Below are 72089 nucleotides of genomic sequence, written 5' to 3'. Positions count from 1 at the left end.
GAAGTACACTGCTGAGGGGAGCAGCGGGCGGCAGGAGAGGTCTGCGCGCCATGTGGGACCCTCCTCCGGTGGCCGGGGAGCAGCCGGGGATTGAACCGGCGCCGCAGAGGCCGCGGGCAGCTTCGCAACCCAGCGCTCAACCACTGCGCCACCAGGGAGGCCCTGGTTCCATGTTTTAATTAAAGTAGAGTCAGGAAAATTTGGGGAAAAAATAATCATCTTTAGTTATTAATCTATTGATATGGTCATGATCCAGAATAGGGCCAATGTCCACAGCAGTCTCAATCTATGACTCTGTGATTTCTACCCTCTCTACTCTAACTCATTAGCATCTAGGACTGGTCAGATCTCCAAATTATGGATTCCCCTTATTTCTAGAGAACCATAATGAATTCCAACCAATTATTTATTTATTTTTTAAATTAATTTAAAAAAATATTTATTTATTTATGCATACAAGAGCTGGGGTGTAGGCCAGAGGTGGTGGGGGTGGGGGCGGCATGGTAAGAGGATTCACAAGAGACAGTGGGGAGCAAAACAGGGGGATTGACTGAAATACACTGCTGAGGGGAGCAGCAGGCAACAGGAGAGGTCTGATGCACCATGTGGGTCAGCTTCCTGGCTGGGGATACTATTGCTGCAGTGGCTGCCAATAGCTTCATAGTGCTGAGACTTAACCCCTTGCACCACGAGGGAGGCCCAGATTCCAATCAGTTTTAACTGAGGTTTGTATTGGGGGTGGTGGTGATTTCTCTGGCTTTTAATTCAAGTAAATTTTATTTTAGTGTATAAACTTGCACAAAATATAGAAACCAACAGGATGGAAATAATTTAAGAGCTAGACTTCTAAAGTCAAGTATAATTTAAATTCCTTCCCCCCCCCTTTTTTTTAAAGATTTATTTATTTATTTATTTATTTATTTATTTATACAAGCACTGGGTACAGTCAGAAGCACGGGAGGGTGAGAGAATTCACCAGAGTGAGAGCGGGGAGCAGAGCAGGCAGAAGGACTGAAGTACACTGCTGAGGGGAGCAGCGGGCGGCAGGAGAGGTCTGTGCGCCATGTGGGACTCTCCTCCGGTGGCCGGGGAGCAGCCGGGCATTGAACCTGGGCTGCAGAAGCTGCGGGCAGCTTCGCAACCCAGCGCTCAACCTTCTGTGCCACCAGGGAGGCCGTCCTTTCCCCCTTTTGATTCATTTAGCCTCCTTAACAGCTAAAGACTCAATAATGTTAACATGTGATTAGGTTTTGGATGACCTTGTATTTGTGATGGTGGGAACAGAAGCAAAAGAGAAGGCACAAAAGCAATTAACTTGAGGGGTAGGTAGAACTTTAACATTTGTTCAGGTAGCACCTACTACATGACATGAAACATACTTTGAGTAACTGTAGTTGACAGGAGGCCTATAATCCCCAGTAATTATCTCCCAGGCTTGCCAGAGGGGCATAATTATAATGAACTTTCTTCTTTTTTTTTTTTTTTTTGGTGGGTGGACAAGAAGTCCACCTCTTTCCACTGCCTCTGATCTTTACAATTTTGACTTTCTCTGTGCATCCCGAGTGTACTTTCCAATATAAGGTCTGCCTGAAACATGTTGGACAACTTTCTCCTGGTGTTCCCCATGAAAAACTCAACAACTTCCTAAGCCATGGCAGCCATGCTGAATCAAACATGAGACGCAAATTGGGGAGCCTTGGAAACCTCAGTTGGCATATGGGTTACCATTTACTGTGTCCATAGACTTATCATGCCATGTCACAGCCATCAGCTTCAGTGGGGCTTGTAGCTTAAACCCTCAATTTAGCTCTGCAGGAGTCAGCCTTGGGCCCTCTGTTGTATGCTCAATGGGGCCAATGATGTTACAGAGCCACTCCTGAATGACATCTTTATCTTCTGAATCCACGGCTCTGGGACAAGTCAGCTCTACTGCTCAGAGAAAAATCACAGAATTTTCTTGTTCTAATCACGGTGACCAACTACAATGCTTTAAAGGGCAGAATCACTTGTCCTCTAGATTGGGGTCAGTAAAAACATATTTCATCTTTGTAGAAAAAAAAAAACAGATCAATTTTTCCTCTGAAAAGGGGTTTTATAGTGTGAAAGCACTCTCTACCCTCATCATGCTCATACACAATTGTTCAATGATAGGAAAATAGGTAACATGGGGTAATCATCAGACTGTGAAAATCACTAGTCAGAGTTCTGTAGGAGACCAGATGGCCAGAAAAGAGTCTTTAGGTTATGAGCTTGTGACTGCGTGGAAATACTGTTCTCACTTTGAAAGTAAGTAGATACTTCCGTCTAACCACTCAAAGAAAATCATGTTGTTGTTGAAGTGTAGAGTTGTATCTCTGCGTGGACTATGAGCAGTCAATAATATAGACTTAAAAATTGCACCATTACAAGAGGATTATATTATCCAGGTACTTGTACACTATTTTTTTGCACTCCTGGCCCTGTACTAGAAATATTTTCTTTTGTTTTAAAGATTTATTTTATTTATGCATGCAGAGCTGGGGTATAGACCAGAGGTGTGGGGGGTGAGAGGATTCACTGAGACAGGGTGGGGAGCAGAACAGGCAGACTGACTGAAATACACTGCTGAGGGGAGAATCAGGCGAGACAGGAGAGGTCTGCTGCACCATGTGGGATGCTCCCTGGCTGGGGATCGAACTCATGCTGCAGTGGCTGCCGATAGCTTCATAGTGCTGAGACTTAATCTCTTGCGCCACCAGGGAAGCCCACAAAATATTTTCTTTTATTGTTACTTGCTTTTTAAACTTTGTCTAGCCATGTAAAGAAAATCTGCTTATGGTATGATTTGCTTCAAGTCCATTCCAAGTTTTGTGTCATTTTCCAATTAAAAAAATCATAATTTATTTAAAACAAAAACACAGCATTTTCTCTGAAACTTGGAACACTTACTGTGTTCTTTTCACCATTCTAGATGATTTTTGTGACTATATCAGTTATCTATTGTTGTGTAATAAACCATAATGGAGCTTTTATGTCCTAGCACAACAATCATTTATTTAAGCCATGATTTGTTGGCTTCTCAATTTGGGCTTAATATTAGAATTTTTTAAAAGATTGCACCATTAGAAGATGATTATATTATCCAGGTACTTGTACACTATTTTTTTTTGTACTCCTGGCCCTGTACTAGAAATGTATTTTTTAAAAGATTTATTTTATTTATGCATACAGAGCTGGGGTATAGGCCAGAGGTATGGGAGGTGAGAGGATTCACTAGAGACCTTAACCCTAGAAAGGGTTAAGACACAACACTTTGCACCATCAAAACCACATGGGAAAGAGGTACATGTGAAGAATGGGAAAGTATGGGGGAAATTAAACATACAAACAACTTGGGGAAATCCATCTGGGTGGAGATCACACATGTGTTTGTGGTGAGTTGTTGATTCTGTTAGTCAGCCAGTGGACTAACTAATGACTGGCTCACCCAGATGTCATTACCCATTTATTTGTCTGGGACTGGCTATCTATTGGTGAAGGCACCTCATTCTTCTCTCCCTCATCCTCCGGTAGAAAAATCCAAATTAGTTTTCACACCAACAGGACTCCATAAACAGTAAGGAAGACGCTCTAGTACATAAGTACTTTTAAAGCTTCTGATTCATGTTTGCCAATTTCCTATTAATAATAGGTAAATCAAAAGTGACCAAGGTTAGAGTCAAGGGTAAAAAAAATGGTCTTCATCTTTTGATGGGAGAAGATACAAAATCACATGGGAAAGAGGTATATCTGAAGAATGGAGAAAATTAAACATACAAACAAACAACTTGGGAAAATGAGGGAATTAGTTATTCATCTAAAATCGGATAGCAATATCTGACACTGGTAATGACAGCAAAAAATTTATGCCCGCCTCCAAAGTCTTTCCATTTATTTCTAATATCATGCCATCCAACCACATAATTAGAGAAGTAGAAGAGACCTATTTTCCATCCACCAGTCTTAAAAAAGTACATATAAACCACTGTTGTTTTGTAATATGTGAAGATCAACACAAAGACAATTTCAATTACCTGGTATCCTCTTCCTTCTGAGGTGTTTGCTAACCCAAAGCTCCCCTACATAGAAGTCCTGTAAGCATCTTTGTATGTACAAATATATATTCAATCAGTCATGATTCACACCATTTGGTACTATCTATTAGACTGTGACCTCCATTGTGAGTTTCAGTGTCGGTGTTGTGTTCATCAAGAGCCTAATGGGGGGGCCTCCCTGGTGGTGCAAAGGGTTAAGAAACAACCTACGAAGCTATCCTCAGCCACTGCAGCACGAGTTGGATCCCCGGCCAGGGAACTACCCACATGGTGCCACAGACTTCTCCTATCTCACCTGCTGCTCCCCTCAGCAGTGTATTTCAGTATCTGCCTGTTCTGTTCCCCACTCTGTCTCTGGTGAATCCTCTCACCTCCTGCACCTCTGGCCTGTACCCCAGTTCTTGTATGCATAAATAAATAAATCTTTTTAAAAAAATTAACAGTTGGGTCTATTTGAAAATAGCAAATGTAGCTAAAACCCTGTATGTAGGTGGAAATCTGCCTCTCAGCCAAAAATGACAAGATGGAGGCTGAATAACTGTATAGTTGGTGGCCAATAAATTAAGCCAGAGAGCAGAATGCCTTTTTATGCCTGGCAGAATTTCAGAATTGACACTACTTCAATATTTGAGTCATGCCAAATACTACAGGCAAGGTTTACTTTAATAAAACAAAAAAACAATTTTAGAGTCTGGATACTTTCTACTGGGAAACTTAAATATTAGCAGAATATAAAGGCAACTTGATGGTATCAACATGGCCCTTTAGCAATTAAGTAAAACTTTTTAAATATAATTTTATAATTGCTAGACTGAACCTATCCAAAAATATCAGTCTAATAATGGTGGCCTTTGAACAGAAGATTAATGTACATTCAGGCTTCATGTGTTTTATAATCACAGTTCGGCAATTTTCATTAACATTTAATTTAACAAGGAATGATATGAATTGGAAGATTTTTCAAATTACTCTAGGTGTGATGTTATTTACACAAAGGTTTTCCAAGTCCTTGAAGAAAATCTACTAATGTGTGGAGCTTGTTTTCTATTCTACACAATTGGTAACGATGTGAGTACTGTATCTCCACAGTTTATCTAATTCTTATAATAGCAACAAGGAAACCTCTGTCTCTCTTGCTTGAACAAATAAAAAGAATATTATATAAATTTGACCCCCAAAGAGCTAAGTGTTTCTAAAGACTCATTGAATTTTACAATAGAACAGGAACAGCATTTAGGGATCAATTTAGTCAAATCCCTTTATTTCATAGGGGAAGATAAGGATCACAGAGGTAGATGATCTGTTCATGATCACCCAGTAAATAGTAAACAAAACTAAAACCCAACTTTCTTCCAAATTGCCTTGCAAGCAATGTATATATACATATCACTAAGTAAATAGATCATTCACTAGTAGTCTCAGTACAGATCATGACATAAAAAAAAATGAAGAATTTTGCAAGATGCAAACTGATTCAATACAAACGAAGCCTTGGGAGAAATTTGAGTCCTAAGAGAAAGCAAAGGAGAGAAAAGATGTCTTTCTGATATCTCATAAAGCTATTCTTTACTCCTTGATTATGTGACAGATTTTCTCCCTCTGGTACGTTCTAAATAAAGTTCTTAGTTTTCAGTGAAATATCTGTATCTGACATTCATCATGGACTTGCTCATTTCCTCATGCAAACTAATATTATCTGTGTCTCCCAGTTAAATCAACACTGAATGAAGACATAAAGTGTGGGTGGAATCAGGGAAAGGAATGTGAAACTTCAGTTTCAAGCATCACTAGCCAATTCTAGGAATGATGGCAATAAGAAAAGTTCTAATTAAGAACCAGTACCAAATACTGTACTCAGCATTTTGACAATTCTTAAAAAGACTTGTTTAAAAATATTTATTCACAAAACCCCAATATTCCTGGTATACTGTTACATGAGGAATCATGTTTTTATTTATTATTTGTAGCTAAGACAATTCTTTACCATCTGTAAATATTAACAATACTTATAACTTTCCCTACTGTAGACTTCCACTATTACCCTTAATTATATGGTTTCTGTTTTGATCCATTATGCAGAGCTATCCTGTACTTTGTATTTAAATATGCAGTTCCTGCATTCTATAGTTCTACTAATTAGATACACACATGATAAATGGTTTCTGAGTAGAAGATGCTTATAAGGATCTCTGTCACATTTATTTGGGAGTTGTTGTTTTTTTCTTAAAGGAAAGGATCTTTCCAGATTTTTTAGTTGCTTTGCTCTTTACCTCAACAAGAATAAGAGAAATGACACCAACAATCTCTTAGTAATTTCCTGTTCTAGTACCCTGCAGGGGGTACCTGACATTTTGATGTAGGGATTATGATGTTACAGTTCGTATATGTCCATTTTGAGTTAGACTGCAAAACCAAACATTAAAACTTTTCCTTCAGTTAAAAAAACATTTTTTACTGCTTATAAAAAAAAAAAGAAATCTTGCAGTTATAAATGAAAATTTGATTTCATCTTTTTATTCTAGACAAGTCCTTTGAAATGTTACTAAAAAGATAATTATGAATAAAGATCACTGAAGGCAACAAAGAATTTTTGGACAGAAGTTAACAATGGTTGAGAGCTTGAGTCTAGCACTGTACACAAGAAGGCAGAGAATAAAATATCATAAAGCACATATCTTATTATACATTATAAAATAATCATCTTTTCCATGAATTTGCTGCATAGTTGGAAAAAACAAATCCACACACATGAAGTATCAAAAGGCAATTCATAAGTAAGAGCTAACCTGTATTGTGGGGACCACAAATGCTTCTAGTTCAGAGCAAAGAGCTAGAGTGGGAAAGAAGTCTTTTTGGTCGTATATCTTTTATTCCTTCTTCAGCATTCACTTATTCCTAGGTTTCTCTCTCCAGGAAACTTGCTGTTTTACCCTCTCACCAAGGATACATTACAGTGATACAAAGAAACGTTTTAATCTTTTATGATTAAAAAATGTATAGGAAAGATCATTTGGGATAAATTATTATAATTTTTTTTTATTTTTTAAAGATTGATTTATTTATGCATACAAGAACTGGGGTACAGGTCAGAGGTGGCCGTGGAGGGGCCAGGAGGCAGAGGATGGTGAGATAATTAAGCAGAGACAGAGTGTGGAGCAGAACAGACAGATGTACTGAAATACACTGCTGAAGGGAACAGCAGATGAGACACGAGAGCTCTGCTGCACCATGTGGTTTAGCTCCCTGGCTGGCTGGGGATCGAACTAGTGCTGCAGAGGTTGCGGATAGCTTCATAGTGCTGTGCTTAACTCCTTGTGCTACCAGGGAGGCCCAAATTATTATAATTTTGTTGGTATTATGATTGCATTTAAAATTTTCCTTGTCTGATAAAGATGCATAATAAAATATTTATAGATGGTACAATATGTTTGAAATTAGTCTTAAGGTACATAGAAAATAGGTTTTTAGTGTAATAGATTAAATAAAGAGTAGAATGTTAATCATTAATGAAACTGGGTATCAGGTACTACAGGGAGATTACTATTATCTCTATGCTTTAATTTCTTCATAGTAAAAATAAAACACAATGAGACAAAAACATAACCTAGAGCCAATATATTTGTAAATGCAAGATTAAAATTAGGATTCACCTATGTCTATGCAGGTGGCTGTTTTAACAAACCTCTCCCTTTCAAGAACAGCAGCAGCATCTCTCTGCCCACCTGTGCCATTGCAGATGCCTCTTTTTCTCCTTTCTCGTTTCCCTAATAAACCTGTCCTTCTAAAATACAAAAATAAAATAAAGGGACTGCTATCATTGATATTTCTTGGGTATCTCTAGGATTTAGCTGTGAAAGGAAACTATTGGGCCATGTCCATCCTCCGTTTACCTACGTATTGTTTACACACATGTACATAGAAATAACATGGAAATCAGGCCTCCCTAGGGGTGCAAGGGCTAAGTTTCAGCACTAACAAGCTATCGTCAGTCACTGCAGCATGAGTTCCGTCCCTGGCCAGAGAGGTGACCCACAGGGCGCGGCAGACCTCTCCTGTCGTCCTGTCCCTTCTGCTCCCCTCAGCAGTGTATTTCAGAAGATCGACCTGTTCTCCTCCCCATTTTGTCTCTGGTGAATCCTCTCACCCCCGCCCCCCCCCCCACCTCTGGCCTACACCCCAGTTCTTATATGCATAAATAAATTTAAAAATTATTAAAAAGAAATAAAATGAAAATCAAAAGCATGAGTGGAATATGGAAATTACTAACTGATGACCAAATTCCACTTATAGGAATAGAGGCAGTAGTTTGCTGTTAGGTTTAACCATGTTACTGAATACTTACTAATTAAATGAGAGAACAACTTTTTCTTGGTACTCCAGGGACTGAATATTCAAGCTTGCCTCCCAGATGGAGGAGTGCAAGTGATGTAGCATTAGTCATGCAGATAACACAGGGGTGCTCCATCTAAAGAGAGGACGAGTTTTGTGCAATCTTGCAAGAACCCTGAATGACCACGCTATGCAGAGCTGCCGTGATAACCTGGTTTGCTCATATTGTGACTATAGAAAAGCGAAATAAAGTTTTACATTATATTTAAGTCATTAGAAAGGCAGGAAAAATATTTTTTTTTATTATTTTGCATCTTTATCCCTATGTAAAAATATGTTCACATAATTACAATTCTACCAAAAATTCACTGCAATTTGAATGACTAGGGACCTAAAATTATTTTTATGTACACATACCTACATACTCATATAGAGAAATTAAAGGTATTTAAAGTTTATAAATTACATAGATTATATGTATGTGTCCATTTTCATACCTGCTTCCAAAGACAATTTTAATGTAGAACAAATTTTTTCCTTGTAACCTTATTTTGGTGATATTTTGATGTTCATTAAATATAGTGGATGTTTCACCTTTCACTTCTATAACTGAGCTTAGGAATTCAGTTCCATATGCTTTATAATCATCTATAATTCTTTTAATAAATCTCATTTGAGATTCTGAAGAAAGATATACTTTTTCTGAGTAAAAACTTTTTAATTTAGAGAAATATATGCAAAGTTTATTCTTAGTAGATAATCAAACTTAACTGACAAATGTTTGACATATGTTTGCTTCAGTGAATAATCATACAAAAGAATGATTTTAGAAGGAGGAAAAAAACCTTCAATTAAACTACAATTTCAATTAGAGATTCTAATTAATTAGTCTTCAAGGATAATTTTGAAAATCCTTTTAAAGTTCCATAATAGAAAGGTATTTTTATTTGATTCTTTCTTGATCTTAGAATGACAGTTAACTGTACCATACCAGATCTAAGCGATAAATCTGTCTTGAATGGGTTTACTCTCCTTCTTTTGCATCTTAAGGTCTCTCCTGCAACATGCTCAGCCACATCCTCAGTCAGGCCAAGAAGCTAACTAGCTGGATCCCCTTCTTTGTATTTATTGAAGCAGGAAGTACTGGAGCAGTACATATTCAATTTAGAATCAAAGATACTTGAAAAATAACCATTTTTTTTTATCTTTACAAATCTCTCTTGCCCATTGTCACCCCAACTCATGCACGGATGTAGCAAAGTTATGATAGCACAAATTTTGAGACTGTTAACACTTTCTGTGGTTGTAGATTTTGCATCAGGAATTTTTTGTTTTAATTTTCAAAAAGGGATTTTATCACTCGATGATACTCAGAATTTGTCAAATATTATCCATGCATTCTTTCTAGATACCAACATTTATCAAATTTGCTTAGGTAAATAAGTTTGGAGTTTGGAGTTGGTCAACTGTAAATGTAGAAACCATGGATTTGGAGGGCCTACTGTTTACTACAAATTCCCCTTATAAATGGAGCCAGGTGATTCGAAGCTGTGCTACTCAAGAACAAAGTATAATTTGTTGCTCATTAATTTCAGGTCACACAATTTCAGAACAGTGTGGAATGAGAGAGAAAAGTGTGGGTAAAGGCATATATCAAATAGTGTCAAATGATTTGAGTCATGTCAGCATTTCTTGGCCCCTGGATAGGTCCCTTCTCCCTCTGTGCCTAAGCAAAATGGGCAAGGCCTGGTTGTTCTAGATGCCCACAGGACACTATGCTAGTGATTAGAATGAAGCTCACCACCTTTAAAATTACAAATACTGGGCTTCCCCGGTGGCGCAGCAGTTGAGCGCTGGGTTGCGAAGCTGCCCGCAGCCTCTTCAGCACCGGTTCGATCCCTGGCTGCTCCCCGGCCACCGGAGGAGGGTCCCACATGGCGCGCAGACCTCTCCTGCCACCCGCTGCTCCCCTCAGCAGTGTACTTCGGTCCTTCTGCCTGCTCTGCTCCCCACTCTGGCTCTGATGAATCCTCTCACCCTCCCGCGCTTCTGACTGTACCCAGTGCTTGTATAAATAAATAAAAATAAATTAAAAAAAAATATCTCCCTTTAAAATAAATAAATAAAAATAAAATTACAAATACCTCTTCTACATATGAACACAGACAAGAATTCATTTATACATAGGGTAGTCAAAGAATCCTTGTGAATAGATTAGAATTGAACTTTATCATTAAAAATGGGTTTTGATAACGAGTCACCATTTATCACTAGGATAGTATATCATGATGGTTTGAGAACAAGGCTTTTGTGTCAGTTGAAATGAAAAGGTAGAATTGTGTAGCTAGTTGTCTAAATTTTTCATTACAGGAAAATCTAGTTCAGACTTTCCTATAATTAATAAACAGAAGTAATTAAGGTCATCTACTGTTCTTTGGCAATCTAGTTAATTCTTTTTCTATTGAACATCCATTTTTCTATCTAGTATTTAGTCTAAGAAGAGGCTTGAGGATGTAGATATTGGTGTTTCTCCTTCAAATTTTCATTTTGATTAAGTCCAATAATTTTCAGTTATATAGAACAGAAGCAAACTATTTAACTGAAAACATTTCTATTGTAGTTTTTAAAAGACTAATTTCATTGGTTTCCATAGATTCTTAATCCTCTAAAGCTGCTAATTATAAAAATAACAATAAACACACATAGCACCATTTGAAATAATTTTATACCGTTAGCTCTAATCACACACAAATAATCTATAATATAAGTAGTTATTATCCTCATTTTACTGATAAGGATATTATATAATTGAAAAGCTTGCTGCAGGTCACCCAGTCGGTAGGCGTCAGAATTAAGATTTAAGACCATATTGTGGGTGGCAGCATATTTAGAACTTTATATCTTCTTTAATGAAGACACTCAGACCTCCATTTTGAAAAGACCAGCATTATCTAAAGATTTCTTTTAATGCAAAGATAATTATTTTATGTAACTAAAATACATTTCCCTATAAGTACTCCTAGAATCTATGGAAATTATTTTAAGTGTGTGTATTTTGCATATTGTATAGCTTGATCTATTTCATTTTGTACTGAGAAATCAGATGTAATTTGAGTCTTCAGTTTTGTTTCCTTAACCTAGATATAGGCATAGCATAATTCTTATATTAAAAACCAAAGGTTAAATTCTTTGTTCCCTTAAGTATGTCTTAAGTAAATTAAATGCATTTAGAAAACATATTTACATCTTTGCAGCAACTTCAAATTTCCAAAGCTCACACAGTATCCCATTTTACCCTACACACAAACAAAACAAAACGACAGGTGTGACTGTGCGTATTTTATAGATGAAGAAATTGAAAGACAAAAATTGTGTTGCCAAGGTCACACAGCTACGTAGAGGAAGTGCCAGTGGACATTTTAGGTCTGGATTCTTAGCTTCAGATTCTTCATTTTACTCCTTTGAAGAAATTGTCCTTGTTGAATCTTATGTTGTTTCTATTCTATTCTTTCCCTTTTTTTCTTCCTTTCCTTTTTTAAGACACATTCTTAAAAGAATCCTTGAACAACCTTGATTTGGTTATTTTTAGGAGTTGTGAGACTACTTTAAGGGCATTCTTAGTTGTTTATACACTTATTTGTATGTATTTGGGGCTTTTTTTGGCAGGGAGGACTTGGAGACTTGGAGCTGTGTGCCACATTTGAATTTCCTCATGGGCAATGAATAATAATTATGTGGTTGCCAAATTAGTTCAACTAGTTTGAATGTTAAACAGGCAGACAAGGGCAGAGAGGTGTTCCCCCAACTCTGACAGGAAACTAATGACAAAAACCTTTAACCAAGGGGAAAATAGCTCCTGAGTCAGTAAAGAGGTCTTAGTTCAGAATAATTATCATTAGTAAGTGATTAGAGTAGAGCTTTTTAAAGTTGGTTGATGGACTATTAGCATTTGAATCACCTAGGGGCATTTGTTAAAGTCCTGGGTTCCACCCCCAACCGATTGAATCAGAATCTCAGGGCTGGTACCATGAATTTATAACCTCATCTAACTTCAAGAAGAACCAATAAAATAAAAGTAGGTAAGACAGCAGAATTTTTAGTTGTTTTCAAATGCCTAAAGTTTGCAATTTTAATAATATTGTGGATTGAGGGGGAGCACAATTCCTTATTTGTAAATTTTGGCCACACATCCTTCCTTCCTTCCAAAAAGCACAGTGTGGAAAAAGACAACTTTACACTGAAGATTCCTGACAAACACAGCCTCAACCAAGTGATCCAGGCCAACCTCAACTATGGTAAATCATAGTACATGGTTTTCATAAGAAGTGATGAGAATGGGGGCCTCCTTGTGGCACAAGGGGTTAAGTGTCAGCACACTATGAAGCAATCTGCAGCTACAGCAGCATGAGTTCAATCCCCAGCCAGGTAGGTGACCCGAATGGAGCATCAGACCTCTCCTGTCGCACCCGCTGCTCCCCTCAGCAGTGTATTTCAGTCATCCACCTGTTTTGCTCCCCTCTCTGTCTCTGGTGAATCATCTGACTTTATCCCTCCCCACTCTGCCCTGCACCTCTGGCCTGTACCCCAGCTCTTGTATGCATAAATAAATAAATCTTAAAAAAAAAAAAAAAACTAGTGATGAGAAAGGCACCTTCCTCCCCCCCCAAATCACATTACCCCAGCCTAATCAAGAGAAAAACAGCAAATTCCAGTAGAAAGGCATCCTACAGAATACAATGGTATTCTGAAAAATTGTCAACATCCAAGGATTCATAAACAAGGAAATCTGAGAAACTTGTCACCAATAAGAACTTAAGGAGACATGAGAACTAAATGTAAGTGTGGATTCCTAGAACATAAAAAAATGACACTCTGTAAAAACTAAGAAAATCTAAAACTTCTCAAACTGGTCTATTTTTAAAAATGTTGGGTGATTGGGAACAATTATAGTAAATGATAGGTAGAAAAAGGATAAGATTTATCTGTCACCATTTTGAGCCAGGTTGGGCCCTGTTGAAGGTAGGCTAGCCCTGGATCAGAAGCAATCAGAGCTTATAGATGGATGATCAGGATGGGAAACTGTAATAGTTGGTCACCCAGAGAGAATCCTATTCCCCTAAATCAAAAAGTTTTAGGCAGACCAAATAATCCACACAGGAAAAAAGTTAAGAACTTCTTTACATTAGTGTTTCTTAAATAGATTGAGGCTTTATACTGAGTACCAAGCCCTGTTCTAAGCATTTCTTCATATGTGTGAACTGATTTCATACTCCCAATAGTCCCATGAGGTTTACTATTAGCGTAACCCCATTTAATGATAAAGAAGGTTAAGAAAGGTTAAGTGATTTATAGGGACTAATACAAGCAACACAATACTCTTAGCCTGAGCTGTCAACTTCTGTACTGTACTACTGCCAAGTGAAAACTACTGCCAGATTTTTCCAGTGAAAGAATAATCTCCAATTCAGGTTGAGAAAGAATGTTTTATGTCAGTAGAAGTACACCTCCCTTCTAAGTCCTCTCTTTTCTCATACTTCACACAGATTTTATTCGAAATTCTTTTGTCTCTACCTTCAGAGTAAGTAAAGAATCTAACCACTTCTACCAACTCCCTCCACTGCCACATTTTTCATACCCCCATCAAAGTTTGCCTCATTATTGTGCTAAATGAGTTTTGACAGATGTAAACAGTCATATAGCAAGGAGTATCACAGAATAAAACAATTCTATCAACCCCAGACCTTTCCTCTGTCCCTTTTTAATTAATCCTCCTATCACTGCCACAGCATCTGACAACCTCTCTCTGTTTTCTATCACAATAGATGTGCTTTTCTAGAATCCCTTATTTAAATGGAATCATAGAAATACATACACATGTATCCATTTGTGCTTATTTAGCAATTGTTTTTGAAATTTAGATTGTTATGTGTATCAGTAGCTCATTCCCTTTGATAATTCAAAAGAAATCCATTGTACTATATAAATATATAATTTATTTATCCATTCACCACTGGATTGACTTTAGAGTTGATCCCAATTTTTTTTTTTTGGCAATTTTTAATAAAGCTGCTATGAACATTCTAGTTAAAATCTTTGTGTGACTACCTATATTCATTTCAGTTGGTTAAATACTCAGCGAGTTTATTGAGTTTTATATAAGTGCAGCCTTGACAATGCTTGGAATTATCAATCTTAAACTTAGGTCATTGTAGTAGACAGTTAGCAGTATCTCATTCTGATTGTAATTTGCATTTTCTCAATAACTAATGATATTGTGTGTTTTTTATGTATTTATTTTCTATTCACATGTAGTCATTGGGGATTTATCGATTCAAATCTTTTGTCCAGTTTTTAATTAGGTTGATTATTGCTTTATTATTGAGTTGTGAAAATTCTTTATGCATTCTGGATACAAGTTCTTAATCAGATAAATATTTTGCATATATTTTCTCTCAGTCTACAACTTATTTTGCATTTTGTCCTTTTTGTATTTTGGTACAGTGCAATTTATCAAATTTTTAATGGTTTACACATTTGGGATTTCATTTAAGAAATCTCTATTCAGGTTTAAATACTGGCCTCCCTGTTGGCTTGAGGGTTTAAGTCTCAGTTCTATGAAGCTATCGCCAGCCACCACAGCACAAGTTTGATTCCCTGCCAGGGAGCTGACCCACATGGCACAACGGACCTCTCCTGTCTTGCCTGATGTTCCTCCCAACAGTGTATTTCAGTCAATCTGCCTATTCTGTTCTCCTCTCTGTCTCTGGTGAATCCTTTCAACCCCCCCCCCCACATCTTGCCTACACCCCAGCTTTTGTATGCATAAATCAATAAAAAATAAAACTCTAAAAAAAAAAAGTTAAATACTTACTCCTTCAAACAGATCCATGGATTCTATGAAAACTCGATCAGTATCTCAATAGGCTTTTTCATAGATTAAGAAATTGGTCCCAAAATATATATGCAAACGCAAAGGACATAGAATACCTAAAATAATTTTGAATAAGAACTAAGTTAAAACATTATCTAAAGTCAAGATAACTATAAAACTAGAAAAACCAGGATTGTGCTGTAATTTTGTAAGAATAACATAGAGATCAGTGGAATAGAATAGACTCTAGAAATAGACACATGCACACACACACACACTTTTTTTTAGAGATCTATTTTATTTATTTACACATGCAAGAACTGGGGTGTAGGCCAGAGTTGCAGGGGGATGAGGGGTAATGAGAACATTCACCAGAGACAATGTGGGGAGTAGAACAGGGATCTACTGAAATACACTGCTGAGGGGAGCTGTGGGCAGACAGGAGAGGTCTGCTGCGCCATGTGGGTCAGCTCCCTGGCCTGGGATGAACTCATGCAGTGGCTGGTGATAGCTTCATAGTGCTGAGACTTTAATCCCCACACACACATTCTCAATTGATTTTTGACAAAAAATGTGAAGGTAAATGGAAAGGCATTTTTTTTAAAAAATAGTGTTGAATCAATTATATAGCATTAGGTTAAAAAACATAAAAGAGAGCCTCCCTGGTGGCCTAGGGGTTAAGCCTCAGTGCTATCACTTCTATAGCCTATGTTGGATCACGGGTCAGGGATGTGACCCACATAGTAGCACAGGAGACCTCTCCTGTCCTCACCACTATTCCCCTCAGCAGCGTATTTCAGTAAATATGCCTTTTCTGCTCTCCATTGTCTTGGCACTTGTGATCTACACCCCAGTTCTAGAAAAAAATAAATAAATAAAAATAAAGCCAAATACTTCATTTAAAAAAGTTATAACTCAATCCTGAGTTAATAACACAGAAATGACCACAAAATGAATCATAGAAGCAAATGTAAAAATTAAGTTATAAAACTTCTGGAAGGAGGGCCTCCCCGGTGGCGCAGCGGTTGAGCGCTGGGTTGCAAGGCTGCCCGCAGCCTCTGCAGCGCCTGTTCGATCCCCGGCTGCTCCCCGGCCACCGGAGGAAGGTGCCACATGGCGCACGGACCTCTCCTGCCGCCCGCTGCTCCCCTCAGCAGTGTATTTCATCAGTCTGCCTGCTCTGCTCTCCCCGTTGACTCTGGTGAATTCTCTCACCCTCCCGAGCTTCTGACTGTACCCAGTGCTTGTATAAATAAATAAACAAATAAATCTTTAAATAAATAAATAAATAAAACTTCTGGAAGGAAACATAGGACACAAACAAATGTTTGTGTTCATATGTTAGAGCAAAGCAGAGGTATTGCTCTAAAAACTCTGGACCACTAGGCAATATGTGACTTGCTCCCCTTTTTTTAAATAAAAATAAAGTTTTATTGGAACACAATCATGCTCATTCAATCACATATTGTCTTTGGCTTTCATGCTACAGGAACTCAGCTGAGAATCTATAATAATGATCATTTGAACCACATATTTTAAAATATTTACAATCTGGTCCTACACAGAAAAAGTTTGCTGATCCTGGGACCAGAGCTTTAAAATGAAAACACAATGTCTAAGGCATTCACAGAAGCAATCTGAGCACCTACAGTATTTTACATGGTCTCTGTTAGCCTCTACCACTTTCTTTTCTTTGTGTCCATCTATTCTACTCTACTCCCACCTAGTACTGCCCCCAGCTCCTTGCCATCTTGGCTCCAGACACGCCTGTGGGTTTATCCAACCTAGCATGAACCTCATCCTCTGACCTTTGTCCTGGGTGTTCCTTGCCTGAAATATTCTACTTGCAAATATCCACTTGTCCCTTACCTACTTCAAGTCTTCAATCAAATGTCATTTTCTTAATAAGACCTCTAATTACTAACCTGTTTTATTTTTGTAACATGCTTTTGTAACCCACTGTCCCATTATCTATTTTAAACCTATTGTATTTTTTTACTCCCCACCCACACACACCTTATCACTTACTATTGCCTAACACTCATTTCAACTTAAAAGTCATTTCCAAACTCCTACAACGTGAGCTCCACATTTATAACATTGTTTTCTGACAAAGCAGAAATTTTTATGTCAGATATGTGTCTCATATATTTTACCATTTTAGTCTTAGGGAAATGTTTGTCTAATTCATATCGCCTGCTTAGGTAGAGAAGTATTATCCCTATGTATAATTATGTGGCTTAATGGTAACTACTATCTACTACCTGCTTACTAAGGGGTCAGATGTAGAGACCTGCATTATCTAATTATTCATTCCTTACAGTAACCCAGAGTCATTATTATCACAATAGTACAGAAAAGAAAATTAGAGCTTGGGATACTTGGCAATTTGCTCAGGGTCACATAATTCATTAAATTGTAGACAAAAGATTCAAACTAGACCCCCTATCATCTCCTGGACAATAACAAGTTCAAGTCACTGTTTCATAATTCAGATACATTAAACTATAGACTACAGGCTATACACAATGTTGGCACTGGAGGACAACCACCTAGATTTTGGGCAGAGTTTGAGAGGGGAAGCATGATTTTCTTTAAAGTGTGTTAACTGAATCTTATATATCAGATTCTCTATTTTCTTTATTTGACAGAGAACACTCAAACATTAATTCAGTAGGTTTTCTAAATCAGTTGTTAATATATTAGTATATTAATTATTAACTAGTGTATTAATTTTGAAACTGGGTCCAGAGTTGACCCAACACTAACCCAGCACACATGGGGTTAATCTATACAATGTGACTAAGCCTCTGACAACTATCAAACCTCAGGACACACATTAACCTATCTCTCTGTGTGCAGACCAAAGAATGCACAGCTTCCCGATAAGCACTAATTTGTTGTTCAGGAAATCAGTAGGCCTTTACGGGAATCCTTTACACAAAGACAAAACCCAAGCCCTTTACTCTTTGGTCTGTGTGCCCCCAAATCCACAACAAACACTGAACAGTGATTCCCCCTATTCCCCAAGTCCAAAACCAGCACCAACCCCCTCTTCAAATGACTCCAAGAGCTTCCCTGCTTTTCTTCAAGAAAACCTTCCTGTAAAAAACTCTTAGGCCCTGAATGGGGTGGTAGGTTTGAGGATTGTCTCACACCATCCTGGAGGTTCCTTCCAGATATTAAATTCTTTCCCTGCTTCAAACATTTGATTTTCTTCAGTGCCCTGAGCACCTGAACCCACCTTTACCAGCAATGAGTGTATAGATCCAAAATACCCTTGTGGTATAAACCACAATGAGGCCAGTTGTGATTTAATATATAGGATGATTTTTAGGAACATAACTGGTATATATCATATATCATTTTTTCTAAAGGCTATTTGGGACAGTGCTTTATAGTTATAAAATTTTTGATAGATCAATGTATAATTATCCACTTTTTGTGGATAAACATTGCAGAAAGCTTTGCCTAAATTTTGACACCAAGTGAAGTCTGGAGAGTTCTGACCTAAGCTGCTTGGCCTATCAGTTGTTTTTCCTCAGGCAAATTATTAAACCCTTTTCAGGGTTTTCTAGCTCAGGAAAAGTTTCCTACCTCAGTTTCCCTATCTGTATATGTGGATGTTAATATGGTACCTTTGTCTTAACATGGTGAAGGTGTTTGAGTTACTAAATGTATAGTTGTAAAAAATAATATTTAATAACTGAGCATAGTAGGTGCTCAAAAAATATGACTAATATATGTGTTCTGTGGTAGTAAGTGAGGATAATCACCTGGATTTTCCTAAGTAAAAAGTTAGCATATTCATTTCTCTGTCAAAATTACAAAATAAATTAACCCTTTGTAATATAGTACTCTTGTCTTATCTTTAGAGTTTGTGGGATAATAAGACCTGTAATAGTGATTTTGGGATCCATTTTTCTCTTAACGCAATTTCCTTGCTTCATTTTGATTCACAAATAAACCACTCAATATACTGTAGAACTCAGATGAATGTTTCTCATTATATAATTTAATCTGTGTCTGTTTTAACACAAATTACCATCATATCTGATGTACCAGCTAGGTTACTGACTTCTAGCTAGGACCACGATAAACTGATAAAAGTGGCTTCAGCATCTTAATTACTCATACCATTCTGGATGCAACAGAAACATTGTCATCCTTTGATTTTGAAATGAACAAACTAGAATCAATGTAAAGTATGTCAAAACCTTCTGAAAGCGATAGCAGTCTGAGCAATGTGAATCAAGCTGTGGATAGGAAAAATTTGGCTTCCTTCATGTACCTGCCACCGCTGCCGCTCCCCTAGCTCTCAATGTGCCAATTTTCATGAAAATGCCCACATAACAGGACCTTGGAAAATGTTATCTCTGTTTGCCATCCCCCACTTTCATATCTACCTCTAAACTCAACTTTCATTCCTCAGCCTTATCACAAATTCCATCAGCAAAGTCTCCCCTAACACCCCAATTCTGGTTTCTAAGTCTCTCTGAGCACACTGCATAGACCTCAGTCCACACTGTTTATTCAACATTGCATATTATTGTAATTGTTTACTTGTCTGTCTTGCCTAGATTATAAGAGAAACCATATCTATCTTGTTCCATGTGGTATTCTTGGTGCTTGATATAGTACTTGGCATGGGGTAGTAATTGTCTGTAAGTAAATAAATCTCTTAAAGTTTTTCTTATGTGAGGGCCTCCCTGCTGCCGCAGGGGGTTGAGCTCAGCCCTGTGAAGCTGTCCATAGCAGCTGCAGCACGGGTTCGATTCCCGGACGGCCAGGGAGATGGTGCGGCAGACCTCTCCTGCCTCGCCCGCTGCTCCCCTCAGCAGTGTTTCCAGTCTTGTCTGCCTGTTCTGCTCCCCGCTGTATCTCTGGTGAATTTTCTCACCCTCCCGCGCTCTTGGCCTGTACCCCAGTTCTTATATAAATCAATAAATCTTAAAAAAAGTTTTTCTTATGTGAGAAAAGATGTAATACAACTACTCTATGAATTGTAACAACAAAAATAAGATGTTGAATATGAATATGCTTATGTATCACAATGCTTAATGGGTAATAGACATTCAGTAAACATTACTTGAATAAGAAATCTACACTTTCTCTTAGTCTTGTCATAGGCCTTTTAATTTTGTTGTAGATTTGTTTCAAGCTTTGTATGTTGTATATAACAACATTCCTTTTGCATATTACATGGTAAGTTTTTTTTTTTTAAATTGGTCATTAAATGGATTGGAAAATGTGCTGAAAAATTAAATGCGCTTTTTAGTAGGGTTGGATAACTCTGATTGATCTTTTAATTTTAGAACATCTCAAACTGTTTTTTGCAAATACATTATTGTTCAGTAAAACCTCAAAACTTATTTTATGAAGCAAATTTTTCACTATATTGTATGTAAACATATTTTATAGAAAATTGAAGCCATACATTTCTGATTTGTTTACAGTTAAAACACAATGCTTCATGACTCTGCTTGAGAAGTAAGTTATTAGTTCATTATTGTGATATGTATGTACAAAATATTCCTTCTTATATCAGCATATGTTAAAACTGCAGGAAGAATGTGGATCAAGAACAAGTTGTATAGATAATCTCCAGGTATTTCCACAAAGATTATTTATGAATGACAAAGGAAAATGTTAAACTTCTCATTGAGAAGCATAGCAGACACCCCTTTAACCAAGTACTAAAAAGATAATTTCCTCTTGAAACAAACCAACCTCAAGTGCCAATTGATAAAATGCATGACGGAGGCCACAAAGTCACTATGGTTTTATTTCTGCCTAAAATACCCAATCTGTATTTAATCACAAGGAAACAACAGACAAACTCAATTTGAGAGACAGTCTACAAAATAACTAACCTATACTTTTCAAAAATGTCAAGGTCAACAAACACAAAGAAAGGCTAAGAAACTTTTCTATATTAGACTGAAAGGTCATGACAATTGTTATGCAATACAATACATGATCCTGGATTGGATTCTTCACCCAGGGGAGAGGAGACAGTAGCTATAATGGAGCTTTCCGGGAAAATAGACAGAATTTGAAATAGAGATTATGGATCAGTTAATAATTTTATCAAACTTAAATTTGATAACTCTGTTGTTTGTGTAAGTAAATATTCTTGTTCTTAGAAACAACCACTTTGATATTCAGGTATAAAGGAATATGATATTTCTAACTTATTTTCAAATGGTAAGGGAAAAATGACAGAGGAAGAGAGACACAGATGGAATGATATAATGAAAGTGATAAAATGTAAAGGATATATAGGAATTTATTATTCTATTCTTATAACTTTTCTGTGAACTTATATAAAAATGAAACATAATTCCAAAAACGCCCTCCTCTGAAATAAACTTCATGGGGTTGGTACTAGATATCCAAATAATGGTTGAGTGGTCAGCTATTCATTTGTTACCTTGAAAAAGTTTAAGACTCTATCAATAAATTTCTGATTTTTCAGGATCCTGAGGGTGGATGGAGCTCCACTAGGCAGTTTTTCTGTTCCATAATGTATAGGCTGAAGGCATTTATTTTACTGCATTAAATTGGAGCTCAACTATGCCTGAAACACCCATGATGGACACTATTTCTCAGTCCTTTTCTTCATTCAGTATTTTGCTCCTGCTTCTTTATAATTAGAAACTGATCCAACAGAGAAAAACGTAAGTTGCTGGTTTTCTCAAAGCCTCATTTTGAAAGTCCTAGAAAGTTTCTTCTGTGGTATTCAATTATTAAAACAAGACACAGAACACCTACATTCAAGTGATAGAAAATAGAATTTATTTATTTATTTTTTTAAAAGATTTTATTATTTATTATTTATTTATTTATACAAGGACTGGGTACAGTCAGAAGCGCCGGAGAGTGAGAGAATTCACCAGAGCCAGAGCGGGGAGCAGAGCAGGCAGAAGGACCGAAGTACACTGCTGAGGGGAGCAGCTGGTGGCAGGAGAGGTCTGCGCGCCATGTGGGACCCTCCTCCGGTGGCCGGGGAGCAGCCGGCGCTGCAGAGGTGCGGGCAGCTTCACAACCCAGTGCTCAACCGCTGCGCCACCGGGGAGACCCTAGAACTTATTTTTAAAGCAAAAAGTGTCTTGTGCTGATAGGGATAAGAACTATGGGTGCCATATTGGAAGGCTACCTACCACAGAGCCAAATTAAATTCATTTGGTTAACTTTGCATATACCTATGAGTATAATTTAGGAATATGAGCACATGGAATAAATGTCAAAACATGTTATTTTATTTATTTATTTATTTATTTTTAACTGATTTTTTTTGTTTTTTTTAAGATTTATTTATTTATGCATACAAGAGCTGAGGTGCAGGCTAGAGATGCGGGAGGTGAGAGGATTCACCAGAGACAGAATGGGAAACAGAACAGGCAGATTGACTGAAGTACACTGCTGAGGGGAGCAGCGGACGAGTCAGGAGAGGTCTGCTGCACCATGATGGTTGCTCCCTGGACAGCTGGGGATCGAACTAATGCTGCAGAGGCTGTGGATTGCTTCATAGTGTCGTGCTTAACCCCTTGCACCACCAGAGAAGCCCCTATGTTATTTTTTTTTAAGATTTATTTTTTTAATGCATATAATAACTGGGATGTAGACCAGAGCTCAGGGGGTGAGAGGATTCACCAGAAACAGAGTGGGGAGCAGAACAGGCAGATCTACTGAAATACATTGCTGAGGGGTATTGTGGGTGAGACAGGAGAGGTCTGCTGTGCTATGTGGTTTAGCTCCCTGGCCAGGGATTGAACTTGTGCTGCAGTGGCTGGTGATGGCTTGATAGTGCTGAGATTTAACCCCTTGCAACACCAGGGAGCCCCCAAATGTCAAAACATTTTAATTTAAATGGACACAATTTTTTGGGTGCATGAATTTAGAACCATCTTTTATACTCGTGATTAATTATAATGTTATACTTGTGATTAATTAATCAATGCAATTTATTATAATTTTTTATTATAAAAGTGTCCCATAAGGCATTCTAATTTAAGCTTCTGTGAGGATTTAAACCAGTTTGATTCTTCTTACCAGGAAGACTATGTGTATGATGGACTTTTGAATAAAGGGGAAAATATAGTGTTTCTGTGGATTCACAGTAGTAGGGGGGAGATGAGGATGGTGTGGATCATCCAGATTCTACCTCAGGTATTGTCCCATTACCTTGGCCCTATAGACTTGTGTTGAAGATTTCACTTAACTTGCATTCATTCATTTAATTTTCCCTCAGAGTCAACCTATTAGAATTATCCACATAATGCTTGTCATTGCTCCAGTCCCAGTCACTGCTATGACTAATGAATGATGTCCTGCTAAATATTAATCATCCCATCAAAAGGTCTGTTGAAAACTGTAATTTTTTATAATGTTCTGCTCTCTCAATTCCAAATCATTATATGCAAACTGGCTAAGAGCACATTTCAAATATCCTTAAGTTCCATGCAATGAGAATGTTGCAATTTTGTGTTTTTTTAAATTTCCTATCAATGATAAATATTACAGAATGCCCATAAATGCCAAAGATGTGAATGGCAATTCTCTTTTCATGCTAAGAGTTTCTGTTTTGCTTTAATATTTATTACAGAAAAGTTGAAACATACACAAAAGTAGAAAAAATTAGTATGACATTTCTTATATACCTGTCACCCAACAAAAGACTGAACACTGAAGACATAAGCTATGACTTGTTGAGGTTTAGAATTACCTGTGAAACTGGTCCAAGGAATGAAAAGAACTCCAAATCATTGTATGTATGCAATGATTGCATACAATGGCAAATAAGTACTGATGGCAGATAAGTAATAAATTTTGCATTGGACTGACCAATTGCATATTTTATTAATGGCTTTGAATAAAAAAAGTCAAATGCTTCATTGTGTTTTCTCAGAAACTAATCAGAAGATGACAGAGTCCTTCACAAAAGAACAGTGCTCTGGAGGGGTGGTAGGGGACACTGTGCAATCAATCAGAGAGTAGATGTAATACCAAGAAGAGGTAGAATCTTTAATTTTATGGCATTACTCATGCCTGTGTCTTCATAAATGGTAATTTCAGTAACTGGAAGTCCTCTCTCAATGGGATCCTTTAGAAGGAGTCTTAGGGAGCATATATTTCCTATGCTGCTCTTGAATGTATTTAGAGACTTTCTTCAGAACCTTCTCATAATGAGTTTCCATACATAAGAAGATGGTATATGCAATTAAACAATCTAAACAGCCTTCAAGATATGATTGCCACTCCCTCCCCCTCCCCCAACTTCTGTGCTTCTGCGTAAAAGTTATTTAGAGTTTGAACTTTTTTTTCAAATGGCTGCCTATCAATCTGATTATCCAGCTCCATGGGAAACTTGGTCTGGAACTGGCAGCGTATGCCTCTGTTTATTTCCCCGTATGAAGGCCTTCCCTGACCCCAGAGCCTGCTGTGGCCTCATGGTGAGGACAAGAAGGGGCTCAACCCTCCTGTGCCTCCATCTGCTGTCTAATTATGAACAGCAGAAATGTGTACATTTGTTTTCCAAAAGACATAACAAGAACATCCACAGCTGCACTATTCATAATAGCCGAACTTCGGAAATGTCCCAGATGGCATCAATAGCAAAAATGGTGTTAGAAGTCAAAAGAGTGGGGGAGAATGTGATGCAAGCACATTTATGATTTATGTATTTATTTTAATAAATAATTTGCATTGAAAAAGATTTTTATGAGTAAATGAATGAGCTTCTGCACTAAGAATGCCTCTTACTTCTTGTCCATACATGTCCTAAAATTGACCTTTCCAAAGTTTGTTCATTCAACATATGGTTAGTTTCTATCTACCTACTTACTACCTGTTAGACACTACACTGGGCACAGGGGTACAGAAATAAACAAAAAAGTCAGAGAGATTCATCTTCTCACCCTGCGTGGAATTTTGTGTAGTTTATTTGCTTTGAGCAAAGTAATATTATTCTCACCATTTCTGTACACATTCTGGACCTGAATTCATTAATAGAATGTATAGTGACTCTCAATTTGTTGTTGTTTATTCTTCCTTTTTTTTTTTTTTTTTGGTATTTCCTTGATCAGTAAGCCCCTCTAGGCCAGATGAAACTTTGTATGGAATAATTTCCTGTTGGTCTCTGGGGGTTAAGCATCCCAAATTTACTGGTTTCTAAGATATTTAAATCTGATCGTTTTTGGGCTCTGTGAAAGGATAACATTTTATGGAGACCATATTTCTTCTGAGCTTTTTTCCTTAATGAGTGAGTGATTTGCAAAAATGCATGCTCTACATTTTCTTCCCTTACGACTTATGTGAGACATTATCAGTTCCCCATATTTCTTTTGGAAGGACACAAAAGGGACATCATTATCTACTCCCCTATCTTTAAATGTGAGAAGCATGTGTCCAATTAAATCTAGTGCTTCCTCTTCATTGTTCTGTATGAATAATTAACCTTTCTAAGTGCTGACATCAGGATCCACTTTTTTTTTTCCCTCAAGGGAAAAATAAATGGAATAGAACTGATGCTGTTTTAGAGTTTTCTGTGTAGTCACTTTAAAAGATAGCTAATGATCATAAAATATGAGTGTTAAAATCTAAAATGTTGATTCTGAAAATTGTTATTTTATTTATTCTTTGGTGATTATGATTTTATTATTAATGTGGGCTTCTCTAAAGTAATAATGTTCTTTAATGCAATCATTTAGAACAATACGGTCACCAATCTACTTTCATTAGTCACATGGGAACATTATAAATCAGTTTATATGATCTCTGCAATTGAAACTTGCTGGATGCCAGCTGTGTTAATTTCTGTTAATTATCATCCTTTTAAACTTCATTCTTTCTTTAAGTAAGATATGCACTTTAGGACTTTTTTTTAATAGTTTAAATTGTTCTGCTCTTCCTCCTACAGGTTTCCTGCAAGGTTTTAGCCCCTCTAAGTTGATTTATAATGTAACCTTGAAACAAGGACAAGCATTAGTCGACTGCTGTTTTAATAAATGGCTTGTCAGCTATTTTACAACTTTGGTTATTTCTTTGACTAGAGGAATGTCTTGATAGCAGGTCTTTGAATTCCTAATTATTTTAGAGATTTGGCTGGACATTCTTGATCATATCTATCTTCTATGCAAATAAATACTTGACTGCCTGAGAGAAAATAGCTTTAATCTGTTTTGATTTTGATTTTGCATTATTTTGATTTTGGCGTAGACATACTAGTCACTTTGGAGGGTTGAAAATGTAATAATTTACATTTAATTTGTTAAAATACTATTTATCCTCTCTGTTAATGTTTACTTATTTTGCAACATAGAGTTAAATTATCTTAAGAAATCAATAAAATTTGGAATGTGAATTCTGCAACCCCCTTAGCTTCCACAGTCAAATTTGATTAGGCTCAACTTTCACAGCAATTTTTTTTCTCCCCCAACACACAATTGCCATTTCAAACTAAGTCACATCTTTAGCTGAACTTATCATGTAGTCTCTCCTTGTTTCTCCTATATTCTTGGTTCACATTTCTCTTACAATGATCACAATTCATCTACTCTCCCAAGCTGAAAATCTTAAGTCGTTCTAGATGTTTCCTCCTCTCACCCATCATCATGACCTGACAGTTTTATCTAAGTATTTCCTTACTTTTCTATGTCTCCTCTTTGAAAAAAAAATTGATTTTTAATTTTTTGGGAGTAACATTACATAAGTCTCCAGTTGGTTATTAAAAGTCAACATTTAGGGCCTCCCCGGTGGCGCAGCGGTTGAGCGCTGGGTTGTGAAGCTGCCCGCAGCCTCTGCAGCGGTTCGATCCCCGGCTGCTCCCCGGACACCGGAGGAGGGTCCCACATGGCGCACAGACCTCTCCTGCCGCCCGCTGCTCCCCTCAGCAGTGTACTTTGGTCCTTCTACCTGCTCTGCTCCCCGCTCTGGCTCTGGTGAATTCTCTCACCCTCCCGCGCTTCTGACTGTACCCAGTGCTTGTATAAATAAATAAATAAATCTTAAAAAAGAAAAAAAGAAAAAAGGTCAACATTTATATATACTATATTAAGTTTACCAGTAAAAGTCAAATTCTATACTTCGCCATGCAATTGAATCCTTTTGCCAGATTTATCCACTCCCTTCCCCTTCTGGTAACCACCAATTGGTCTTATAGTCTAAACGTTTATCTTTGTTTTATTTAGTTCTTGCATTTGTTTTTTTCTATGTATCACATAGCAGTGAAATCATACAGTGTTTCTCTCCCTTCTTTATCTCTACAATTGCTCCAATTCAGAGACTGAAAATTTCTTCCAATCTGACCAGTTTTTCCTTCTCCCTACTCTGATTCACTCACATTCATAGGAAAGACTATAGTGTCTGACCTCTTGTGCATTTATTTTATTTTTTTTTAAAAAGAAGTTGGACTTTTTTAAAGAGTTATTTATTTATACAGGAACTGGGGTACAGGCCAGAGGCATGGGAAGGTGAGAGAATTCACTAGAGACATAGCGGGGAGCAGAACAGGCAGACAGACCGAAAAGCACTGCTAAGGGGAGCAGCAGGTGAGACAAGAGAGGTCTGCCATGCCATGTGGGTATCTCCCTGGCCGGCCGGGAATCAAACCCACACTGCAGAATCTGCAGACATCTTCACAGCACTGTGCTCAACCCGCTGCACCACTGGGGAGGCCCCCATCTTGTGCATTTATTCAAAAACAAAAATGTTTCCTTCTAGCTGGTGAAGGTATTAGTATTGCCTAACATTTTATCCCTGCCTATTTAAAATCTTTTACCATCTCATACCTTAACTCCTGCTATACCACTGAGTGGAATTCTACAGCATTCTTTTTCTTTTTTAAAGATTATGTATTTATGCATACAAGAACTGGGGTACAGGCTAGAGTTACACACTTTTATAATAATAATAACAACAACAACAACAACAATAATAGTTATTATTACAACCATCCTAGTGTGAAATGTTATGATGGTTTTGATTTACATTCCCTGATGGCTAATGATGTCAGACATCTTTACATGCAAAGCTTTGTTTTTATTATTTATTTTTTAAAGACAATCCCTGCCTTACAGAGAGGCTAATTTATTTATTTATTTTTAAAGATTTTATTTATTTATTTATACAACGACTGGGTACAGTCAGAAGTGTGGGAGGGTGAGAGAATTCACCAGAGCCAGAGCGGGGAGCAGAGCAGGCAGAAGGACTGAAGTACACTGCTGAGGGGAGCAGCGGGCGGCAGGAGAGGTCTGCACACCATGTGGGACCCTCACCCGGCAGCCAGGGATCAAACCCGCGCTGCAGAGCCTGCGGGCAGCTTCGCAACCCAGTGCTCAACCGCTGCACCACCGGAGAGGCCCAAAGCTTTCTCCTTATATATCTTCTGGAAAAACGACTACTCAAAGCCTATGCTCATTTTATTTATTTATTTTTTTATCTTTTGATTGTTTTGTGTCAGTGACAGTAAATTTAGTGAATCTGTTACTCTTCTGTTTTAACTACTGCTTGGAAATAATTTACGTTATGTCTCATAAAGCATTTACTCAAATATCCATTAACCATTTATTGTCTTCTGTGCCTGTGCCAAAAACAGGTGGATCTCTCTTAAGCCTGTGACCTGGAGAATGAAGCTGTGTTGTGTTACTCTCTTGCTTTTATTAGGTTCTTTAAATATTCTGACTTCATCTCATTTATACTGCTGTTAGTAATCAAGGGAGAGCTACCTGCTAATGTTTGGGTTGGTATTAAATTGGAGCCTGGCCCTTTAAGGAGAGCAGTGGTGTCAGAAGAAATCAATAGCTTTCCTCCCAAGGAGCGGTGACCTGCTCTGGATACAAGAACCAGTTACTGGATGGAAATTGTTCCTCCCTAGTGGTGCTTCTTCCTCTACCAGTCTTTAGAGACTGTTTTAATATCATCAAAGGCAGCCACCCTTTGCTTAGATGACCCACCAAATAGAGCAGTCTGTTGGTTTAGGAAGAGGGAACTCACTGCTTCTGTTATGACTTTTATTGAAAACACATCTAGTACATAAACAAGTCAATATATTAAAGAATTCCTTTTGAATTCAGGCATAAATTACATGATGAAATTTACACACACATACACACACATATATGCTTGCATACTCACACATATAACATAAATCTGAAGTAGAAAATTAACCCCCCAAATTCAAGTGGCTTAAAATAACCATTTAAAATGTTTTAAGCTTTGTTGAGGCATAATTGATAAGATTATAATATTTGTATATAAAGTGTACATTGTGATAATTTGATGTAGGTATATATCCTGAAAGGATTCTCCCCATCTAGTTAATATAACCGTCACTTGTATATCTATACATATGTAATTGTGTGTTACCTGTACACATTTGAATTCTCCTCTTAGCAAATTTCAATAACACAACACATTGTTAATTGTACAATACAGCTAGTCACCATCTAAATACTACTTTATTTTACTCGTTATTTTGTGGGCCACAAATGAGACAGTTTGCCTACAATTTATTGAATGTCACCTGGGGTGACCTAGGCTGGATGAACTTCCCAGATGGTTCTTTTCACAGTCTGGCCCCTCCCTACTCCTTTGCTTTGCTAGTCCACCTTATCTGAACCTTGAATTTTGCCCAGGATGATAGTCTCAGGGTTGTCAGGTTTCTTAACTGGCAGTTCTTTTCTAAGAGAGCAAGGCAATAGCTGCCAGGTATCATTTACATCACACCCTACTGATCAAAGCATTCACAGACCAAATTCACAGTCACGATTCCCAGATTCACATTCAGATCCATATTCAGATTCAGACTCAAGATTCACACTCGAATTCACTGAGACTTAAGGGGAAGGGAAATAACTCCAGTCTCAATGGAAGGAGTAGCAAAGACTTTACAGCCATCTTTCATCTGCGTCATGGTGTGCATAGTCTATTAGACATCTATCTTGATAAAGACAAAGATCTCCACCATCTCACCCACGAAAGCGCCAGCGCCATGCTGAACCCTCAGTGGTTTGCAAATATATTGGTTGCCTTAGATAAAGATGAGGAATCATTATATATACTGTGTGTAATTTTAGCTAATTTATATTTACTTTAATTGTACACATATATTTTATGACCAACATTTTGAGTTGTCAGAAGTATGTACTCTGCTTTTTATGACACCTACCTGATATCTTAAGAATGTTAACAATAGCTTATTAATGACCAGAGTATCATTCTAATCAACCTAATACTTTTGATTTACTGAAGTCACAAAAGTTATATTGGCTTTCATATAGATAAAACTTTAGACACATGGTAAAGCATAGCTTTGTACAGGTGTTTTTGCATGTCTAGTCCACTGACATCTAAGAAATTCAACCCTGGGGTCAGAAAGGGGAGAAGCAAAAAAACTAATAAAAACCACATGTTAACTGTTAATGTTCATTTACCAAATTCTACTTAAACTCTTGTACTCTCAAAGCTAATTTCATCCAATTGCCTTTTAATTATAGTCTCTCACTCAGAGTTGCAAATATAATGGCATTTTAATATAACTTGCACTGTTCTGTGTCCAATGTAGGATGTAATCATGCAATTTATTCAGTCAGAGCTAGTGCATTAGGTAATTAAAACATAAGCACACATGGGTTTCTGCACATGCATATTCTGCAGGAAAGTCATACAAAGATCTGACTAATCTGCTTTGGGATAGAATTCTTTTTGTATAGAATAGGATAGAAATCCTATGTCTACTAATATATGTTGTCGGTAAAGTGAAAAAGTGAAATACAGAAATTAAATATTACCTTGTAACACCTACACACAGATCATAGAACATGAAAAAAACTAACTTAAAGAAAGAATGTAAATGGTTTAACATTTTTAAAAACTATCTAATCAGTCTTGGTGGATGCAATTTTCAACACAGGTGAGTTCTACATTATCCAAAGTGTTAGAAGGTAAGAGACCCTTAGTCTTCTGTCCCTTCTAGAGGAGAAAGAGAGGAAAAAAGAAAAGGAGATTTATGGTAACTTTCATTCATATGATCAATGAATGAAACAACTTATTAAAATCTTTTTTTAAGAGTGTGGACTTTGGGGAGGAAGAGTTGATGTGTGCATAGGCAAATAAATACATCTGTTCTTTCTGCCCAATAGCATTCCATTATTTTGGCAAAGGTGTTCAGTAACCAGATTTTATGTAATCAGTAACCAGAGTTTATGTAAAAACAAGCAATGCTTTATGAGCTGTTTTTAAATTATATATAAATAACTTTCTAATTCATTTTAGAGCATATTTATCTGTATTTTCAGTTATTGATTCCATAATTTATTGTGCCAACTAATTATGGCTTATGTCAGTCATAAGAAAATGGATTGTTCTATGATTTTCAGCCTTTCATAGAAAATACTTCTCTAATTTTATCTTTTTTTAAAAAAAAGATTTATTTATGTGCACAAGATCTGGGGTGTAGGTCAGAGATGTGGGGAGGGTGAGAGGATTCACGAGAGACAGAGTGGGGAGCAGAACAGGCATATTGACTGAAATACATTGCCTAGGGGAGCAGCCTGCAGACAAGAGAGGTCTGCAGCCCAAAGTGGGTCAGAACCCCTGCTGGGGATCCAACTTCATGATGCAGTGGCTACCAATTGCTTCAGTGTTGCAACTTAACCGTTTTGCCACCAGGGAGGCCCCTCTACCTTCTGATATTAATGTTCAGCCTTTTTTTTTTAAGAAAAGGATATAGGCTATGAATTAAAATACCAGCATGAAAACATAAATACTTCATTCATCGAGATTTTTTGGTTTGTAAATGCCAGTATCTGCAAAAATGTAAAAATCTAGATCTATTTTCTTTTTCAGTTTTCTCTCTATATATGTTCACACATCTTGTGTTCGCTCATCTGAAAATGAAAATGTGGAAAGTATATGTACATCTCTTTACTGAAACATTAACAGATTTCAGATGACATATCCTCATTAGTTAATCTCCTTTTGCCTTTTTTTTTTTATTACATCCTCCTGCCTTCTTCCACTTAGCAGTTTTATGTTCCTCTTTGGGAAACAAACAAACTGAAAAGACAGCTAAGAGACTCACCAAGTAGCATCCTATTCCCATATCAGAATTTAACTAAACCTGATCTAGATGCACAAACACTTTCTCAGAATGATGTTCCTCGCTTTAGGATTATAAATACTGACTTTCTCGTCCCTTCAGCTCCAGAAAGAGAAATTTACAAATAGCCAGTATCCCCACAAGGGAGTCAATCTTGATCCCTCTTGATGACCTGGGTTTTAGGTCTCAATACTTGGAATGTAAACCTTGCCATTGACTTTATTTAGTCTTTATCTGGTTTAATCCTGGTCTTTTGCTTAGCCTTCAGTGGGGCTATGTCCTAATTTGACTCAGAAGTAGAAATCCATGAAGGACCAAGTCAAGCACACTGTCATCGAAGCAAACACTAAACAAATATGTGCTCCATTATCTTGATCAAATACCAAATTCCTACTCTAAATTCTGTACTCAGATACAGAGGAAATGCCAAACTTATGAATGGATTATGTATTCAATGTGCCTTTTAACTCAGACTCAGGATCCACATTCCTATAGAAATGATGGTATAAATGCCTTGCCAATTATAAATAAAAAATTGTATTATCATAATAGCCCATTAGTAATTAATAGCTCACTCTGTAGTCAAAATGTAAGCCCCAGCATTTTTCTGTTTTTAAATTTACATGTTTTTATATTTTGGCATTTCTTTTTTAATAAAATTTTTTGGAAAGATTTATTTATTTATGTATACAAGAACTGGAGTATAGGGCTTCCCTGGTGGCACAAGGGGTTAAGCACCGCACTTATGAAGCAATCTGCAGCCTCTGCAGCACGAGTTCGATCCCCGGCTGGCCAGGGAGCTACCCACATGGTGCAGCAGACCTCTCCTGACTCGCCTACTGTGGTATTTCAGACAGTCTGCCTGTTCTGTTCCCTGCTCTGTCTCTGATGAATCCTCTCACCACCCCGCATCTCTGGCCTGTACCCAGCTCTTGTATGCATAAATAAAAATTTAAAAAAAATTGTGCCATGTGAGTAGCTCCCTGGCTTGCTGAGGATCGAACTCATGCTTGCTGAAGAGCCTGCAGATAGCTTCACAGTGCTGTGCTTAAACCCTTGCGCCACCAGGGAGGCCCCTATCTTGGCATTTCTAAAATCAAGATAAATTTCAATTTTTTTTTTAAGGTTTATTTTATTTATACAAGAACTAGGGTACAGGCCAGAGGCACGGGAGAATGAGATAATTCACCAGAGACAGAGCGGGGAGCAGAACAGGCAGACTGATGAAAAACATTGCTGAGGGGAGCAGCAAGCAAGACAGGAGAGGTCTGCCACACCATGGGGTATCTCCCCTGGCTGGCCAAGAATCGAACCCACACTGCAGAGGCTGTGGATAGCTTCACAGCGCTGCGCTCAACCCACTGCGCCACCCAGGAGGCCCCACAATGTTGCTTTGTTTTTATAGTGTGTTCATTTCCTGAAAATCTGTTAACATATATATGAGTATTACTGCCAGTGGTGTCTCAAATCTTAAAATCAAATATGGTACTCTAACTATATCTGATCATTTATAGTATTGATTCTGAGAGAGAAATACATGTGAAGTTTGATGACGTATTTTCTGCCTAATATAAGGTGACTCCAATCAAGGACTCAGTTATTATAATCATAAAATTAGTTAATCCCTATTAGAGCCTAGTTCTATTTTTGGCAGTTGTCTTTGGATAATCAATTTCCCCTCTTATAAAAAATGATTATGTTTAACCACTTTCTCTATGTTTTCTTCCACAGCACATAAACATATCAAATACTGTCCCATCTATTAAAAATAACAAACTTCTCCCTATTCTATCTTCACTGAAGCTGTGGCCCTTTTTTAACTGCTTTTACAGCCAAGCTTCCTTTAAGAATACTTGGATATTTTCTATTGAATGGAGAGATCCTTATTTATGTAACTTGTTCTTTAATGGACATTTATGAATTTATTACTATTAAAATATGCTTTAGTTAATATCCTTAAGTATTTTCATATATTAGTGCAAATATTTCTGTAAAACAGAATTCTAGAATTAAAATATTGAGTCTAAAAGTACACATTATGGATTGACTATGGACCCTCTCCCCCCAAATTCATGCTGAAATCCTAAATCCCAGTACTTCATAAGTGACCTTGTTTGATGGAGTCTTTATATAGGTAATCAAGTTAAAATGAGGTTGTTAGGGTGCATTTTGATGCCATGATTGTAGTCCTTATAAGTGGGAATCTAGACACAGACATGCACATAGGAAGATGATGTGATGATAGAGGGAGAATGCAATGTGTACATGAAGATAGTCATCTACAAACCAAGCAGAAGGTCTAAAACAGATCCTTCACAACTTCAGAAAGAACCAATCCCACCAATGTCTTGATTTTGGACTTCTAGCCTATGAGACAATACGTTTCTATTAATTAAGTCACCCAGTTGTGAAGGGTAATTCCCCCCAACAATAGCAAACTGTCAAGTCTCTGCAATGTTTTGCTAATTTTGTAGACAAACACATAATGTCACTTTTTAATGCACAATTTTTTTATTTTTCAATTCAGATTTAGCATACTTCTAGGATTTTACTTCCTTTTATTTTAAAATCTTTAAAATGGATTAAAAACTATTAAGTAATCACTCACATTTAGTTATATGATTTCAAGAGTTTGATACAATGATAAAAAGAAAATGATTAAACATATTTAACTTATTTAACTTTAAAAAAGTTTACTCATCTACTTGTTGACAATCTACTGCAAAAGTTCTTTCTCTAGGATTATCACTCATGACATAGTCCTAAGAGGCAAAATTTAAACAATTAGAAACCACAAACTTAAAAACCAGAGCTAATTTTACATTTACAGTATGTGAAAAAATAAGCCTCAAATCCAATAATCAGTTCCTAATGTACCAAGGATTCTGTTTTTGTTCTTAACTGACCTTTCCGTTGGAAGTGCCCTATAATCCTGTATACAACATTCTTAAATGGCATCACAAACTGTAAGAGCATCTCAGTCCACTAGGGAAAAAAAAAAAAAGGCAGAATTCTAGGGTTGCAATACTGATTTAAAAATTCTTTCCTACAAGCAATAATCAGCGAGGCATATTTGTTCACATTCTTTTGTAATACACTTATCCTACTGAGGGATTATTTTCCTTCTTCACTTTCACTGGTTCTTGATTTTTGTGTGAGTTAAGGTGTGTGCTTTCATGTTATTGGACTGAATAAACTTCTTGTTACAACCTTCAAAGGGGCACACGTAACGTTTCTCGCCAGTGTGGATGCGTACATGTGTGCGCAAGTTGAAATCCAAGGAAAAGCGTTTTCCGCACCCTTCAAAGGTACACTGAAATGGCTTCTCTCCAGTATGAACCAGAAAATGCCTTTTTAGTTTTGAGCTCTCAGTGAATGCCTTCCCACATTCAGCACAGACATAATCTCGGGGTCCATGAATAAGGAGATGCTTTCTCAGGGAAGCTTTATTTGCCAACACTCTTGTACATCCAACTTGAGGACAAGCAATATTTTTCAGGACATCACATTCTTTATTTTTACTTGGCATCTCTCTGGAAAATTCTGTAAGCTGTTTAGCATCTGGTAATCCAATGCTGGGGTTTCCTACAGGAGAAAGCTTCTGGTCTGTGATGCATTCAGAATACTCAAGAAATGGATCCTCTCCAATAATCGGTTGAGAGAGTTCTTTTTTTGCCTCATTTTTATTATATTCCAAAGAACCTTCAAGAAAGGAGCTTGCTGCAAGAACCTGTTGAGATAGCTCTTGTTCTGACCCCTCTTTCAGGGAGTCAAGGGACGTAAGAAGAGAGTCCTCTTCCAGGAGGGGTTGAGAGAACTCACCTCTTATGATGCATTCTATGTAACAATCAGAGAAAGAATCATCTCCATCCCGAAAACGAGTCTCATAGAACACATCTTCATCAAGTAAGTCCCATGTGGTGTTGAAAGGTTCCATTTCTTCCTGCTGGGTGGACCTTGACTTGGCTGAGCTTGACGTAGGCCCACTGGTTGCTCTTTTACTGAGGCCTTTGCGTCCACGTGCCTTTGTCTTTTTCTTCAGTTGTTGGTCCATGTCGTCTTGTCTGCTTTCTCCTTGATGACTTAGTGCACCAAGATATATCATTCACTTTCAGGTAGCAAAATCTGGATAAGTTGCCTTCAGCAAGTACCTGTGTTAAGATAGCAGCCAATAGTTAAAATACATTCAACATTAGAGCCACATGACCTCAGAAAATGACCTAGAACTCTCTTTACAATAATGAAATGGCTACATTTATTTTTATTTATTTACTTATTTTTTTAAGATTTATTTTTATTTATGTATACAAGAAATGGGGTATAGGCCAGAGGTGTTGGGGGTGGGGGGCAGGTGAGAGGATTCACCAGAGACAATGTGAGGAGCAGAACAGGAAGATCTACTGAGAATCACTGCTGAGGGAGCAGCGGGCAAGACAGGAGAGGTCTGTTACACCATGTGGGTCAGCAACCTGGTCTGGGATCAAACTCTTGCAGCGCTAGTGATAGCTTGAAGGTGCTGAGACTTTAACACCTGCACCACCATGGAGGCTACATTTAGATCTGACAAACTCTCCAATGGATAAAGAGAATGTTCTCTGAGGTAAGACATAGGCCATAAGGGCCTCCCTTGTGGCACAGGGTTTAAGACTCAGCACTATGAAGCTATCTCCAGCACTGCAGCAGGAGTTCCATTCCCACCCAGGGGGCTAACCCACATGGCACTGCAAACGTCTCCTGTCTTATCCGCTGCTCCCAGCAGTGTATTTCAGTCAATCAGCCTGTTCTGCTCCCCACTCTGTCTCCGGTGAATCCTCTCACCCACCCCCTCACACCTCTGGCCTACACCCCTGCTCTTGAATGCATAAATAAATAAATCTAAAAAAAAAAAAAGACATAAGGCATAACCAGATCTTACTTGGATATCCCTACAAGGAATCTGACTCAATTGATCATCTACAATTATTAGGTCCTCACGATGTGCTGACTCTGCTCTAGGCTATTAATGTGTTGAGATTCACCACTAAGTAGACATTAAAAAAAAAAACCCTACACTGCATGGCGTAGACATTCTCATAAGTACACAAAGTGTGCAATGTATGTCATGTTATAAGGTGATATGTTACAGAATAAGCAAAGGGCCTGGTACAAAGTAGGAGTTTTTGCAATTTTGAGTAAGGTGCTCAGCCAAACCTTGAATCAGGTAGTGGCAGTTGACTGAACACTTAGAGGTGCCTATTTTCTGTGTCGTACTGTTGTGAAAATCAAATGAAGTAATGCGGATAAAGTGCTTAGTATAGTTCATGAAACAGCAAATGTTGAATAATAGGTGAGTTAGTGTTATTTCATCTTTGTATTCATCTTATGTTGGATTCTATTAAATATCAAGTACTATTCTAAGCCCAGGGGTGGCAAACATTTTCTATTAAAGGCCAGGTTTAAATTTCATGGCCCCTATAGTCCTATATCACAACTGTGCAACTCTGCTTTTTTCAGGGCAGAATCAACCTTAGACAATACATAAAGGATAAGCAAGGCTTTGTTCCAGTGAAAAAGGGAGAGGTTGGATTTGGCCCATGGCTATAGATTGCCCAGCCTCATTCTAGAAGATAAGGTTCTAGCAAATAAAACAGATGAAATCGTGCATACCTATCTCCTATGAATGCAAGTCAGAAAAAAAAAGTAAAGTCATAGGTTTTGTGGCCCACAATAGTTTTCATTCTTCATTGAATGTTTTTTAAAAAGGAACAAATATAACAGTAGTGGACTAAATATTAACATCCTTAAAATATTTTCAAGTAACTACATTTAAAAAAAAAACTCAAAAGATTTATGCTATCAACTTTTGACAAAAAAATATATTAAAAACAAAATGTACTTTTCAATGGCTAAGGGAAGCATTTTAAATTTCTTTTTAAACATTTATATCTACACATATTAATGTATAATTATATATCTATAAATACTCATACATACTCTATATGCATACCTGTAAACATACTGTATTTATCATATCTGTATATATAAATTATTAAATGATACAAGTGTTATTATTTATACTGTCCTTTAGAAAGGTGACATAAATCAAGGAGACTGTCCGGGAATATTTGCCTAAAAATATTTGCCTTGTTCTAATAGTTAAATACAATTTTTGAAACATTTTTTATTAATGAATATTAACACCTTTGGAAGAAAATCACTAGCAATTGGGTTTAAAGTTTGAGTCAGATGATACACGAAAGCCCTCTCTCCAAATAGCTGCAAATTGATTTGATTCCTGCTTTTCTCTTCTAACTTATGTCCTGCCACCTCCAATTCTCCTATTCAATTTTCAGCCATAATGAACTCTTCTTCAATAAAGCACCATGATTATATTTTGGTCCCCTGTTCTTCCTTCATCAAAATATCCACTCTCCCACACCCCCAATAAGCACACGTGCACATGTACTTGCATTGACTCTTATTTAATTCCCACCCATACATCAGCTCTCTGCTTGAACATTTACTGAGGCCAGCTTCCCTTTAATATTTAGGCTGTTAAGTTCCCAAGCTAAATACCCCCCACCCCCATTAAATGATCAGAGCCTCTTGGTATTATCTATTCAAGGCCTCTATACAATAAGGCCTCTCTGTCTACTATACAGTAAGCTCTCTTAGAAAAAGGGCCTCTTCTGTCTTACTTGTTCCAACATTTTTTTCTAGTCTAGTAAAATGAATTGATGAATGTATATACATTAATCAGCATACTGATTTTTAAGGGACCTATAAAATGAATTTTCTGCAAATCTTTTTTGATTTTTGGAAAAATTTTTGATGTGGAAACTCCAAAAACTTAGCTGTCAGTGATACCAAGGTGTTAAATAGAAAGTCATCTTTTAAGAGACGAGGGTTGAGAGCAGTATTTTCTTTAAGAATTTACCAAGGTCCGAGCTTGGTTCTTACCTTTCCAAATTGGACTCTTATTTGCCAGACCTCTAAATAGCATGTGAAAAGTTTTTATGGGACTGGTGTATAAAATTGGAATGATACTGTCTTTATCATGGAAAAACTCCGGTTTATACGACAAACACATTTTCTGTTGGTGAAAATAACCCCATGGGAAACTGAGTTATTGAATGAACATGTTAAGAAGACAAAATCTGGCCGTTAAATGAGTACTCAATAGCACAAGGTTAATCAAGTCTATTTCTCTGACTGGGATATAAGTATTTCCATGGGTTCATCACTTACTCAATGTTCAACAAATACTTCAAGCAGTGTTCTAAGGGCTGACACTACAGCAGTGAACAACATAAAACTGGTTTTGTTGCTCTTTTATCTGTCTGGGGTATAAATGTAAATAATTCCTTACAAATAGTAAACAAAATAAGATTGAGAAAAATGCTATGAAATGCACTGATGTGAGAGGCAAATTCCCAAGAAGGCCATCTTTAAAAGATCAGCTGGAAAGCGCCACAAGGAGACTATGAACCTGTGCACAGGTAAAAGGAGAGGTCTTTCCAGGTCGCGGCAGGGACCCACAAAGCCATGACCATTCTTCAGGGCAAAGGAAGCCATAGGATAGAGCCCCCAAAGACGGAACAGTCTAAGATGCGAATGAGGGGGTGCAGTATGGTGCACAGCGGCAGCCATTTGCATTTCATTTTCAAACCAATGGGAACCATTTCAGGATTTCCAGCAAGGCTGCTGCTCAGATTTACATTACCGTGTTAGGCAGGCTGAACTGAAGAATGGATTTAGGGACAATAGAATGAGAGCAGATAAATGAGGGAGCATGGAAGCAGTGGAATCAAGAATCAGTGGAGTATAAGGTGGATGGTACTGCCATTTGCCGGGATAATTAGAGCAGGGGAGAAAGGGAAAACACATCTATTTTCTGATGAATAAACAGTATCAATATTGTAATATAAAACAGACCTAGACATGTAATAAAATATAATATTTATATAAATTTTGAAACAGACAAAATGCAACTTCAAGGACATTTCAACCAGGCATATACTGTTTTCAAAGTGTCTTTACTTTCCTCTATTCTCAGTTTTAAATGCCTGGAACTAGTGACCCCAGCCAGCCGGAGGTCAACGCAGCCTAAAACCAGAAGTCTGCTTCCTAACCAAGCTCCACTCCCCGCCTGGAGGTAGGATAAGGCGCTTCACACCTGCGGTTTTCAAAACCTGACCGGGTAAACTATATATTCTAAGCTGTGAACTCATATATATTCTAAGCTGTGAACTTCCCCCATCTCTGCAGAAAGCAAAATTCCATGAAACAAGACTTACCCACACCACCGAGATGCACTCTGTTTCTTTATTCTATGTCTTTTCTGAATAAGACCCGGCTGCTGAGTGCCCCTCCGCAGCTGAACTCAGCCAGGCCTTGTGCTCGGCCTGTTGGAGTCACCCTCCTTTTGATGGACACATTCTAATCAGACCACACCTACCTTTCTCAATGCATTGATTCGGTGTTCATTTCCAAGGGAAGGCTCTATCAATCCTCTTAAGGGAAAGGGTTGGGGAAATAGAGGTGGGAGTGAAGTGTTCCTCTCTCTGCTCAGAGCAGGGCTGGGCTTGATCACTTGGACCTTGGCCAGAGCTGGGTCACCTTCTGCAACAAACCGATGGGGCTGAGGCCCAGAACCTCCCACAGCACTGGGCCTCAGCCACAGGGGTCTAATTCTTGGAATTCCAATCACCTGTCTCTCCCAGATAAGAGGCACTCGGTGAAAGTCTATAGAACAAAAGGGGGTAATTATAATCAAATTATATTTGATATAAAATCTCCCGGAGAAGAGAGTTTTTAACTTCTTCTTTCCCTCCTCCCTATATGTTCCCCAGAAAATTGAGGTTTACCCACATGCACACCACACCTGCACTCTCTTATAATAGCCCAATCTCCAACCCCCAGCCCCAACCCCCACCCTGTCTCCTTTCTCAGAAATACTTCTCTTGCTGCTTTTTCTTTTTCATCTTCCTTAAGGTAACACGACTCACTCTGAAAGCTGTGGTCAGTCAACGCTCATCATTGCCTCTGGTCTAGTGACGCTTAGTAGTCCGTGTAAGTACACAGGACAATTAAAACAAAAACCAAATCACTGTTTAAAAACCTCTTAAATTTTGATGTGACGCTTGTCTGCAATTCATGTATATTTGAGAGCAGTTCTTCACTCTTGTTATTTTTCAGTGTTTAGAATAAATGTTGATTGTCAAATTGGACATAAAAGATGATTTTTTAAAAAAGATTTATTTATACAAGCACGGGGACAGGCAGAAACGCGGGAGGGTGAGAGAATTCACCAGAGCCAGAGCGGGGAGCAGAGCAGGCAGAAGGACCGAAGTACACTGCTGAGGGGAGCAGTGGGCGGCAGGAGAGGTCTGTGAGCCATGTGGGACTCTCCTCCGGTGGCCGGGGAGCAGCCAGGGAATGAACAGGTGCTGCAGAGGTTGCGGGCAGCCTGGCAGCCCAGCGCCTAACTGCTGCGCCACCAGGGGAGGCCCCCAAGATAATTTTTTAATGGGAGAAATATTTAAACTATTTTTTGGTTTTATTCCCCGATTTCTCCCAGTCAGAATACCAAGTAATCATTCCTCTGACAGCAGTTAGATAAAGCTTCCTTAGATCTTTACCATAGACCATACTGTATGCTAGTGAGTTTCTGAAGGCAGTCATGATGAGAAACTACTTCTTTCCTGCTCTTTGTGCCTTGCCAGGGTCTCCTGAAATTGCAAGGGAGAGTTCTCAGAACAGGTTTGCACCAGCTTTTATGTATGTGTGATTACAATGTTAATGCTTTGAGTTTTGGTAAGAAATAGTACTTCAGGGGCTTCCTTGGTGGTTCAATGGCTTAAGACACAGCACTATGAAGCTATTCGCAGCCTCTGCAGCATGAGTTGGATCCCTGGCCAGGGAGCTGACCCACATGGCGTAGCAGACCTCTCCTGTCTCTCCCGCTGCTCCCCTCAGCAGTGTATTTCTAGTCAGTCTGCCTGTTCTGTTCCCCATATGTCTCTGGTGAATCCTCATCCCCTTGCACCTCTGGCCTGTACCCCAGATCTTGTATGCATGAGTAAATAAATCTTAAAAAAAAAAAGAAAAGAAAAGAAATAGTACTTCAGAGAGTCAAAGAATTCTGTGTAGAACGTTCTTTCCAAGCCTTTAAATGGCAATGTCTTGTAAGTCTCTCTTCCTTCACTGGCTCTTTCTCTCTCTATCTCTTTCTCTTTTATCTCTTTCTCTCTCTGTGTATGTATGAGGAATTATAAAATGAAATATATAAATATGGATCTATATACTCTCTATATATTTATATATAAAGTATATGTATGAAAGACATCATTCACACATAGCAAGCTGAAGATTCTTTTATCAAATGCTTTCCTCTTTTCTCCAGATCACTCCCTCTTGATATTACTCCCTTAACCTTTGAGTCAGTGCATACAATCAGCTAAGATTAATTCATAATCCTCTCCCTCAGAGCTGATTCAGTCTGGTCACTCAGTATGAGTTAAGGTAGTTCTGTCTGGAAACAACATATTTAGAAAATCTAAATTTACATTTCACTGTCCACTTCTTACATAAATTATTTTTGTTCCTATTTTGTTTTTGCTTTCCTTTCCTTGGCACTGAAGAAGTAAAACAAAAGGAAGGAACTCATCTATTGTATGGGCCCAGTGCAAGGGAAATTGCATTTCTTCAAAATGAACTAGGGACCCAGTTATACCAGTTAAGATTTATTCTATTTATTGATGTATACAAGTACAGGGGTCTAGGCCAGAGGTGCGGGGTGGGGGTGCGAGGATTCATCAGAGACAGAGTGGGGAGCAGAGCAGGCAGATCTACTGAAATATACTGCTAAGGGGAGCAGCGGGTGAGAGGTAAGAAATAGTACTTCAGGGGCCTCCTGAAAGGAGGATTATGAATTTTCCCTTAGCAGTATACTGCTAAGGAGAGGTCTGCTGTGCCATGTGGGTCACCTCCCTGGCCTGGGATCAAACTCATGTTGCAGTGGCTGGCAATAGCTTGATAGCACTGAGACTTTAATTCCTGCACCATCAGGTAGGCCCTCTAATTTTATTTCTGCAATTTATTTCTGTTACAAAGCATTATTTTCCTTAAAAAAATTAGAATGCGGAAGTTACAAATCTGCATTACTTCACCCTAAACATTTCTGAGTTTCTCCCTTAAGTCCCATCACTGTTCTAAGCCCTGGGGATATATATCCATGGCCTTCAGGAGTTTCCAGGTTAAAGTTGCAGAACCAGAACTCTGGTGAGGTAAGCAACTTGATAGTTTCTTGCAGCAAAATTTAAGGGGTGTCAAAAGTTTAATAATTAAGATGCAAATATTTAAATGCATTGCTTAAAAAATATAAGGCAAAACCCATGGTGAATAAAATATGAGAAAATTAAATAAAGACAGAAAACTAAATAATCATGCTTTTTAAATGTCAAAATGCAGTAATTATTAGCACAATGAAGGGTAGGTATTTGGTGCTTATGAGAACCCATAATGGGAACAGTGACCAGATCCAAAAGTTCTGGGAAGATACCCCTATTGCTGCTGAGATCTGGGGAGCCCTGAGGACTGAATTTCCTAGACTAGCCATACATAGCCATGAAAGGAGGGAATGACCAAGAGAATGGATATGTGCAGTGCCACTTCCTTAGGTCATGGTGAGAAGCTAGATCTTCATCCCCCATGAAAATTATAGCAAAGCAGGTTCCCCCTGTAAATGCTCATTAACCTTTAACTTGTAAAGCATTGCTTCCTTATTGGTGCTCCAGTCATGATTGCTTAACAACTTTTCAGTCAAGGATCGGCAGCATACAGGACGGTGGTCCCAATAAATAGACTCTACAGTACAGCCTGGGTATTTCAGGCCAGACAGAGTTTGTGAATTACACGCTGTCACATTCACACAGGTGATAGCACCTAACAATGAATTTCTCAGAATTTATCTACATGGTTAAATGATGCATCACTGCATTTGCTTTAGCTAATATTAATTGAATGATTTCTATGCTTTGTTTCATTTTATCTTAAAATCAAATTTGCAAAATGATGATTATTACTATTATTGCCATTTTATTTGCATGTTAAAATTATAACTTGAAGGCACAAAGTTTATATTCTGCTAAGTAGTTAAATTCAGATCAGAACTCCAGTGTTTTTAATTCTTTGAGATACAGCATTTTATTACTATTTTATGTTATTTTGCAAACTCTGTGGCTATATTTTTCATAAAAAAGTCTCCTGCATTATAATTTCAAGTAATTTATAATGCCTTTGAACATATTTATTTGATTTTGATAGCAAACTGTGAATTGTTATTAGCCATTTACAAATAAGAAATGAAAAGTCAGTAATGACAAATGTCTTATTCAAAGCCACACAGGTGTTAGTTTATGGGGCAGAGTTTAGATGCCAAGTTTTGCTATTATGATACAGGTTCAAAGGCAAAGTTAATTTTTCCCAATTCAGTCAACTGCTTAAATAGCTTTTAAAATGCATTTTTAGAGTTTCCTTACCAAAAAAAAAAAAAAAGCCAGTTAATAATATGTTTCTCTGGCCTCTCTGGTGGTGCAGGAGTTAAAGCCTCAGCACTATCAAGCTATTGCCAGCCACTATGACATGTGTTGGATCCCCTGCTAGGGAGCTGACCCACATGGCACAGCAGACCTCTCCTGTCTCTCCCACTGCTCCCCTCAGCAGTGTATTTCAGTAGATGCACCTGTTCTGCTTCCTACTCTGTCTCTGGTGAATGCTCTCACCCCCTGCACCTCTGGTTTACACCCAGTTCTTGTATGCATAGATAAAATAAAAATAAAACTTTTTAAAAAAAGTAATATATGTTTCTCCTTGGAATTTGATATCATGGTACTGTATGATTTTTTTTAAGATTTATTTATTTATGCATACAAGAACTGGGGTACAGGCTAGAGGTGTGGAAGGTGAGAGGATTCACCAGAGATAGAGTGGGGAACAGAACAGGAGGACTGACTGAACTACACTGCTGAGGGGAGCAGCAGGCGAGTCAGAAGAGTCTGCTGCGCCATGTGGGCAGCTCCCTGCCTGGGATCCAACTTGTGCTTCAGTAGCTGCGGATAGCTTCATAGGTTGCATTTCAAACCCTTGTGCCACTAGGGAGGCCCGGTATGGTATGATCTTTAAGAGGACATACGAAGGCACATTTTGACTCTGCATTTAAAGAAACCTAAATGGTAGCTGTTTGATATTTCAAATTAAGAAGAATGAGACTTATTATCATATTGTCATATAGCATCAACAGTCTGTATGCTCTTTAGATGAAAGCTATAACCACGTAATATTTTTTAAAAGATTTATTTATTTATGCATACAAGAACTGGAGTACAGGCCAGAGGTGTATGAGGGGGTGAGAGGGTTCACCAGAGAAGGAGCGGGGAACAGAACAGGCAGATTGACTGAAATACACTGGTGAGGGGAGTAGCGGGTGGGTCAGGAGACATCTGCTGCACCCTGTGGGCAGCTTCCTGGCCGGAAATTGAACTCGTGCTGCAGTGGCTGCGTGTAGCTTCATAGGCTACGTCTTAACCCCCATAACCATGTAATATTGTCATGTTTCATTTTCTCTGTGAGACCGAAGCAGTGGGCTTAAGGACAGGACAGGGCCTCAAAGTTCTTTTTCAGACCTCAGATTCTTCCTGGATTTTGATGATGATCCACAAATGTTATTTGGGGGGGGGGGGGCAGTTTAAAAGGATTAATTTTTTTCCTCTAAAGAATGGAGGAAAAAAGGTTATGTGGACATAATCTCCCTTCTTACTAAAGGACCTATTAAAATTGGGCTCACCTGGAGAAAATTTTTAGAGCTTAAAATTATTTTATATCATGTTTTGTATTTTCCCATAAAAATATTTGAGTCAACCTTAGGTGGTATGGTCTTTTTTTAAATCTTGTTGTTTTGACATACTTTCGATGGAAGAGTTCAAAAACGATAAAATTTTTCATATATCTCTTTACCCTAATCTTAACCTCTAAAATAACCAGGGAACATTTTGCAAAATTAGAAAATCAACATTTGTGTACTACTATTAAACAAACTACAGATTTCATTAGTTTTTCCACTTAGCCCCCTTTTCTTCTGTTCCAAGATTCAGTCTAGATGGCATTTTGCTTTTAAGACACAGTTAATGCACAGACATGATCAAATCCCAGTTGTTGCCCAGAAAATGTAATTATGCCTTAGACTATCCTGCCATCATCATTCCTCCCATAAACTCACCCCCTACGCACTGATTCAACAATCACCAGAGAAAACCTTCTTTTGGTAACTCAATGCCATCTTGCCCTAGATTGAATTACCCTGGTTTTTAGGAATATATTCTACATTACATAATCAGTCATTAGAATTCCCTATAGAGGTCTTTATAATGTAGCAAGTGGAAAGCCAATAAGATGTCGTTGAGTACAGGAAAAAAAAGAGTGTGCTACCACGGATCCCCCAGGTTTTAAAAAGTCCCCAAAATAGGGCTTCCCCAGTGGCGCAGCGGGTTGAGAGCAGTGCTGTGAAGCTGTCCGCAGCCTCTGCAGTGCAGGTTCAATTCCCAGCCAGCCAGGAAGATACCCACATGGTGCAGCAGACCTCTCCTATCTCTCCCACTGCTCCCCTCAGCAGTGCTTTTGGTCTGTCTGCCTGTTCTGTCCCCACTGTCTCTGGTGAATCCTCTCACCCTCCCATGCCTCTGGCCTGTACCCCAGCTCTTGTATAAATAAATAAATCTTTAAAAAAAAGTCTCCAAAATTGGGAAATTATAGAATAAGTTGGTTACTGTTTATATTATTTTTGAGGTGGTGGCAAAAAATGATGAATATTGTTAGTATGTAAGTAATACTGGTTCTGCCTTATTTTGGTAAGGAAAAATATTAAAAAGTACACAGTCTTAAATAATCATTAAAAAAAATTTTAATCTAAATTCATATTGAAACCAACTAGGGAGGCATGACCAGCATTTTTTCATGGTCAAAAAAGCTTTAAAAATGAGACTATAAATAATTTGATTATGTATGTGGTTAGAAATAGATTAAATGTGTAAATAAACAATCTTTGATTTGGGATTTAAATATTTTATCTTTTCATTTTGAGCTAAAAAATCCCAAATATATACTTTAAAGCAGGCTGCTATAGAGGATGTGCTTTATATAAATAGTACAGTTCCAAGTTCTCCATTACAATTTGCGATTGTTACCAAAAAAATACAGACCCAAAATGGAATAGTTCAGCCCTGCACCAGACTTAATCTCTAATCTCACTGCATTTTCAACCTCTCCCAAATGTGTAATCCTAAACAATCAATGGGGAGTTTACAGATTAGCACAGTGAAGTCATTTTGATAAAACCATCCTGCCTGCCCCTGAGGGAAGATGGTTTTACCTGGGAAAGAATTTTTCTTTTGTCAATAACGTCGCACCCTCTTTACGGCTATAAATCCATTTTGTATAAACCTTGCAACACTTACTCGGGATGCTGCCCTCTTCAGGAATGCTTTAATTAAACTAATTAGACCTCTAAATTTGTGAATTATGTTTTTTAACACTTAACATCTCTCACAGAAAAACTCCAAATTCCTCCTATCTTAGAAGGCACCATGGGATCCGGGCTCAACTCCTCCTGCTGCCTCAACTGCACTTCTTTTCCTCTTAAGCCAAAATGTCCTCCTTGTGTTTCCCCTCCATACCAGAATTTTGTTTTTAAAGATTTATTTTTATTTATTTATGCATACAAGGAGTGGGGTGTTGGCCAGAGGTGAGGATGAGAGTATTCACCAAAGGAAGAGTGAGGAGCATAACAGGCGAATTGACTGAAATACACTCCTGTAGGGTTCAGTGGGTGACACAGGAGAGGTCTGCTGCACCACGTGGGTCAGCGCTAGCCAGGGATGGAACTCATGCTGCAGTGGCTGTGTTATAGGACAGGGAGAGGGGCAGCCCAAAACCCCGCAAACCTGCCTGTTCTAAATGGGTTCTGCCATCCGCCGCATCAACACAAAACATAGGAGACTTTAATGGGAAGGAACTTTAATAAAACTAGGAAACAATACAGGTAAGGCAAAGAGTCTAGTTTCTAAATGAAGCACCCAAAGTTACCCGTCCCCTCGTGGGTAAAAGTCCATCCATATGGGAATGGCGCAGAGCAAGGCCCCAAAGCCTGCCACAAGTCTAAAGCATCTTCCAGTGGGGACCCACAGAAAAGGGTCAGAAACTACCAGACAAGCCCAGAAGGAAAAGAGCAAAATCAACACCAAGATAAAAGCTGCCATGGTCACCTCCCACGAGTCTCACCCACATCTGTGTCACCCAGTCCACGACCAAAAAACAAGCGCAGTTTCTTCACGTGTCTCTAGGCTCCATGTGCCTCCTCCAGGTCTCCTTCTGGCTCCATCTTGCTTCCTTCCTCAGTCTCTTCTGCTGCTTCTCTTCCTCCTGCTCAGCTCCACCCTCCCTTGGGTGGGGCAGGGAACCGCCCCCTTTCCTGGGGACCACCCTGTTATAATCCCCCCTTTTAATTTTTATTCCACCATAGCTTGATAGTGCTGAGACTTAACCCTTGTGCCACCTGGGAGGCCCTATACCAGAATTTTTGCATTTTTCGTTCTTCTCTCTGGAATTCTCTGTCCCAGATTATAACACACCTGATTCTTTGCTTTCTTCTGTTCTCATCTCCAGTGATAGGTAGGGGCCTATGTATATAAATTTCCTCATACTCTATCACATTGCCATGGTTTATTTTCTTCATGACATTTTCTACTTAAAGCGTATTGGCCACCCCAGTCCCAGTAGAGGGTACATGGTAAATAGAGAAGAGAGGCAGCTATCTAATGCTATACTCAATGTTATTTCAATAATAATAAGAAGAAACGGGGCCTTCCTGGTGGCCCAAGAGGTTAAGTCTCAGCACTATGAAGCTATCGGCAGCCACTACAGCAAGAGTTCTATCCCCCACCAGGGAGCTACCCACATGGTATGGCAGACCTCTCCTGTCTTGCCCGCTGCGCCCCTCAGCAGTGTATTTCAGTGGACCCACAAGTTCTGCTCCCCACTCTGTCTCTGGTGAATACCCACCACACTTCTGCCCTACATCCTTGCTCTTGTTTGTATAAATAAATAAAATAAATCTTTAAAAAAAAGAAAAAGATAAAAGCTGCCATCATTAACCTCCCCACGGGTCTCTCACCCACATCTGTTCCAACCAGTGCAGGACCAAGAAGCAAAGACACTTTCTTCACATGTCTCTCCTCTTCACGTGTCTCCTCCCAGTCTCATTTTTAGCTCTCTGTCTCTGTCCTGCTTCTTTCCCATTCTAGTCTCCTCTCCAGCTTATTCTCCCTGCTAAGCTCCACCCTCCCATGGGTGGGGCAGGGAATCTGGAACCTCCACTTTTCCTGGGGACCACCCTGTTACAGTATGAAATAAAATGTTTAGTAGGCCTCCCCTGGTGGCACAGCGGTTGAGCGCTGGGCTGAGAAGCTACCTGCAGCGTCTGCAGTGCTGGTTCTATACCCGGCCACCGGAGGAGGGTCCCACATGGCGCGCAGACCTCTCCTGCCACGCCCGCTGCTCCCCTCAGCAGTGTATTTCATCGGTCTGCCTGTTCTGTTCCCCGCTCTGGCTCTGGTGAATTCTCTCACCCTCTCGCACTTCTGACTGTACCCAGTGCTTGTATAAATAAATAAATAAATCTTTAAAAAAAAAAGAAAAGTTTAGTAAGTGCAAATAAAACACGATTGGAACGAAAAACAGGCCCATTCATTGCCCATTGGATACAGCCGCTTTTTCCATTAATTAGAATGGCGGTGCTGAGTCACTGGGACACAAAACCTAAAAATTATCTGACCTTTTACAGAAAAATTTTGCTGATCCCTGAATTATTCAATTTTATCCAAACAGGGCTGACGAATTTGCTCACTTCTTATCTGGTCCACCTTAGATTACATGACCCATTATTTTATTCACTATGTATACAGCTCATAATCCTTCATCCCAAACCTCTGAGGTCTGATGTGTTTCCAAATTTAGATTTTTAAAAAAAACTTAGTTAGTCCAGTTCTGATACCACATTCTGTAATATCACTTACAGTGAAATTGGTGATTATTTCTATATAAAAAGGACCAATAATTTAAGTAGCTTTGTGTATATTGGGGTGGAATTTTACTGCCAACTGGGTTTTGAACAACCTTGTATTAAAAAAAAATGCTTTCCTTTTCCAAGATCATTTTGGATTATGGAATTGCAGAATGGGAGTGTGGACCTGGAACTTAAACGTCCTTAATCCAGTCTCAGTACATGTAATCTCTCAGGAAATTTGACACCCCAGCTAAATGCAAGTCTGCCTTCCCTGAGCTTGCATCCAAGCAGCTGAACAAAATGCACAACTGTGCTGATGGCTCATTCATGAAATCAGTCACTGATGTGTAATGATTTTCACCAAGTCTAGTACCGCCCTCTAGAGGACATTAAATATTTCTGTGCAGATGTTTGTAATTCCCTAACATAATTTGTGCATTTACAAATGGAAATGCATATTGTTTTATTATGAATTCATTTTTTTAATATTGTGATTAGGTAGTTATACTGGTTTAAAATATGTATGTGGAGGTAGGTTAAATTAACTTATTTTTATGATGGTAGCAAAGGTATTATTAATATGTATGTTATTAAAGGGTCATTGGTTCTCATAGGGTTGAGAACAACTGCCCTGTCAATCTATTTCTTTTCATATTTGTTAATATAATGAAATATAGTTTTTCCCTATTATTTATTTATTTATGCATACAAGAGCTGGGGTGCAGGCCAGAGGTGTTGCGGGTGAGAAGAGTCACCAGAGATGGAGTGGGGAGCAGAACAGGAATATCAACTGAAGTACACTGCTGAGGGGAGCAGTGGGTGAGGCAGGAGAGGTCTGCTGTGCCATGTTGGTCACCTCCCTGGTCGGGGATCGAACTTGTGCTGAAGTGGCTGTGGATAACTTCATAATGCTGACACTTAACCCTTTTGCCACCAGGGAGGCCCCTGAAATGTAGTTTTTAGAGCAGTTTTAGATTCATAGCAAAATTGAGTGACAATACAGAGATTTCCCATATATCCCTTGCCTCCAGTTATGCACAGCCTCCCCATGACCTTCATCATCCATCTCAATTAGTGAATCTACATTGACACATAATAATTACTCACTTTCCGTAGCTTACATTAGGACTCAATCTTGGTGTTATACGTTCTGTGGACAGAAGTTTCTCTGACTTAAAAATTCTTTATCTTCGGGCCTCCCTGGTGGTGCAAGGGCCCAACACTCTGAAGCTGTCCACAGCCTCTGCAACACTAGTTTGATCCTCTGGCCAGCCAGGGAGCTACCCACATGGTGCAGCAGACCTCTCCTGTCTCACCCGCTGCTCCGCTCAGCAGTGTATATCAGTAGATCTGCCTGTTCTGCTCCCCACTCTGTCTCTGGTGAATGCTCTCACCCTCCCGTGCATCTGGCCTGTACGCCCTCTGGTGAGAGGATTCACCAGAGACAGAACAGGCAGACTGACTGAAATACATACATACATACATACATAAGTAAGTAAATAAATAAATAAATATTAAAAAAAAAAAACCTCTATCTTCAACTGTTAATATTTCCTTCCTGTTGTCTCACAGCTATTTCACATTGCCTCCTCTTTCCTCAAGCCTTTAACATCTCTCGGCCTTATCAGCTAAGTAACTTATTGACTTCATAAATAGCAATCGAAAGAGAAGCTCCTCTCACTTCACCCTTGAATAACTCTATATTTATACCCAGGAGCTTTGCATCCCCTGTGGTTATATGGGTGAACTCCCTGCTTCCTTCAGGGCTTCCCCATCACTTATCACAGGATGTCATTTTCTTTTGACTACTCGAGGACTCTGTTCAGACAGTTATGCCCTCACTCTTCCATCACAGAATTTCACCCCCCTCTCAACTCTGAGCATTCCTATTGGCATTCAGGCACACTTGCTGTGATAATGAGAATCCTAAAAATAATGCTTTGATCTCACATCCCCTCCAGTTACTTTGCTTACCTATCCCATTTCATTGCCCCCCTTTATAGAAAATTCCTGAAGGCTTTTTCTCTCTTGCTACTTAAATTATGATCCATCAGCTTAAAGCATTTTAGAAATACAACATCACCTAGGAGCATTTTAGAAACACAGACTCTAAGGTCTCACTCTGAACCTATTAAGTCAGAAACTGCTTTTTAGCAGGATCTCCAAGATTCACAGTGACATTACAGTTTGAGAAGCACTGATCCATAGTGCCCATTTTCTAATCTTCTTGCATTTTTCTCTTGAATTTACTGCAATAAATTGTTCCTTTCTACTCTCCATGGAAATAGCTCATTTTGAAATCATCAATTACATTTGCTAAATCCAAAGATCAATCTTCAGTGCTCATCTTGCTGGGCCTGTACATCCTTTGACATGGCTGGAGTTCCATTTATGTGCCTTCTCGTCTTCAAGGTCATTAACATCATCATTCAGCTGGTTCATTCCTTGGGTGTCTTTTCTTCTCTCCACTTATTCCTTGACTGGCCTCTAGTTCCATAACCTTCGATACTGGCCATTGGCATGGGGTCTCAAGTTTCATATTTCAAGGTTTATGTCAATACTTTTACTGGAACATATGCAGATTCTCCTAGCAGAAATTAATCACCCTTTCTTCAAAGGGATTATTCCTATCTTTTTGTGCTTCAAGTTTCTCACTTTCCCCATTTTGCCTTGTAGGTTTATTTTTTTTAAGATTTATTTATTTATGCAAGAACTGGGGTACAGGCCAGAGGCGCAGGAGGGTGAGAGAATTCACCAGAGACAGAGTGGGGAACAGAACAGGCAGACGGACCAAAAGCACTGCTGAGGGGAGCAGCAGGCGAGACGGGAGGGGTCTGCCGTGCCATGAGGGTGTCTTCCTGTCTGGTTGGGAATCAAACCCGTGCTGCAGAGGCTGCAGACAGCTTTGTAGTGATGTGCTCAACCCACCGTGCTACGGGGGAGGCCCTGCCTTATAGCGTTTTTGTAAGTTTTTCATGACAGGATATTCATTACTATACACCCACATTTCATTCTCTTCTTAAAAAAAAAAACACATTTCCCTTTTATGTAACAAATGCTTGGTAAATGCCCATCAAAGGTCATTTTTCCTACCTTCCAAGATTGCATGATGGATTTAAGTGTTCCATGTAAAAAAGTTTGTGCTGAATCCTGAAAATCTGCACCTACACTTTGCCCTTTCTCCTCCACAGGTCAGTTCTTAGGCAGGCAGTCTATATCAGTGTTTCCCCCCACCTTTTTTTAAAGATTTATTTATTTATGCATACAAGAACTAGGGTACAGGCCAGAGATGTGGGGGGTGAGAGGATTCACCAGAGACAGAGCAGGGAACAGAACAGGCAGACTGACTGAAATACATTGCTGAGGGGAGCAGCGGGTGAGAGAGGAGAGGTCTGCTGTGCCATGTGGGTTGCTCCCCGGCCAGCCAGGATGGAACTCATGCTGCAGAGTCTGCAGATTGCGTCATAATGTGGTGCTTAACCTCTTGCGCCACGAGGGAGGCCCACTACATCAGTGTTTTCTTGTGAAGAAGCTGAAAGTGTGGACAAAAGAGAAATAACCAAGCAATCACTGTATTTGCACTGTGACCTTTTCAGACACATGCAGGGAGACCCTAGAATACTGCACACAAATTGCAACTTGAAGGACACATTCTACACAATAAATCATGGAAATTAGATTATTTGAGTGCTGTTCTTTTAGACCTTCCCATGTGTGGGTTCTCTTTACTCACATCTCAACTCTAAGGGAGTTACCGCAGAAAGACTTTCTCTACTCATCCTTTCTGATTAATATCGTTCAGTCATGTTCTATACTATTATGTTGCTTTTTTTGGTCATTTACTTGTGACTACCTGAAATTATTTTTAATTTTAGGTTTTTGTCATCCACGCTATCACTCTGGCATCAGAGCTCCATACCTTCAGGAACTTTGCTTGTCTGTGTTCTGTGGTTGTGAATAAACACATACTGGCACACAGTATGTACTCAATAAATATATTTTTTAAAGATTAATTTATTTATGCATACAAGAACTGGGGTGTAGGCCAAAGGTACAGGGAGTATGAGGATTCACCACAGACAGAGTGGGGAGCAGAACAGGCAGATGTACTGAAGTCTGCTGCACCATGTGGGTAGCTTTCTAGACAGCCAGGGATCGAACTTGTGCTGCAGAGGCTGCAGATATCTTCACAGTGCTGTGTTTAACCCCTTGTGCCACCAGGGAGGCCCTCAATAAATATTTTTTGAGAGAATAAATGATTATATTCTGAGGACGTTGGAAAGTCTTTTTGGTACTGAACCCCATCTGCAGAGAACTGAATTATAAGTCTTATATCCATATAATTTGGTTAAGGGGAAAGAAGAAGAATATTGGTGTCTTTTGTGGGCTACTGATAGCCTTTCAGACTTAAGAATCTCTTGGATTTTGAGATGGTATGCTTCAGAAAATGTCTCCCAAGCTAAGACGGAAAATACTTCACTAGGGACTTTATAGTATATATTCAACAAATAATTGCTGATGTAGTAATCTGAATATTTATTTGGCAGAAATAATACATAAGTATCTAGTATAACATACTTCAGAGCCTATATTTGGAACCCCAAAGACCCTACAAAGAGTTCAAATAAAGCATTTTAAACATCCATGTGATAATAAAACAGCAGTGTTGATATTACCTGGCAGCTTTTTCAAGAGTGAAAATTTTTAGGCCTCACTCCAGATTTACTGAAAGAGGATCTAAAATTTAGCACAATATGCTTTTTATTTATATCACAGTAAAAGAGCACCAATGTTATAGAAACCATATCTAGGAATGTGTATGTCGGATGGAATGAAGAAGTAACTAACAGCTGCTTCTAAAAATAAATACCAAGCATAAGTATGGGAGAAACCATGGATGAAGAGCTGTCTGAAGAGCTGATCATGAGTTAAAGGGAACAAGTCATCCAGATAAGGCCTAAGTGATATTCATTTTCACCTCATGATCAAAATAAGCAAGTTGGATGAACACACACGTCACTGGGTCTAGTAACTAGGCTAAGATAGCACAGGTGCTTGACTTTACATAGAAAACGAAGGACAAATCTATTTTCTGACTTGATTATAATGAAACGCATTTTTCCCCCACTCATTTTTAACTTAGCTCTTAATGATGCTTGATGAATTTCCTCAAGCTTTTAAGTAGCTTCGGGAGAGAGGGTGAGTCAGAAGGTGATAGGTTTGATTCTCTGTGGTAGGAGACAAAAGGAAGAAAAAAGCCTGGAGAAATAGAAAAGTTTGCCTGTGTGGGGTCTGTATGGAATAAGGGCTGTTGAAATAGCAAGATTCCTAAGTATATTTATATATACAAAGGGATTTATTTTTCCCTTCGTGAGGAAGAACACATATCATTTTATTTGGGAAAGAAGAAAAGAATTAAAATTGTGTTCAAATTGACCTTTGCAGTGAGCTGGGGACTCATATCCTGAAAAAATTCAAGACCGAATAGATCTATGCCTGTTCGTTTAGATCTGGAGAGTTACGGTGATTTACTAATGCTCTCTGTTGCCATGACATCTTTATGAAGTCACTTAAGCTTTCCTATATTTTTAATTAGTAGTCATTTAGCCACTGCCTCTGCTCCTTGGCAGCAATGGACTTAAAAGACGATGGAATAAAAAATGAATAATGAATACTGTCCTCCCCTCTAAACATCCCAGAGTGACCAAGGAGAGCTAATCATCCTCTGGATGTCAAAGATTTTTCTGAAGAAGAGTTCAGAGAAATGGAATTTCATACTTACCTCTTCATATTCCTTCTGTTTTACCAGCACACCTGACACAGGACCCAGTATGTACTGAGTGAAGCATTTCCGGACTGCTGATCCCCCCCCTCAATGACTGTAGTTGATGAATCGAAACATGGCAGATCATAAGTCAGGAAAGCAGCCTTCAAGAGTTCATGTCTGTTGGACTTTTCACTCAGAGTCACTGCAGCCTTAATCCACATTTATTTTGGATGTGAGCAGTAAATGTTTAGAAGAGAGAGGACTTTTGTGGGCACAATCCCGGTGCATCATATCATCTCAACAAACCTTTACTTCTGACTTTCCCTTTTAAGTTATCAAGGTCTAATGGATACAAGGTATATTCATGTGCTAGGACTGCCACAACAAAGGTGGAGCGACTTCAAAACCAGAAATTTAATTTCTCACAATTCTGGAGGCTAGAAATCTGAGATCAAGATGTGGGCAGTGCTAGTTTCCTCCTGAGCCTCTCTCCTTGGCTTGTAGATGACTTTCTTCTTGTTGTGTTTTCATGTGATCTCTCCAAGGTATGTCTGTCTCCTAATCCCTTCTTATAAGAACACCAATCAGATTAAGACCTATTCTGATGATTTCATTTTTAATTTAATTTCTTCATATTCAAATATTCAAATACAATCACATTCTGAGGTTTAGGGAGTTGAGACTTCAACATATACATTGGGGAGGGAGATACCATTCAACACAAAACACAGGCGAACATTTGATCAGGTACAAGCCTAGATGTTAAGGAGTCACCTTCTAGGAAATGGAACTTCTTTTCCCATTTCTGCCTTAACTTCTGCTTTCCTGAATACCAAGAGTGTCTTTCTTACCATGACAGGAATCAGGAAAGAAAATAAGAAGAGTATTTCTTTCTTTTTTTTTTTTAAGATTTATTTATTTATACAAGAATGGGGGTACAGGCCAGAGGCACAGGAGGGTGAGAGGATTCACCAGAGACAGAGTGGGGAACAGAACAGGCAGACAGATGAAAGACACTGCTGAGGCAAGCAGCGAGCAAGACAGGAGAGGTCTGCCGCGTCATATGGAAATCTCCTTGGCCATCTGGAAATCGAACCCGTGCTGCAGAGGCTGTGAACAGCTTCACAGCGCTGCACTCAACCTGCTGTGCCATGGGGAGGCCCAAGAAGAGTATTTCCTACAGACTCTTTCTTCTAATTTATTGGCACTTTCTAAGGGGTTTTCCTTGTTGCTATACTAATCTAACCCAGGAGAGTTTTAGGCAGTGCCCTGGTGGTGACCAAATCGTGATTTTCACAAATCCAACCCCACTTCCCTCTTCAAGTCCTGAGGCAGGTACACCTGGGCTTTTTTTTTTTTTTGCATAAAAACATGATATTCCAGGGGTTTTATCAATCTAGAGGGGACAGTTTTTCTAACATGCCCACCTTAAGGGGGCCTATTATATACTCACAAAATCATCGTACAGATTATGCTTGGAGGTTTACTCTGTCCTTTGTTTTCTGGCAGCAATGCACATAAAAGAGAAAAACTATATTTTTGTTCAGAAAAGCCCATGAAGCCATTTTTAGTGAAGTTTCAAGCTGGCCTGGAAAGGTTTGTGAAGCTAAGATACAGAAGAGGAAATTTCCATGGCGAACTTGATAAAAAAAAGCTTCCTCCTCAAAGTCAGGGTTCCTAGGATGTCAAGTTATCACTCATGGTACCCAGAATCCACTCTGTGGCTTGACTGCTGTGGAATACTGAGGTTTCCAACAAAGGCTATTTTGCTTGTTTTTATTTTTTTTTAAATATGCAAACACTTCATGAATTTGTGTGTTATCCTTGCTCAGGGGCCATGCTAATCTTCTCTGTATCGTTTCAATTTTAGTATATGTGCTGCCAAAGCAAGCACTTGTTTTCAAATTTTTGTTTATTTTTGGAATAGACAATGAAGCTAAAATGTGTTCATATTTTCAAAATACAATGTCCAAAATTCAAAATGTATGAAAGACGATGCAGCCCTAAGTCTCCAGTGATAAGGAACCTGGCTTGCTCTACAAAGTGGGGTCCGTGGGTCAGTTACATCAGCATCACCTTGTGATAAATGCAGAATCCCTTGCTCTACTCCAGATCCACCGAACCAGAACCTGTGTTGAGGTGACCCACGTAGCCATGAACATTGTGAATGGATGCAGATGCATGAATGAAAAAGTTGTGAATGCAAGCCTTAGCTATGACATTTCTCAGCACCAACACTTGAAGGCACTCCACATTCAATTATATGCATGTTTTAACATTACCTAATTTACCAATCCTTAAAATCTACAGCTATGTGAATGGAGTAACAGAGCTAATACTGCCTGTATTTTTGCAGATATATTCACTCCTAAACCCTTCTATTCCCTAAAACAAAATTAGGAAAAATGGAACTCATGAAGTTGGTAGCCCCATATTTTTCCCTTTGTATGACTCATTAAGGCTATCAGGTACAAAAGCAATAGGTTCAAGAAACATTTTTTTGTCCTTAACAACAGCCCTTAAATTTGTTTTCAACTTTATCCCTTAAGTTTCTCATGCCAAATTAGAGAAACTAAAAGAACTTGTGAATCTACATGATAAATGTGATTTATGCAATCAGTTTTATTATTAAATATTGACATCTCTGTAAAATTCACGTTGATTTGTTATTTATTTAAGCACAGAATTCATATAGATTTTTAAGATAAAATAGACTTCAAAGAAAAATTGAGTCAAAGTGGCAAATTTTTTCAGCCACTGGAGGAAATCCTTGGAAAAGTTTGATAAACATTGTAAATAGAGAAATCTCTGTGGAAGTTGAATGATGAACTAAACTTGGCTTATCCAAAATGACAAGCAAAGAGTAGGTGTTAAAATTAGAACGTGGGAGGTGAGCAGTTTTTCAGTGACTCAGTCAAATGAATACAATTTAATGATATAACTGTCCATGATTGAAATAAGAAAACATTGCTAGAACTCACTTGCAGCTAAGAATACATCCCATGTTAATAGGATATTGTTTTTTGTATGTGGTGCAATGAGAATGTTTTTCTTACACTCCTAACAAACAGCATTTTAATATATGCTAAAAGAAAGTAAGTACTAGAACTTACAAATGGCCAATTTATTCTCTTGTTCTCAGGAAAAATAGAGTGGTAGTTAAAGAACAATTATTAGAAGATGCTAGAAAAAAAGATCAAGGAAAAATTTCCCTCCTAATGTTTGTTTATCCCATGATTTCAATTTGGTATCATAAATTCATTTTATTACTCCGCTCTTCCCACCTCCAATTCATTATGAGTTTTTGGGAATATTTTTATTTAAAATATTCCAGTACAGGGCCTCCCTGGTACTGTAAGGGGTTAAGCATCGCACTGTGAAGCAGTCCTCAGCCTTTGCAGCACGAGTTCAATACCCCATCGGCTAGGGAGCAGCAACCCACATGGTGCAGCAGATCTCTCCTGTCTTGCCTGCTGCTCCCCTCAGCAGTGTATTTCAGTCGATCTGCCTGTTCTGATCCTCACTCTGTCTCTGGTGAATCCTCTCACCCCCCGCATCTCTGGCCTGTACCCCAGCTCTTGTATGCATAAATAAATAAATCTTTAAAAAAATAAAATAAAATATCCCAGTACATTGATTTATACATATGTCTGGATCATACAACAAAATATATATACTTATAATAAGTGTAGCACATGATATAAATATAAGTACAAATTAATTTTAATTTATGTACTACCTCAATCATCAATCTATACCTGAGAGTTGGACACAGCAGATTTTCAAATACTCTTAGCTAAATCTAAATCAGAGGAATTGTTAATTATCACAATGAATATAGGAAAATTATTTCATTGGTGAAATGAGCAGTGTTCAAGACATATGGTAAACAACACAGATTTTACAAGCTCTAGTGTCTTGAATAAAGAAAGTGTCAGTACCTTATAAGACCAGCAGCCTAATCTTGTCAAAGTAGTCCCTTGGTCTAGAGTTTGATTGGGGCCTGTAACCCCACCCTCACAGGTAATGACTGATGTTTATAACAAGAAGGTTTGCTAATCCTATTTTCAAAATATTATATCTCCTGTGGAGCGAACCTTTTCTGTAATGTGTTTGTCAGAGCACCCAACAAATACACGCGGCAAGAGGTTAGTGGTTGTTTTTCTGCCTACTTGCTATTAGATATTTGTAGGATGGACAGAATGAAATTTGGGACTTGCTTTCCTGTAATACACTGTCTGGAAATGAGGTACTAAGGAACAAGATGGATAAAACCAACTGCAATCCAACAATTTTCATGATCAGATATTAAAATTGTCCAGTGAACTAATATTTTTATGTCAATAGTGAACATTTCAGGTTTAACTACCCAACCAAAGTGGGAGAGGATTTTTGCTCTATCTTGGTGAATGTTCTATATTGTAGGGTAAGTAAAAGGGAAAAACTTCAGGCTTTTCGGCTCTCCCACCGCGCATGCGCACTCAGCCAAACGGCGGGGGCACTGACGTGGCTTGGAAGTGCGTGGCCCGGAGTGCTTGGCGCGGAGGGCGTGGCGCGGAGGGCGTGGCTCGTGAGGGTGTGGCTTGTGAGGGCGTGGCTTTTGGGCGTGGCTCGGTGGGCGTGGCGGTGCTGGTGCCAGAAGTGTGCAGTGGAGCATGGCAGAGCAGAGCAGGAAAACACCAACACAGCTGCTAGAACCGGTAATTAATCTACAGGTATGGGATGGTTGCGCTACATATGTGTGTTTGTAAAGAAGGAATATCTTGCTGTTGAGTGGAATGTTCTATAAAGGCCAATTAGGACAAGCTGGTAGATACTGCTGTTCAATTCTCCTATACTCTTATTTCTGTCTGCTCTGTCCACTGTGCAGTGGTCTATTTCTCCTTTAGTGTCTATGAACTTTTTTGCTTTATGTATTTTTAAATGCTTTAATTAGTGGGCACACATTTAAGGTGGTTACCTTATCTTGATAAACTGATCATTTTATAATTATGTAATGTCTTTTCTGTCACTAGTAATATTACTGGTTCTGGGGGGCCTCCCTGGTGGTGCAGGGGTTAAAGTCTCAGTGTTATCAAGCTACTGTCAGCCACTGCGGCATGAGTTTGATTCTCAGCCAGGGAGCTAACCCACATGGTGCAACAGACCTCTCCTGCCTCACCTGCTGCTCATCTTAGCAGTGTATTTCAGTAAATCTGCCTGTTCTGCCCCCAGGTGTGTCTCTGGCGGCATCCTCTCACCCCCTGCACTTCTGGCCTGTAGTTCTTGTGTGCAGAAATAAATAAAAATAAATCTTTAAAAAGATTACTCTAGACCTGAGGGACTACTTTGGCATGATTGATGTTTACATTGAATATTTGATTTTTTCCTCTTGTGAGAGACTGATAAACTTTTTGAGTTCCTGTGACAAATGAACATCTCTAATGGTAGAAAATGGGGAGTGTTTGGGAGAAATTCCAATTGCAGAAAGTATGCCATCACGAAAAATGCATATCACCTACATGTAATAGATGACAACAAAACAATTATCAGAACTCTTTCAGGATTTAGTTCTGAGATATATCTTTTTTTAAAAAAAGATTTATTTATTTAGGCATACAAGAGCTGGGGTACAGGCGAGAGGTAGGGTGGTGGTGAGAAGATTCACCAGAGACAGAGTGGGGAACAGAACAGGCAGACTGACTGAAATACACTGTTGAGGGGAGCAGCAGGTGAGACAGGAGAGATCTGATGCACCATGTGTGTGAGCTCCCTGACCAGGGATCGAACTCATGCTGCAGTTGGTGGCAATAGCTTGATATCGCTGAGACTTAACCCGTTTTGCCACCAGGAAGGCCCTTTCATTTTGGATATTTTTAAAGTGAATTTTATTATACAAGATAGCGCTAAGATGTAGAAAATATTTTTTTATGTACAAACCTATAAAATTTAATATTGATCCTCTTTCTAAAATGATTGAATGGCTTTTGCTATTCTGTTATGTCTCCTATAATATATCTGTCCAGGTTAATGAAATATCGTGCCTCAATTTGGTCAGGGATATTGGTACAATAAAATGTAGACTTAAACATGAAAATCTTCTCAATACAATTTACTGTGTTTTTTTGGTTGGTTTACATGCTACATCACAACAACAAAAAAAAAAAACTCATGACATTATAAAGCTGTACCCATAAAACATCCAGCTCATAACTCTCTTCCTCTCTATGCTTAGTAAATTATTAAGGAAAAAATATTAACATTAATTATGAGAATAGAGTTTTATTTTTAGAATAATTGATATCTTCTGGTTAATTAAAGCATTGTTTTCATTTTTGATAATTGCAACATTTCCATTTTGTTTTACATGCCAAAGTAAAACAAATATAATAATTGCCTTTTTTTCCTTTTAAGTCCTCAAAGAGATTGCTATCATCCCCTACTTGGCAAACTAGACTTAAAAGTAAACAGCTGTGGATTTACTTCTTCTCTAAAGAATTTTGGTCTCAGTACTTAGAATTTTTCAATCTATTAGTAGAAGGCGATGCAAGGAGATTAAAGATCATGATACACAAAAATATGTAGCCATAAATATGTTTAAATTGAGATTCTTGAGTTTGATATTTCTAGGCTTTGGGAAGGGGTAGATGTATATCTTTGATCTCACCAAGAAACAAACAAATAAAAAATCAATTGCTTTATGGGTTTGTCAAGAGCTTAGCTCTGTTAACAGAAGCTATAGTGGGAAAGTTCAGCTACGAGGTCATAGAGTGGCAAAGATAAACTCTTGGGGACTAGATCGGGTAGTGGACTAGAGATCCATAATGCTAATGAGGCATGCAGGTCAGGCCTCTTGTAAGGCAATGGAGGATCGGCTTACCAAAAGAGCAGGGAAGACTGAGAACTGCCCTGGAAGAGGTCATCTCAGACATTCGTAGGTAGAATAAAACAACACAGAATGTGATAGCTGGAAGGGAAAAGCATTATCTTAGCACAAAATATAAGCACACTGTTCCAAAATTTAAAGGAGAAATTGTCCCATAAGAAAAACACTGCACTTTATATCAAAGCATTAAGGAGAAAAGTTGAAGATACCAAGCAAATAGTCACAAAAGGGATTTTACTTTAATTCTCAGCATCATCCATAAGATTGTGCATGAATTGTTTAATTTGTGAGTTACTGTTGCTGGAAGAACATGTGCTACACACATCATAGTGCTATACATGCTGTGCTGCATGAAAAGTATTTGGTGTTTTCAGTTTCAAGAAATAGCAGCAAGTGACAATGAGTTGTAAAATCCCTCATGCACCATTTCAAGTTTCCAACGATATTCATCTCTATGGAAAGAATGCAGACAACCAACATTCTTTTTTTTTTTTTTAAAGATTTATTTATTTATGCATGCAAGAACTGGGGCACAGGCCAGAGGTGTGGGGGTGAGAGGATTCACCAGAGACAGAGTGGGGAACAGAACAGGCAGAATGACTGAAATACACTGCTGAGGGGAGCAGCAGGCAAGTCAGGAGAGGTCTGCTGCGCCATGTGGGTATCTCCCTGGCCAGGGATTGAACTTGTGCTGCAGTGGCTGTGGATAGCTTCATAGGTTGTGTCTTAACCCCCTGCGCCACCAGGGAGCCCCTAACATTCCTTTTGAAGAGAGAGAAAGTTGCAATAATCTACAACAACTAATGGCAGTTAAAGAATATATTGGAGGAAAGATTTCTACAGTATCCAATGGAGCAAACCTCTGTTTTACATCTTAAGCAAGTATTATAGGTCCAAAATGGTAGCTCTTCCACCACCCCTACAGATTGCTTCTGCTTTGTGTGTACAATATTCATTCCTTTTGGTCCTACTGCTGGAAGTGTTATCCCCTGACACCAAAATAGCCTAACCAGCACTAGTATTGCATTTCCCAGATCTCAGTAACTGCCTCAATGGGTGGGCCAACTGGTATTTCTCTTCAAGATACAGATTTGGCATTACTTCCTTCAAGTTTTTAATGGGTCCTCTAGTTCTCACATGATTATACCCTTTCATAGCATCTCATACATATTTCTTTTATACCTTTTATTATACGGCAATGTAATTATGTGTTATATGTTGGTCTTTAGCTAATCTCCAGCCTTGTGGCAAACTTAAAAATATTGTGCCTTATTTGTCTGTTATCACTAGTCCTTAATGCAAGACTGACACTAAATAATCAGTCAATAAATATTTGTTGAATGAATACTTTTCCCTTTCAAAACTTTCCTAAGAAATGTTGCCCCTATTTGGTTTGAATTCTTCTTTTTCTAATTCTTCAACTAAAATGCTACTTTGGCAATAATGAACTTAGCTATTTGCAAATACAAATCCTATTTTAATTCAATACCTCTTTAAGTATGATTGCTTTTACAGCATTTTTCTCCATTTGTCTAATTTTATAGGTGAATGTTTTCATTCAGATGTTCATATTTGTGAGTATTATTGGATTAAAAGATAAATAGATTTGCACTTTGGTGCTGGAAAAAATTAATAGCAATGGTAATAAAAAATCACTAGTTTCAAATGTGTTCCAGAAAAAAGCCCTCAAACATTTCTTCTTTTAGGATTGTTATTGCACAGATTAAGCTAGTATTTCATAGTGAATTAGGCAACAAAGTATCATTAGTGAACTCAAGTAGCAAAGAAATTCCAATGCTGGATAATTGTAGGGCTCACCTTGAGGAAGCAAGAATAATGCAAGGGGAAAACAGTACATTTACCATTTCTTTTTTTGCCTTCACTTTTACTTCACTGGTTAAATCATGCAACAGGATTATTCTAAGTATGAAATATTAAGAAGATATATATAAATATTAAGAAGATATATATGAACATATTACTCTCTTTTGAGTGTTCCTAATTAAATATTCTTTGCTGTAAAATTTAGATAGATAGGATCAAATGTTTTTTATTTCTGGAATTTCATAGACAGAGAAATATTTGTTCTGGACATCCTTTTTCCATTTTATATATTACTAGATTTTATTTGCTATAGAATTTTATTATTATTTTTTAAAGATTTTTTTTTTTTTATTTATACAATAGCTGGGATACAGGTCAGAGGCGCGGGAGGGTGAGAAAATTCACCAGAGACAGAGCAAGGAGCAGAACAGGCAGAAGGACTGAAGTACATTACTGAGGGGAGCAGCGGGCAAGACAGGAGATATCTCCCTGGCCGGCCAGGGATCGAACCTGCGCTGCAGAGGCTGGGGACAGCTTCATAGTGCTGTGCTCAACCCTCTTTCCACCGGAGAAACTGTTCTTTTTTTTTATTTTATTTTTATTTATTTATGCATACAAGAACTGGGTGTAGGCCAGAGGTTTGAGGTGGGTGGATGAAAGGATTCCCAGAGACAGAGTGGGGAGTAGAACAGGCAGATCTACTGGTAAGACTGCTGAGGGGAGCAGTGGGTGAGACAGGAGAGGTCTGCTGCACCATGTGGGTCAGCTCCCTGGCCGGGGATGGAACTCAGGCCTCAGTGGCTGGTGATAGCTACACAGTGTCTGGTGAAAGCTTGATAGGGCTGACACTTGACCCCTTGTGCCACCAGGGAGGCACTGGAACTGTTCTGACTTTGGTATAGATATATTAATTTTGTGTTGATCAGTTTTATTTATCAACTTGACAATTTATAATTATATATTTTTGATTCCATCAATAAACTAGATGTTACTATATATTTTATGGACGTCATTAAAATGTATAATCAGTTGAATTTAAATAATGGAAATTATCCTAAAATATTTATTGAATGATTACCATAGACTGTCCTGGGCAAGCTGATTTAATCAATTCAAGTGTCTTAAGAGCAGAATTGAGGTTTCCCTCAGAAAGTATGAATTCTTCTGTGTGCCTAGCATTTTTTAGCTCATGTCAACAAGTTCCAGCCACCTCTTTCTGATGTCTTGTCTTATGATTTCAGACCTGTTATGTCAGTCCCCACAATCACTTTAGTCAACTTCTTGCAACAATCTCTTATTACATGCCTTTTACTGATTCTGTTTCTCTGGATGAATATTGAATGAATCTTCATGAAATGAGTTTCATAGTTACTTTATTCCTACCTTCTGAAATAATTTGTATAAAATGGGAATGTTCTGTAATGGAGAAGTTGGTAGAAAATGTCTTTAAAATTCCATTTTTTTTTATTAAGGTAACATTGACTTACATTATTGTATATGATTCAGAAATATAGATTCCCACCTCTTCAGGTATTTAGTCTTACAAATCTTGTATTTGATAAGAGATGCAAGAGATGCATATGCAGGATATGTGCATAATCCTACATAATTCCTACAACTCAAATGTAAAAAGTCAACAAGCCCAATTAAAAAATGGACAAAGAAATTGAACAGACATATCTCCAAAGAAGATAACAAATACCTAATGAGCATATGAAACTATGCTCATCATCACTATTCATTAGAGAAGTATAAATCAAAACCATAATGAGATATCATTTCATACTCATTAGGATGGCTACTCTTAAAACAAACAAATAAACAAACAAACAAACAGAAAATAACACGTGTTGACAAGGATAAGGAGAAATTACAATGCTTGTGCACTGTTAGTGGACATTTAAAATAACATAACTGCTGTGGAAAAAAGTATGGTGATTCTTGAAAAGATTGAACATTGAATTACCAGTAATTCCAAGTAGGATATACACCCAAAAGGGCATCCCAAGTGTTCACATGGATAGACAGATGTGTTATATACATACATTTGAATATGATACACCCTTTACAGGAAAGGGAATTTTTGCACATTCCACAACATAGATGCACCTTGAAGGCATTACGCTAAGTAAAGTAAATCAGGCAGAAAAGGACAAGTATGTATGATTTCACTTCTGTGAGGCTCCTAAAGTAGTAAAATTCATGGACACAGAAAGTAAAATGGGGATTGTTAGGGGTTGGGAGGAGGGAGAAATGGTGAGTTATTATTTAATGAGTTTAGAGGTTCTTCTTGGAGAAGATTAAGTGATCCTGGTGATGATTGAAGAACAATGTGGATATACTTAATGCCACAGGAATGTACACTTAAAATAAAATGATTAGAATAGGGAAATTTTGTTAGGCATATTTTACCACACACACACAGATACAGACTCACATTCTTTAGGCTTGATGTTTTCTAGTAAAATGAAGATAAATCTGCAAACCAATAAACAGCTTCACTGTTTGCTTAAGGAAATTCTTTCAAACTAAACTATCTGGATAAAAATTTGTTTTTCAGAAAAAATACTTAGCTTACTAACACAAACAGCTTTACTTTCTTCAAAATGTTTTTTTTTTTTTAATCCTCACGTAAAAGCCATAAACTTGTTGTGAACTTAATGTAATATAAGCACATATGTTTTTTCATGATGCATACCTGAAAAACTTAGATAATGTTTTAATGCAGTGCTACTTCAGTAAAAAAATTAAAAACAAAAATCCTTTCTCTACCAACCTTAATATATGCCATGAAGTTTTTTCAATTCTAAAAAGTTTCCTGGCTTTAAAGTCCACCTTAAACAATTTAATCCCAGACTCTGATTTTATACTTCATCCTGAGTCTCTTTTTTTTTAAAGATTTATTTATTCATGCATACAAGAACTGGGGTACAGGTCAGAGGTACGGGGGGGTGGGGGGACGAGGGGAGGAGGCATTGAGAGGATTCACCAGAGACAGAGTGGGGAGCAGAACAGGCAGACTGAGGAAATACACTGCTGAGGGGAGCAGCAGGCGAGACAGGAGAGGTCTGCTGGGCTATATGGGTCACCTCACTGGCTGTGATCTAACTCATGCTGCAGTGACTGCAGATTGCTTCATACTGCTGTGTCTTAACCGCTTGCTCCACCAGGGACACATTTGAGTCTGTTTTTGGTGAATACTGTCTTGTTTCAGTTCACCATTCTTTGTATTGGCCACTGGATGTTTCCTTACCTAAAGCAATAAAAGGCCAGCCATTCATTTAAATTTTACATGATGTCTACATTTATTTAGTGGAAGTTTTTATTCTTACTTTTTCATTGAATAGTCAATGAGCTATTAAAGAGTGGAATATAAAGTCCTTTGATATTAAATTTGGAACAGTAATAATCATAACCTACTATATTAGGTTGCTATGAAAATTACTACAACCTGGATGGCTTTAAAGGATCAAAAATATATTATTTCAATGCTTTAGAGGCCAAAGGTCTGAAAACCCTCCCTCTGAGTGCTCTGTGGATCAATCCATGCCTGTCTTTTCCACTTTTGACTGGCTCCAGGAATAGGTTGTGACCTCACCATTTTTAATTTCTGCTGCTATCCTCACAGTCTTTTCCTGTGTGTCAAGTATCCATTGGCCTTTCTCCTACAAGGACACCTGTATTGGGTCATCCAGAATGATTTAATCTCAAATTTCTTAATTTATATCCTCAAATACCTTTTTCTCAAAAAAAGTCATATGCATATACTCTGGAAGTTAGGACATGGACAGGTCTGCTTGAGGCTGTCATTCAATCCACTACTCCCTCTCCGAGGGCTATAATGAGTATTAAATAAAATAATACATGTTAGGGCCTCCCTGATGGTGCAGGGGTTTAAGTCACAGTGCTATTAAGCTATTGCCAGCCACTGCAGCATGAATTTGATCCCCAGCCAGGGAGCTGACCCACATGGTGCAGCAGATCTCTCCTGTCTCATCTGCTGCTCACCTCAGCAGTGTATTTCAGTAGATCTGCCTGTTCTGCTCCCCACTCTGTCTCTGGTGAATCCTCTCACCTCTGGCCTATACCCAGTTCTTGTATGCATAAATAAATAGAATAAATCTTCATAAAATAATACACAGCTTGGCATAGTGTCTAACATGTAGAGATTATCCAATAAATAGTAGTTACTATTTTTTCCAGGATTGCAAGAATAGTATCAATATAGGAATTCCATCAATGTATCACTTTATTATTTATTTATTTATCTATTTATTGTGCCCAGATGTAACACTTTTTTATTTATCTATATTTTAAAAAATAAATCCTGAAATAGATACCATTGTTAGCTTTACATTATGATCTCCTAAAAGAACTTTGTGAACACTTTGAGGATTATTTATGGGAAATACATGTAATTTTATATTTTAATTGTATTTTTAAACTGAGGTAATAGTATACAATACCATATATGATGTAGAGTTACAGTTCACACCCCTTCTATGTATGTCACACACCACGCACATCATAAAGGCACATAATCCTCTAAAGACTATAGTCTTTGCTCCCCATGCCCGACTTTCCCTGCCCTTCTTAGAGCCTTAGTTCTTCCAGCAGATTTCTAAGGTTTGTTTAGTTTAATTTGTACATTCCTTTGCTTTTCAATTTTACACATATGAGGGAAATCATCTTCCATAAATCTTTCTGACTTATTTCGCTTAACTTAATCCCTTCTAGATCCATTAATGTTATTACATGTAGCAAAATTTCAACTAATTTTTTAGAACTGAGTAGTGTTCCATTTTGTGTCACACCACATCTTTTTAAAAAGAAGTAGTCAGTCATATATGTGTGCACATGACCTTGTAGCTAGCATGTTTACTCCTATGTGCACATGCCTCACTTACCTTCTGCCAAACCTCCATGCCAATGCCATGTGCCCACCCTCCCCTCTCCCTTTGAAACCCCTCCCACCCCCACAATCTGGTCAACAGTGTCCTTTCTACTAAGAATGACTTTTTTTTTTAAAGTGATGTATCATTGTTTTACATCTTTGCTAATACTTTGACCATTGTAGCTTTCTCACCATCAAAGCACCCATTGTTCTCCAGTGCATCACTTTATTTTCAGACCAAAGGAGGGAAATAATGGGGTTACCTTATGATTTCTCATAGTTACCAAAATTGCTTAGGAAAGAAATTCAATACCCATTTCTGGTAAAAGCCCTTAGTGAGCTAGAAGTAACAGACTTTCAAATGTATTTTACTTGAAAAACTTTAGCAGAAACCTAAAGCAAATATGAGACATGATTTTGAGAAATAAGACACATTTTTTGTTAAAGGTAGTAGGATAAGGCTTTCTTCTATACTATGAATCAAATTTTAATTCATTAAGAAAAGTAATGTAATTAGAAGAAAAGAATATATATAGAAAAATAAGGGGAAATTTCATTACTTGTATGTCATCTGATTGTCTACATAGAAAACCAAGTAGACCAACTGACAAACTGAGGTAATAAAAGAGTTTATATATTGACTATATACCAAACCAGCTTATTTAAATTAGTACCTTGCAGGAACAATATTTAATTAGAAATTATAATAACATAATAACATTTTCAATAGCCGAATATCTAGCAAACATATATGAGCACACATAGTACAGATAAGGAAATTCTGTATTAACATATAACATATGATGCAAGGAGATAAACAGATGTGAATAACACAATATATCAAGAATGGAATCAACTAATTAATTAATTTATAAATTAATTTATATTTTAATTAATTTATAAATTCAGTGGCAAACTAATAAAAACCAAACAAATCATTATCAAATTGACCTATTACTTTTAAAATTTTCTGAAAGAGAATATGGAGATTTACATCAAATTTTTTAAAATAAGGAGAATTATTCTTTCAGGAATTAGGATAAAACAGAAATAATTAAAATAGTGTAATATTGAAGCAAGAATTGCTAAATAGATGAACGAAAGACAATAGTGAGGGCAGAAGAAAATTTATATTCATATATGGGTTTTGTCAGTTGGACATATTTCTAATTAATGAGGAAAGATTATGATTAGGATAACTAGATATCAACTTGAAACACACCAAAAATTCGATCTAGATTCCCATTTCATATCATAAAAAAGAAAAACTACATATGAATTTTAAAAAAGCAGTCCAAAGTTATAAAAATATCAAATACAATTATATGAAAATAGAAAATAGGGCCTCCCTGATGGCGCAGCGGTTGAGCACTGGGCTGCAAAGCTGCCCGCAGCCTCTGCAGCGCCGGTTTGATCCCCGGCCGCCAGTGAGGGTCGCATATGGTGTGCAGACCTCTCCTGCCGCGCCCGCTGCTCCCCTCAGCAGTGTATTTTGTCAGTCTGTCTGTTCTTCTCCCTGCTCTGGCTCTGGTGAATTATCTCACCCTCCCACGCTTCTGACTCTGCCCAGTGCTTGTATAAATAAATAAATAAATCTTAAAAAAAATAAATAAAAATCAAACCAACTTTGTTCGCCTAGGAAATTAAAAAAAAAAGAAAATATTTGTTAATGCAATAGTGGAAAATAATTTGCATATACTAACATAAGACCCAAAATTCATAAGGAGTAATACATGACAGTTATGTCTATCTAAAAAAATTAAAGCATCAGAACAACCACATGGAAAAATTAAATGAAAATTCATGAGTAAATCTTCCATAATAAAGTATTAAAATGCATAACATATTGAGTAACTAAAATTCAATAAGAATAAACAAGAAATCTGATAGAAAAGCAAATGAAATTAACACAAGTGATGTACATTACCACAGGAAACCAGTAATAAGGCAGATTAAACATAAGACAAGTATGTTGTAATTTTTATCCAATAGGATCAGTGGAAAAAAATAAGGACTAATATCTAGTCTGTTGGGGAAAGGTGAGGAATTGGATCTTTTTACCAATTGTCAGTAGAAATTCAAATTCTAAGGCATTTTGTTGGGCTATTGCTAGTATCTATCAGATTTAAATGTGAAATTTCTTTTCACCTAGTGATTTCACCTGTGAGTATAGAGGAATTGTCATACATCAGCACAAAGTGTAATGGTAAAGGGTTTTCATTATGGCTGCAAGTGTACACAAAGAATACTTCTCTAGCAGTGCAGGAT

The 72089-nt window shown here is 38.0% G+C and overlaps 1 protein-coding gene and 1 pseudogene across 2 annotated transcripts; both read right to left on the bottom strand.

Moving 5' to 3' along the window:
• Positions 1–24318: 24318 nt before the first annotated feature.
• Positions 24319–24727, bottom strand: LOC311169595 (golgin subfamily A member 7-like; annotated as a pseudogene). The gene has a single exon. The product of its transcript is annotated as a golgin subfamily A member 7-like (transcript).
• A 10780-nt stretch (positions 24728–35507) lies between these two features.
• Positions 35508–36428, bottom strand: ZFP42 (ZFP42 zinc finger protein; the record flags this gene model as incomplete). The annotated part of the gene is made up of 1 exon (XM_084232570.1): positions 35508–36428. The coding sequence occupies one exon, from the start codon at positions 36426–36428 to the stop codon at positions 35508–35510; it is 921 nt and encodes a 306-aa protein (XP_084088696.1).
• Between the last annotated feature and the right edge of the window lie 35661 nt (positions 36429–72089).

This window comes from Talpa europaea (assembly GCF_964194135.1).
Source record: "Talpa europaea genome assembly, chromosome: 4".
NCBI classification, from domain to species: Eukaryota; Metazoa; Chordata; class Mammalia; order Eulipotyphla; family Talpidae; genus Talpa; species Talpa europaea.
This window is presented reverse-complemented; position numbering and strand designations above follow the sequence as displayed.